Genomic DNA, 60,948 nt, shown 5'->3' with positions numbered 1-60,948 from the left:
TTGGGTATTTAAAAAAAAACCCTAAAAAATGATTATTTTTAATAAAATATTTTAGAAAATGAATAAAAATAAAAATGTCGGTTCTATCTCCTCTGCGTTGCTGCTCCTAGCAGGACTATTTGAACTTCTTCTGTGATGAAGTCATCTAACGTTATTTTCTCTCTCTCAATTGGATGGGATGGGACTCGAACAGAAAGTTTGTTTCTTTTTTGCAAAACTTTCAATTTAACCAATTTTTTTTCTTTCGATCCTGTTATTTCAATTGAGTACGCAAGTTAAAGGTACTAACGAAAATTTTGTAAATAAATTATTTTTTATTTTTTATTTTTCAATTGAGTACGCAAGTATGCAACTTTTTTTTTCTTTTTCTTTTACTGTTAACCTATTTAGTCAGTAAATAATTTAAAAATAACATTTTAAAATAAGCATTTCTTTTACAAATTAAAAGTGAAATTATTTTCCAATAATATTTGAACATTAGTTCAACAAAAACCATTATACATAATTTTATTTCATTTTGAGTAACCGCAATTGGTCTATACATAATTTTATTTTGTTCATTACAATCTAGAAAGTGAGATCCGCAATTGGTATTTTGTTGAGAAATAATACCTTGTGAACCTTTTTGTAAGGAGCAACCTACAAATAACAAGTATCTCATAATATGTTAATGAACATTATGCATATTATGGATCAATCTGTGTTATAATTTTATATTTTTATTTTCAAAATTCAAACAATACTCGATATGAACTGTTAAACATGATTTCCATATGACAATGTGTTTGAAAACCAAATTTTACATTTGTTTTTTTACTATTTTTTTATATTGATAGAAAATCATACTTGGATAGCTAGCATTTCTTTAGAACAAGTGATTTTCTACCTATCTAAATAAATAGTTAAACAATCTAAAAAAAATGTAAGATATGTTCTACAAGTATATTTTTTTTATACAATTCATGTTGAGTTGTTCAGATAAACTATTTAAACTTCAAAAACAAATATATGAGTTCAGATAAACTGTTTAAACTTCAAAAACTAACATATGAGTTCAGATAAACTGTTTAATTAAACTTTGAAAACTGATATACACTACAACAAAGTAGATACTTTTTGCGAGAAAAAAAGTGCATTTATGACGGTCGTCTGTCGCAAAAAGAAAAACGCTGAACAATTAGGGTAGTCTGTTGCAAAAAGTCATTTTTTTATTCTCGCGAAAAGTATTTCATTCTTGTTGTGATATGAGTTCACAGCAAAAGCTGCTGCAATTACCGTAGCCTCACTCTATGGTTGAAGTATATAAGATTTAAAACTATTAGCAATCATCAAAAGCAAAGTTTCCTAGAAAAATATCAAAAGCGAAGTATAAATAGCATTTCAAAAATCCTCTTAGAAACTTAGATTCTATATCTGTCCTTTAATTACCTTTTCTATCAATACCCTTTCAAGTTTCAAACCAACCCCTCCTCTCCAACCCACATTAATTTCAATAAGGACTTGCTAAGAGGTGAAAAATTCCATTTCATCATTTTGTTTCTCAAAAACGAATTGAAATGATCCTCATAAAGATCCTGATCAAAGTAAATTTCTTTATCATTTACCAAAGGAATTGATACAATATTTGTGAGCATATCCAATAGTAAAATACCTGTTTCGCAACGTACTCTATTACTTCGGTTTCACAGAGAGTGCTTCCGTCCTGTCTCACCACGAGCGCTGCGGGAATTTGGCCAACTTCATCATCAGAAATTCTGTAGAATTTACATTCACATTTGTCATTACTAAACAACAATATGGGGCAAAGATATTAATAATACAATTTTGACTTCATGTAGCGTATCAACAATATTAGAGCCAGGACAACACTGCATATGATAAATGAATAATATACAGATAATTAATTCACCAAGTTGCGATATAAATGAATTATGCATATCTCAAGATCATGCACTAACAAATAACATATACAGATAATTATTTGGAAGATCATTTTTGGTTATGTATCTTAGTTTAAAATATCAGTCATAAATTATTTTAATTAGAGAAACTATAGTTATTTATCATACACAACTTCTAATGAAGATCCTTTTTAACAAAACTAGCCATTATTCTAAGGGAAAAGAGTTATATTGTTGTCTTTTGGTCAGAAAAATACAGCTACAGATATAATACCAGACTTCTATTGGGAACATATATAATTCTGGTAACACAAGCAAGAGGTAAATAGGTAATAAAAATGAACAAGTAAATAAGGTATCTCATACATACGGCACCACAGCTGCATCCACAACTTCAGGATGAGAAAGAAGCACATGCTCCAGCTCAGCAGGTGAGACCTGTCAAATTGAATACAACAACAATTGTAATTTTGACAAATAAGATTTGGTATATATTCAGCCACTTAGACGTACTACATGTTCTTCTTCCCTTGGATTAATTACTTTTAATGCTTATGCTAGCTGCAAGTATATATATATATACCTGATATGCTTTGTACTTAATCAACTCCTTAAGCTAGCCGATCAACAACGTAAAGAAATCCATCCTGGTCGATGTAACAGAGGTCGCCTGTCTTCAACCAACCGTCAGAATCAAATGCAGTTGCATTTGCTTCGTCATCTCCAATGTAACCTAAAATATATGACAATTTGGTAAAAGTTTCAGAATGCTCGCAGCGGCACACATGCATGGATTGTTCAAACACATGAACAACTTGTAGGTCCTTAATAATTATAAAAGTCACCATAACAATAAATCCTTTCTGATTTGGTGGAAACTCTTCAGATAAACTGTTTACCATGAATACAATGTCTCTATAAAAAGTATGCCATATAAACACAAGCTACTCCATGTTAAAAATTTGAGTGAGGCAATGATACTATGCACAACATAGATTGGTTCATAATATGGATCAATATTTTGTTTATAATGTCCAAAAAGTTGATTTAAACTGTTCAAATATACTTGCTGACGAAATTTTACATTTTTTAGATTTTATTATTATTATTATGGTAGATAGGTAGAAAATCAGTACTTTTGAATGGTCTACAATTTTTAGATCAAGTGATTTTCTACCTATCTAAAAAAAGAGTTAAAAAATTATAAATAATGTGAAATTTGATCTACAAGTACATTCACATATGGAGATCATGTTAAACGGTTCTTATCAATTGCTTGAACTTTAAAAATGGAGATAATGATCCATAGTACGGACCAATATGCACTGTGCATAATACCGTAGCCTAATTCTAAAATAATTATATTTGAGGAGGGTTAAAATGCACCCTCCTTTTTGTGCGATCCTAACGCGCACCCTCCCCTCATATCTTCATTTTCAAAGTTCAAATAATCGATTCAAACATTCCAACGTGTTCTTCATATTAAAATGTGCTTGGGGACCAAATTTTATATTTTTTTGGAAATTTTTTTTCTATTTTTTCAGAATTTTTGAAAATCATCACTTTGCTGAATTTTTTATTATTGTTTAGTTTAATCAAAATTTTTGAAAAAATAGTAAAAAAATTCCAAAAAATGAAAAATTTGGTCTCCAAGCACATTTTAATATGAAGAACATGTTGGAAGGTTCGAATCGACTATTTAAACTTTGAAAATGAAGATATGAGAGGAGGATGCACGTTAGGAGCACAAAAAGAGGGTGCATTTTAACCCTCCTCCTTAAATATAATTATTTTAGAATTAGGCTACGGTATTATGCACAGTGCATATTAGTCCGTACTATGGATCATTATCTCTATTTTTAAAGTTCAAGCAATTGATAAGAACCGTTTAACATGATCTCTATATGTAAATGTACTTGTAGAAACATACGGCCCAGATTAATCTCAGCTGATTCAATTTAGATTCGGTGCCTATTAATATGCTTTGAGATTAGTGTCAGGTAAAAAGAACGGTTCAGATTTGACACTTGCGCCTCAAGTACCTGGGGGATATATTATTGTGAGTCCGAACTCCGAAACATCTGCGTTACCTCAACATTAGAGTTTAAATCCGGATTGTCTCATAAGAATTCATATCAGCTCTTTAAGATCTGTTCCAGTATAAAACAAACACATGGATTATTTCAAACTCAAAAAATGAGGTACTTAATTCTTTTTTGTTTTTGTTTTTAAAGAAATGAATTCGGTTTATTATTGCCTCACAATGTTCATCTTTCTATTAGAAAAGTCAACAATGTAGAAATCATAAAAAAAAAATGTAGTAATTAGAAAATAAATAATCAATTGGTGCCTGTAAAGCAGAAAATTTTGAAATAGTACAAATTTAACTTCTAAGATACTAAAAGTTGATAATAGCATGAATGGAGACTAATTAGCGAGATGAGGAGAATATATCAAAACGGAATCCTTGCAACTTTGCCTGAATTGAGAACAGTTTCAACCTATCGGAATTCTAAATAGCGCGATATAGAAATGCTATCAGCATTATAACGCACTACAGTTAGTGGTGCAATATGAACATAACACTGTTTTTTTAGCCATTCCGCTATGACACATTAGACGCTATTTAAACCTTTGAAAAAAATTTATAGAATTTGCACCGTCATAAGTTCATTTCACAATTTTTGAATAAGGAAATTGTAAATTAAGTTCTCTCTGCAGGGTCATGAAACTATATAAATTGAAAAAAAGAAAGTTATTAGATTAGCATATTTCATGAATTCCTCCTGCTCAAAGTATGTTTATTTAATTACATACTTGTATTTTCTATATTTTGTTAAATTTTTTATTGAAATTGTTTTAGTTAACTAAATCTGTTGATATTACGGAATCGTTTTAATTTTGTACTTCTATATTACTTATTTTCCTATATCAATAAAATATTTCTAAATGTGTAGCTTCTTTAATTTGAAACATTTTGCGTATCATGTTATTTGTTAAAGCATCAGAATTTATGCAATGTGTTACATTAATATATTTTATTATTCTCAATATTGGTGTCTTTTAATTTTAAGTATGACATAAAATTGCGGGAACAAATTTCTCCCTGAATTAAAAAAAATATATATTTCGGTCTATTTCTTAATCATATTTATTATTGAATTTTCTCATTGGTCTGCCTTCTTTTTTTTCTCATGGGAAATTTATGTCTTCTTCTTCTTTTTCTTCTTCAAAGCTTTTATTCTCAAGGGTAGAAATGAAATCCAACCGAAATCAGCAACACAGGAACTTCCCAGGTGACATCCTTGTACTACTCCTGTCCAATTCGTGAAGGTTTTATTTCCATAAAAAGACTGTTTTTTTACCGCTGACTCGCCAAGCTTATCACGAACCCTCCTCTTTTTTTCTGATTTGGAACAAGCTGCGTAGAAACTACAAAGGCGGAGTTTCATCCGAACTTTCTTTGATTTGCAGATAAGTGATAGCATTATCTTATGATATATGTTGTTGGCACAATTGCACAAATTAAAGCACTTGGTTTACTAATTGATATAGAAAACATTCATGCCTCAAATCTTAGCACACAAGTTGAACATTAGTTCAACAGAATTAAACCATTATACATAATTCTAAGCACGTCAAAGAACTAATAACAAAAAAAAAAAAAGTAATATGCAATCATGAATTCTTTTGTTCATTACAATCTAGAAGTTGAGGTCTGCAATATATGATTTGATAGTTCCCGTCTCAGGATCTTTCCAGCAGGTGAATTTGGTATTTTGTTCACAAATATTACCTTGCGAATCTTTTTATAAGGAGCAACCTATATATACAAATAACAAGCAATACATGTCATCATTAATTAAGCCAGATACTTTTATCACATACCTTGTTAATAACCATAATGTAAATACATACATATGGTGTACTAAATCTTTTCAATTTGGTTGGAAGTATAAAGATTTAAGAGTGAAGCTATAAAAATATATATGCACATTATGGATCGATCCGTACTATGAATCTATAACTTTTTTTAAAGTTCAAACAGTTGATCCGAATTCATTAAACATAATCTTCATATATAAATATACTAGAAAAAAAATACATTTTGTGGAATTTTTTTACAATTTTTTATGGATAAAATTCACTTGATCTAAAAATTCTAGTCAGTATGAAAGTAGTTTTTCTACCTAACTAAAATAATATTAAAAAATAAAAAAAAATATAAAGCTTGATCTCTAAGTACATTTTTATATGAAGATCATATTTAATGGTTCAGATCGACTAAGTAAGCTTTCTTTATCATTTACCAAAGGAATTGATATAGTTGTGAGCATATCCAATGGTCAAATATATACCTGCTTGGCAACGTAGTCTATTACTTCAGTTTCACAGAGAGTGCTTCCGTCCCGCCTCACCACAAGCGCTGCAGGAATTTGGCCGACTTCATCATGAGGAATTCTGCACAATTTAGTTCACATTTATCATTACTAAACCAAAATATGAAGTTTACAGCTGTCTATATTTTCAATTAGGAAAGAAGTTGATGTAAGAAACAATTATAAAACCATTTGTTCAAGGCTTCTATTGAGAGTTAATGTTGTCTTGACCAGAAAATAAATCTAACATAATACCAGCCTTCTACTGATAACATAATTCTGACAACACATGCATGCAAGAGCTAATAAAAAATAACAGTAAATAAGGTATCAAAGACATACGGCACGACAGCGGCATCTGCAATTTCAAGATGAGAAAGGAGCACATGCTCCAGCTCTGCAGGTGGGACCTGCCAAATTAAACAAAAAAATATATATATATTTTTACAAATAAGATTATGGTATTAAACCAAATAGTTCAGCATAAATAAGATTTGGTAATTTAATGCTTATGCTTATTATGTTGCAAGTATATACCTGATATGCTTTGTACTTAATCAACTCCTTAAGCCGATCAACGACATAAACAAAGCCATCCTGGTCGATGTAACAAAGGTCGCCTGTCTTCAACCAACCGTCAGAATCAAAAGCAGCTGCATTTGCTTCTTCATCTCCAATGTAACCTAAAATATGACAATTTGTTAAATGTCAGAATACTGGCAGAGGTATATCAGTATATGGATTTTCCCGACACATGAACAGCTTGTAGGTCCATAATAATAGAAGTCACCAAAACTGTAAATCTGGTCTGATTTGGTGGAAACTGTCATGGTAAACTGTTTACCAGTAAAACAATGTCTCTATAAAAGGTATGACAGATAAAAACATGGTACCCCATATTAAAAATATATGAGTGAGGCTATGTTACTAAACTTTACATTTTTTAGAATTATTTTACTATTTTTTTAGATAGGTAGAAATCACTACTTTTGGATGGTCTAGACTCTAGACTATTTAGATAAAAACAATTTTAGATATGGTACTATTTTTCTAAATATCTAAAAAAATAGTAAAAAAAATTCAAAAAAATGTAAAATTTGGTCTCCAAACACATATTAATATGGAGAACAAGATGAACTGTTCCGATCGACCGTTAGGATTTGAAAACTCGAATATAGAGCTGTAGCACGGTAACAACCCGTGATATGCATAGTACCATAGACTCACTCAAACAATTTTCAATCTATCTACAATGATATTTAAAAAATTCTAGAAAATGTAAGATTTTATCTACAAGTACAATTACATATGGAGATCAAGTTTATGATTCAGATCAATTGTTTGAAACTTGAAAGTTAATATATTAATCTATAGTATGGACCAATATGCAATATGCATAGCACCGTAGTCTCACTCTAGAAATATTATATTTGATCAAATTTATATCACAGAAATTCATATCTCATAGGGTCACATAGAAGAAGAAACTGAACCAATTGTATCAGTATTCACAATGCATTGGCATTGCTTATCAATCCAGTGATAAATCATTTCAGAAATTTTTCTGAAGGGTATGACAAGCAAAGAAAAACAAGAGTACTGTACCAGTCATGCAAGCAGGGCTCTTAATACAGAGTTCTCCAGCTTGGCCGACTGACAAGGCATTACCGGTGTTAGGATCAACGATTTTGACCTGAACATACTCAAGAAGGCGACCAGCTGATGTCAGACGGTTGCATTCTTCTCGGCCAATCATCCTCGATATCCCTCCTCCTTCGGTTGATCCATACCCCTAAAATAAGTTTGTATGGATGACTATGTTGATAGAGGCAGAACTAGAAAATTTTAATTAGGGAGCTGAAATGTAAAATGCACAATGTGTGGTAGGTCGGATTTGAATTTAAGTTTCTACAACTACAAAATGACATTCTAACCACTAAATTACAAGTACACATTTAGCATTTTATAAAGAGCATATAAAAACTTTTAGAAATATAAAATTCAATTAAATTTCAATATACATAAAATAAAATTTTACAATTATAGGGGTACTGGTACTAGGCCCGTGGTTGTGTTGATGCTACAAATATATATATATAATATGACTGTGTAACATGATTATTTTTTCTGCTCAGTTTTTCATCAATAGTAACTGAAGGACAATAAAGTAAATGTTATGCAAGAACACTAAACAAGCATTAATTAAGATGAGATTTGTATGTCTTCTTTAATTAATTAATTGATTATTATAACAAGTTCATTGTGCTCCACAATTACTTCATAACAAAATATTATTTTAAATGCACCAAAATGCTCCTAAGATTTACTTAACAGACATGAGCCAGCCTAATCAACTATTATGAAATGAATATAATTTAAAATTTCCAGTTTTTTGGAACCGTTTTCCGAATATGTCCCACTATTGTTGAAAAGGACATAGAAGGGAGAGGAACATGTTTCTTAAGTTTGATTGCTCTCATTCATTCATCAAATTAAATCTCTAGCCCAGCGTCTACTCTGAGGAACTTGCACACTGTGAGAGGACTCCAAATTAATTATTTATTTAATTAATTACCAATTTGCCATGCTTCACTGGAAGAGGACTCCAAATCGTGCAATACTTTCATGGGCTCAGGCCCAATTGATATGGAATATTTGGGCTGTGATGGCTCAATTCAAGAGGAGGAAGAGCATTGATCAAGTTACCACAGATTTCAGAAATTCGTATCACCTGAGGTACCTCACCATTTGAGTTGGAATTCGGCCTTATTAAAAACAAATTTCAAAGTTATGTGATCTAAAAATTCTATACCATCAAAAGTAGTAATTTTTTACTTATACAAAAATAGTAAACAAAATCTGAAAAATCTAGAAACTATTTGAAATTTTAAAATAAAAACATAAATTTATAGCAAGAATTAATCCATAATATGAATATTCTCACCATCAAACCAAAACAAGAAATGACCAATGATTACAAAATTTCTGACCATCTTCATGATTCTATATACTTCTATTTCATTTATATATTATACCCAGAAATGGTAGGGCCGCACCTTTAATTAATGCATTGTCACTCCTCACCTTCACCTACCATATCTTTAAAATTCAAAAGGCAATTAAAGAAAAAAAGAAGGAAAGGTAAAACTAGATCAAGATTCAATGGGAGCATATTAATGAATTAATGGTGATACAAAACTAACAAGGAATGTATATGCATAGCAAACTTCTGCGTACCTGTGTTATCAGCACATGAGGAAACCTCTCCTGGAACCGCCGTGCCGATTCGACATGTAGCGGTGCACCGCCACATATCACCTTCTTCAGTGCTTGAAGGTCCTGACATGTCAAATCACCTAACTTTGCCATTTCCACCACAATTGGTGGCGCCACCGTCATTTCCGTTACCTTGTACCTCTTCACCACCCGTATCATGTCGGCCAGCGTGGCCCGCTCCCTGGTCAATACTATAGTTGTGCCTCCTAGTACTAATCCTTTGAGAGAAAAGAAAAACCCCATGATATGAAATGTCGGTGCAGTTGTTAATGTCACCTGTCAATAGGGACTAGACAATTTAGATAGGAGGGGCTAAAATTTGAAAATGCATAATGCATGGTAGGAGCTTGATCTCAAGTCTCTACAATAACAAATTATAATTCTAACTACTAAATTCCAAGCACACATGTAATAATTTATGAGGAAACTGAACTATATAAAAACCTTAAGAAAAACTTAAATTAAATTTCAATATATATATACACTCAAAAAAATTTGAAGGGAGTGTTTAATTACATTTCATATATACCACTCAAAAATTATGAAGTTACGTATTTCCCCCTCTAAATTTTTTAATTACGTATTTACCATTCAAAATTTTTATAACTCACATATTTACTCAATTAACTAAAAACTAAAATTAATTAGATTTAATATTATATAAAATGTATTTAAGCACTCCCTTCACCTTCCTCCTTTCCTTTACCCCATGTTTGATTGTGGCCTAAAGCTAAGGAGGCCTAAATTGGTTATTCCAACTTAGGCTGGTCAAAATTATTCATGTTTGGTTGAGGCCTAAAGTTAAATCATAGCTTAAACTATTCCTTGTTTGGTTAGAGTTGATGGAGGACTAAAGTTTTAAAAGCCTAAATTGGTTAATTATTTATAATAAGATACTAATTATATAATATTAATATATTAATAATAATTATAATATATTATATATTATTATAAAATTTATTTAATATATTAACAATATAAATATTAATTATATATTAATAATAATTATTAATAATAAGATACTAATTATATAATATTAATATATCAATAACAACTAAAATATATTATAATATTATTATAATAATGATTTACTATATTAAGAATATTAATTATTAATTATTAATAATTATTAATAATAAGATACTAGTTATATGATATTAATATATTAATAAGAACTATAATATATTGTAATATTATTATAATAATTATTTAATATATTAACAGTATAACATATTAATTATATAATTACATATTAATAATAATTATGAATAAGAAAATATTAATTATATAATATTAATATATTATTATATTATTATAATAATTATTTAATATATTAACGATATAGGGTATTAATTATTTATTAATAATTATTATTAATAATAAGACACTAATTATATAATATTAAATAATTATATAATATTAAATAATTATATAATATTAAATAATTATATAATATATTAAATAATTATTATAATAATATTATAATATATTAATATTATATAATTAGTGTCTTATATTAACAATATAAGATATTAATTATATAATATTATTATAATAATAATTAATAAAATGATATTAATTATATAATATTATAATAATAATTATTTAATATATTAACAATATAAGATATTAATTATATAATTATATACTAATAATAATTATTAACAATAATATACTAATTATATACAAATAAAATATTATTATAATCATTCAAGTTAGACCACGAGATGGAATAAAAATTAAACCACCATGTGAGGTGGCTTAATTTAGGCCAACCTAAAAATCGGCTTATGTCATCTTAGACTGGCTCATTTAAGACACGTTTGATGGAATAACGAGACCTAAACTCCTTATTTCACCATTTAGGCCACAACTAAACATGGGCTTAAACTCTAAATTTTCCACGGCCATGGCTTTTTTTTCCACGACCATGACTTTTTTTGTAATTTTCTCACTCCCGCACGCAACTTCGCAGTTCTCCAAGTAACAACCCTTCGGCTGTTCGGCACCATCTTTGGCACCCACCAAGCGAAACCCATTACATGAACCAACATGTCATGATCTCAAATTGTGAAAGCAGAGCGAAAGGAGGAAGGAAATTGCGGTGGTGATCTGGGCTGCTAAGTTCAGAATTGGAGACAAGAACATAAGCATCTACTGGAGAGGAGCTACGAGTGATGTTAGGAAATTAGTTAAGCCGATCGCACCATTGTTGAATCTGCTGAAATAATTATATATTATTTCAGAAAATCTGTTGGATCAATTTCGATAATTCGACTTGTATTAGAATTGCATATAAATAGGTAATCATTTGAACCGAATGGGTCATGAAAAGAAATCATAATCTGTTGAAGTTTCAACTCTTGTTCTTTGGCTTTCGCCAAAACTGATACTTTTTTCAAATCTTTTGAATTTCTGGATCTAATCTTTTAATTGCAAGGTTATTCATCAAATTCAATCGCAGTTCATCACAACATCCCTAGAGGATCACACAACCTGATCGCGCCATTGTTGCTGGGAAGCTGTTCGATGAAATGCCTGAGAGAAAAGTAGCAATCAGAGGAGCTTCCATGATGAGTTGTAGTAACCAGTGGTAGTGCCCTTCATTTCCAATATGATCAACTAATTAGAAATCCATCAAGAACATCTCTTGTGCAAAAACTGAGGCAGCTAGTGTGTGGTTACCAATCCAGATCTAGAAGGGAGTTGTTTGAAGGAGAGAGGTCTATGAAATGGTTAGAAAATAGCAGAGGAAGGAGAAGAGAGTGTTTAATTATATTTTATATAAGATTAATCTAATTAATTTCGGTTTTCAATTAATTGGGTAAATTTGTGAGTTATAAGAATTTTGAATGGTAAATACGTAATTGTAGAATTTGGAGGGGGGTATACGTAATTTTATAGTTTTTTAGTGGTGTATATGAAATTCCCCCCAATATATATGATTAAAAAAAATTGAAATTATGAGAGTGGTTGAGCACTTCCTGACCCCTCCTGTCTGTGAATGAATCTAGGATTAAATCTTGATGTTACTCATATGCGATGCTGAAATTAATTTAATTTGAAACTTTAATTTATATAGAGAAGGTAAAATATTTTGATGTACATAAATTATTTAATTACCTCATGAACTGCTGGTTTTGATGGATCATGATAAACAGCAGCCATCATGGCAATGAAGTAGCGATGTGACAGTGCGGCTGCCTTGATCCGACCAGTGGTGCCCGACGAGTACTGGATCACTGCCAGATCTGACTGATATAGTACTTCAATTTGTTTCATGTTTTCAAAATTAGTTGGAGCAGTTGTTTCAAGAAGATTTTTGAAGCGTGGTGTGTCGAGGAGGATTGCATTGAGACCGGAAGGGAGCTTTTGCGACGTTGATGAAGTGGTGAATGCGAAGGTCGGTTTGGAGAGGTGAACGAGGTGTGAGATTTCCGAAGGTGTCAAGGCAGGATTAACGGGAGAAACAACGGCCCCGATGGAAAGAAGAGACATGTAAAGAACTAATAAATCCATCCGAGTCGGCGACAAAACAAGGACGACATCTCCTTTGGAGATGCTGAAATGCGTGAGAAGATTGGCTGTGAGCGAATTAACTTGCGAGAGGAATTGAGGATAGGAAGTGGTTTCGCCGGTGGAGGCGTTGATTAAAGCGGGGTGAGAGGGGAGAGGGGAGGGAAGGAGGGAGAAGACTAAGGAAGGGAAAGAGAGGGGGAGCGAAGGGGAAGGAAGGGGAACGGGTGAGCGAATGCTGTAGAAGGTTTTGGTCTCGGCGCAGAAGCCACTTCTCGGGTCGATGGAGGGAGAGAGGGAGTGAGAGCTCATTGTGCTTGCTGCCATTGGAGTTGGAAAAGATGAAGGAATGAATTAGCAGGGTAAATATGGAGATGCTTCAGACTGATTTGATTACAAATATATGTTTGTTGGGCTGCTGTTAGCAAGCAGGGCTCAAGTGTATCATGATATGGATGGCATTAAAGATTCAAATTAGATCTTCAATTTATTTTAAAGTTTTCACCTTGAATTTCCATTTTAAGAGCCTAAACCACTATGATAAAATCTAGGTAGGTGACAGAGTGAGGCTATGAATTTATACGCATGCATATTACATATTGGTTTGGTTTTGGTTTGTGCTATGAATTTATATTTTTATTATTTAAAACGTAATTTTTGCTGACAATGTACTTGAAGATTAAATGTTTATATATTTTTTAATATTTTTATCATTTTTTAGATGGGTAGAAAATCACTTATTTCGGATGGTTTAGAATTTTCAGATCCAGTGATTTTCGACATATCTTACAAGATAGTAAAATAAAATTCAGTATCCAAGTATATTTTCATATGAAAACTACACTTAAAAGTTTGAATTGATTGTTTGAACTTTAAAAATAAAAATAAAAATTCATATAGTAGTCAATCCATAATATACATATTTCCATGCATGAACTCACTCAGATGACAAATATATATTATCTTAGTAAAAACTAAGTAGTCAAGCAAATGTATCTTGCCGTCTTTTAATGTTCACAAGTTCATTAATTTCTTACCTTCCATGCCACAAATTTTATTGAGGAAAGACCCAAAAAAACTCAAGCTCAATATGTCAAATTGTAATCTTCCAAACTTTTTATTATATAGTCCTTAATTTACAATACCCAACTCAAGCTTTATATATATATTGCTTCTAAATAACAGGGACGAAACCCTGAATAAATAATTCTGTAATTTTATTTTATAATGAAGACAAATAATATATTTTTTTGTAAAAATAAAGGACAAAATTGATAATTGAAAATTCATAGTGAGTGCTTAGCACCACTTTTCCTGCTTCCGATATCTAAATATATACACACAGCAAATGTCAATTTATACTGCAATCTTTTTTCTCTTGATTCAAAAACAGAGTTAGACTTTCAAATTATAAGAGATTAAACGTATAATGGGATCGATGATATAAAATTTTCATACTAAAAATAGAGGTCAATTACAGTATTCATGATATTTTAGTCTAAATTATATAAAAATTATATATAAACACAAAAAAAAAAAATTAAAAAGTAGAAGTGCTGCCTTAATTGACCCCATTCAAATTCAATGTGTATATGTTTGCCTCTGCCTTGATTCCTAGAGTCTATATCCTTTGCATTAATATAGATCTTGGATTTAGAATCTCGACCATCAGCTGAAATCCGGGCCAAATTTGACCTATGCTCGTAATGCACATGTCTCTTTAATATTTGTGCCAATATGGATGGTCCGGATTCGTTGTGAAGTAACTCAAATTACAGACGATATAAATTATGATTCCTACCAATAGTTTACCTACACCTGGAGAGACACATTAATGTGCAAGGGGCCACTGATCAGGGAAGGATGGAAAATCCCAATCGTTTAAATACGCTCTGCACGAATCTCGAAGCACACATAATACTGACCCTACATCACTCCCGAATAGGCACTTCTCAGAGGATACGCACTCTGGAATCAGAACTGTTAAGATAAAGTGGAAATGATCAAGTAGTTGGCTCCAAGATCGGTAGCTGCTACTAAGCTTTCAAAAACAAAAAATGTAATTGGGTCGATCGTGATGGTACAGGAATTATTTATCAATTAATTTGTTTGGTTTATAAAGCAATGAACATATTAATTGTATTAGAAATTGGTAGGGTCAGAATATCTGATGAGTCCTAATCATATCTTATATTATAGGTACGTACGTTATGAGTGGAGATTGGAAGGAAAGTGACTATTTTACTTCACACTCATATTTTGCGATTTGAGAATTCAAATGACCGATCCGAACCGCTCAACATGATCTCCATATTGAAATGTGCTTGGAGACCAAATTTTACATTTTTTTTGGAATTTTTTTACTATTTATTAAGTAATTTTGAAAATCGCTGATCCGATGGTGCAGAAATTTTTACTGTTCACAGCAAAAACAACAGTTTTCAAAATTGCTTAATAAATAGTAAAAAAATTTCAAAAAATGTAAAATTTGGTCTCCAAGCACATTTCAATAAGGAGATTATATCTAACGGTTCGGATCAGTCGTTTGGGCTTTCAAAATAAAAATACGGCGTGAAGTAAAAACGCGTTTTACTTCGCAACTCACCGTAGCTCATCTCGTTATCAGTGATGCCTATCTGTACAGTTCCGAAATATATTGTGCTGTTCAATCACGTTTAATAGTGCATGGAGTTGTTGTTAGAGACCTCGAAATTTTTTTAAATACCATAATAAAAAATTAAAAAAACACCTCCGTTTTGGGGGATTCCACATTTATCCAGGCCGCAGATTGGCTCTACGGCTCCATTTTGAGAGGACCAGAGAGCTAATATGCGGCCCCACTTTGCATTAGATTGGCTCTACAGTCTCTCCACAATGGAGCTGCAAATTGACTCTGCAGCCTGAGTAAAGATGAAATTCCACCAAAATGAAGATTTTTTTTTTTGAGTAAAAAAACGGAGATGTTTTGATTTATTTTTATTTTCATTATGGTATATAAAAAAAATTCGGTTAGAGACCGAACAATATCGATCTGATGTCCAATCGGAGCCATCAACCTTACGTTAAGATTTCGTGATTAATTCGCACAAATTTTGAAGTGCTGCACACAATTCTTAATCGGATGGCTCCGAGCCTCCGACTGAATATCAGATCAATTTTAGTCGGATATCCATCAGACACCTCCTTCCCCTGCAATACCTGGCCATATACAATACTCATAACCGGATCGAAATCAAGTTGGCGCCTACGGATATGGATCTGATATCTTACTTACGAGTAGGGGTGTAAACGGATCAGATATTATCCGTCAAATCCGAAAATCAGATACGAATATTTGATATTTGAATATCTGTGCAAATACAGATATGGTTTAAAATTTTAATTTTTCATATTCAAATAGTAGACATATACCATAAAGTAATGAGTATTTTTGTAAAAATTAAATAAATTAAAACGGAAAATAGTGTAGATAATCCTAAAATAATATTTGTTACTGTTTTTCATTAATTAAAATTAATGCGTCTATTAAAAGATGGCAAAGTTCATAATTATAGATATTCGCATCAACATACAGGTATACGAGTCAAATATTGATGTATAAGAATTTTGATAATTTATTATATCACTCTAAAACAAATACGCATATATAATAAAATTAAGCATTTTAAGATCCAGTTTAAAAATAATCTCTGTACTAATTGCATATTAAATGGCATACTAAAACAGTGATTATTAAGCATTTTTTGATAATTTACCATCCAAAATTTGGTCTGATTAAAATTAGTGATTTACCATCCAAAAAATGTGATTTACCAATCCAAAATTTTGTATCTGGCTAGGCAGATTATTAAGGATTTTCTATAATTTACCATAAGTAAAAAAAAAAAGTAACTTTTTATATATCTAAAAAAAATATAGTAATATTTTTTAAAAATTATATAAAATTGGGTCTCTAAGTACATTTTAATATGGAAATCATGTATATTGATTGATTCGGATCGACTGCTTAGATTTGAAAATAAAAAATAAAAGTTATATAAGATACGATAATACATAAAAGATATGAGACATTTAAATCCTCCTCTTCTATCATAGCATATTAATTTCAGTTGGTATAAGGAGAGTGGTTGTATATAATTTCAAAATGCAAGAATTAGTTCGATGGTTTTGACCAAGAAAAAGTAGATATCATTTTGGCAAGATACATATCGTTGTAAATGGAGATAGAGATATTAATCCAATAATTTCTTTAAATTTTTATCTTGTTACGTTGTTCTGCTTTAATATCTATATTTTATATAAATTGAAGACATTTTTTTTTTCTTTTGGTGGAGGGCTGTGTTCATTATTCAGCAATTGTAATTTTTTTTTATGGCCTTAAGAGAGTGAAGAACGAGAATTAGTAATGAAGAAGGAGAATGAATTTCTTTATTTCATCTATCTCAAACTGTTACAGTACATGTCTTCATATATTTATAGACAATGTAATCAATACAATATAGTTAACTATGCTATATATAACAGTATCTAACTAATTCTTCAACTGAATTCGGTTATGCTTGATAGCTTCATCTACATGGTCTTGAGCTGCAACAGTGGTATTACTGGATGGGTCCAGTATACTTTTATTATGGCCCTTGAGAAAACAGTTCTTATTGGGATACATATTCTGTTATGCTTATAAAAGATGTATGCTATTGTAATACATTAATTACGAGGGAAAGGATAACATGTGCTTTGTGTAAAATATTACATATATCATACAGTAAATTTTTTATTGCCATTTCTTTTTTTCAACTTAATTTTCTGTATCTTTGTGAGATTGTTACTTTATATTCTCCATAAAAAAAAATCGATTGCATAACGTTGAGAAACCACGAAGGAAAAAATGAAGTTTGTGCTATATATATACAACAAGTAGAGGGGGAAAAAAATGAAATTTCACATTTCATCAACCCTCATTTTGATTCCTCTCATACAGGTTGTCCAGTTTGTACCAGTATTTTCTTCATCAATTCTGATATAAATTGGGTATCGGACAGTACATAATATACCTCTATTTACTGCAGTTCAATCTTTATGGTTGAAGAATTTACATTTTTAAGCTTTAATTCAGCAAAGATAGTTTATCTTGTGTACTTGATACAGATAATTTGCTAATTTAAACTAAAGTAAGAAGATTAATTTTCACAGATCAGGCAACGTAATATGTATTTTCATATTAATCACACAGATCAGTGGGTAAGAGATCATCTGTTTCGCAAATTAATCACACTGGAGAAGACATTCGCGGAGGAACTGGAGGCGTAAGAGATCATCTGTTTCGCAAATTAATCACACAGATCAGTGACCAGCGCTGATCGGTTACATGTGTAATACCAACTTCCATAACGGAGTGCATTAGAGAATCCATTTGTTTTTTTTTTATTGATTGATTATTTTATCGTTAGCCTTTCAGATTATCGAATTGAATAAAGATTTTGTGTTCTTTCTATTGTTTTTATGTTCACCATTAATTGTCCGTTTTGTATTTGACAGAAGAGTTGCAAAACAATGTTTAGGCAAGTGCATTTACAGGAGAACAGTTGTAAAACAATGTCTAGGCATTCTCACCAGAAGCAGCTGAGAATATATATGGGGGTTGAAAGCTCTTGGCCCAGACTTGAAGGTTGCTTTGTGAATAAAATTTTGCATACACTGAATATCCAACCTTCAGCAACCTTAACTGGGTTGTCATATTTTGGAAACACAAACAAGATTAATTGCACTGAAAAACTTAATATGACATTTGGATAGCTTACCATTTGATACATAACAACACCAAACATATCCAGTAGACCACTTTGAAGTTAACCAGTCTAAATCAAACATAAAAAAAAACAAAAGACTACAGAATCATCAAGTCTCTAAACAGTACGATGCATCAGGCCAAACCTGTCTAATTCTAAGAAAGATGTTCAACGGACTAATTTTGAACATAACTTACTTATGGATCATAAGTTATGATAATATTCCCTATTTTCTTAATATATTTATCCAAAGTCTTCATCAAATTCTCGACACAATCACTAGGCAATTCAGACACGCTCTTAATGCGGATGTTTACGGTCTCCAGATACTCATGTCGGAAAAAAGCATCTCCCAAAACCTCTTGTCTGAGCTCCTGAAGTTTATCTCGCCTCTGTTATGAAGGTAAAAAAAAAACAAAGAAAAATCACTAGTTACCTAAAAAATTTATCATCATGTTTAGGTAGCATCAATAACGAACTATCAATAGACTTGTCTAGGATGGTGCAGAGTATATTAGGCAGGCAATTAACCTGAGTGGTCAAATACCACAAGGAAATAAGCTTGTTTAGGCCTCAATTCATTCATAAGCCCCAAATAAGCACAAAATGATATATGTAGTTAAGAAAATCAGTTTAGATCCAGACTACCAATTATTCATTATATTAAATAAAATCAATTATTATATATATGTTTCTAAGACTATGTATACAGTACTATCGCTACATTAACTTTACAAATGGTAAACATAAGAGACTTAACAAGTAGAGATAGAGAGGGTACCACATTGAGAAACAAATTGAGCTCATTTAAATTAGGAGAACACTGGAGCAAACAAGCTATCAAGTAAAAGTCATAGCTCGTATCCCACATCCCAATATACAGTTTCTTCAAGTTCTTGAAATTTCTGCAGTTAGAAACATCCTCTTCCACTGGTTCCTTCATTTAAAAAAAAAATGAAATATAAACTCTAGAGGCAAATCCAACATTGTAATTCATAAACAAGCAGCATCGTAGAAAGGTAGATTAATCTGGCTAACAATTAAGAAAAGGAACCTTCACAAATACAAATCCACACAACTACATTGTGAAATTACTACCATTTCTAGGCTTATTTCGGTGTTGATAAACCATTAAAAATTCCAGATCTAGTACGAAAAAGACTTAGAAGGTTAGGTCTGTACGTAAAAAAAATTCACAAGCAACCGGAAACTTTTGATAGAAAACTTTGATAGAAGGTACTCCAAAAACCATATCATATGTACATGCTAACATCATACTTACAATTGATGGGTACAAATTTATTGATACCAAAAGGTCTACGGGCAACAAGGAATGTGCTTATTATGCAAAAAAAAAAAAAAATGATGACAAAGAACATTGAACATTTCAGTGAACCTTACAACTGCAAATAAAGAAAAAAAAATTGCAATTTTGATTTTAAAGAACTGAGTAAAAAGTATACCTTCAAATCACTGTCAAAATAAAGCGCTAATTCTGTAGCACTTGAGAGACCGCTGAGAAGGTCTAGAACTGGCACATAATCATTACCACCATGAAACCGATGCCAATAAAATAATCTGATTGATGCATTTACTAGATTTATCGCATTCTTCAATGAAATGCCAACACCTCCCCATTGAAAATGTGAACGAATGTTCAAAGAGACAAGCCCAGGGCACGAAATTTGCATATGCTCAAATAGACGACACTGAAGAATAGTCAGTTTCTTCAATGCATTTGAGGAAATGCTCCAGAAATATAACTCACAGCAAGACAAATCAAGCCTTTCAAGGGAGGGGCAACCTATGAAAAGTTTTTGTGTAAAGTCGTTGTGGAGCTCTACATGACTCAGCTCCAAAACTTTTAACAAAGGTAAATTTATTGATGCTGGTCTAATAATGGTACTCTTATTAGTGTAGAGAGCCATCTTAAGATGTTGCAATTTTGCACTAGAGAAAACTGAATCAGGCAAATCTATATAATTACCCCTCTTAAAGTCAGCTCTACTAATGTAGATACTGATCACCCGTGGCATTAGAAGCGCCACACGGTCAAGCCATTCCATGGGGATAAAAGTTTCACTCTTCTGCATTCGACGCATGTAATGAACTATATCCAAGTTCATTGATTCATGATTGTTCAAAACACTATGCACAAATTGCTCAAACCTAGCCACACATTTTCTCTTTTCTCTTTCTCCAACAGGGTGACCATCCAGATTATCACTTAAGAATTCATAGAGATTGAAGTCAAGAACTGGCACAGTGGCCCATGTATTTATCCATCTCTTTGATAAAACACATGTGCTTACGGCTTCTTTTGTGCTCAGGAAGGAGAGGATATGGGTCAAAACCTCATCAGGCATGCTACTGATCCGGTCATGTTCTACATTCCCTCCGCTATCAATATCACTTTTGGGCTTCTCCATATTTCAACTATTGATCTCCTCCTCAAAGACCTTGCGTTGATGACTCCTGCATAACAATACATATTGCACAAAGTCATGAATTAGAAATTTACTGGTAACAAAAAATTATAGGACAACCCCATCTCAAATAAGGATGACATATATTGAAATAATAGTCCATATTCGAGCAGAGATGATACATATTGAAACCTTCCACCAAGATCAACACAATTTGTAGCTTGGAAAAAGGAACGGACAACAACTAAAATGCGTAATAATTATGCTAAAAGATACATGATTAAGTAGATCAATTTACCTTGTTGAAGTAAAATCTGTATTATTCCTATTTACCTTGTTTAATATTCTTTCCAACAATGCTATATCTTTCCATAATAATCCATGGCCTTGAAACACTTTGAATGAATTTACAGAAGCAGAATCGGTGAAATTAAAGATGAATAAAGATGAAAGCTCTAAATGTAGTACAGCTAATCAATACTCGCCTCCTCGGTTCCAAGAATTCAATTAAAAACTCTCCCATCAAATCTGCATAGGGACTAGAGTGAAGAAAAATACTGGATGCTCCAAGAGTACAGCACATATGGCACCTACTCAATATGATGATTGATTAATTCATTCAAATTAAACCGGCGAGGCTGTGAACCAGGTGTTGATAAAAAAGCTAATCCACAGAAGCTACGCTGCAGATGCAAAGACTACGGATGTAGGCTCAGCTTTTGGTTGCCTTACTAGGCACAAGTTCAAATCCTCTTAGGTAACAGAATATTTCCTTTTATATATGGACCGTTCGATCAAAATCCTGGCCTCTCCTGTCAATACACGTGGCCATTAATATTCGGGTTTTCTGATCGAACAGTTAAATTCTAATAAGAAATAGTCTGTTACCTGCGACCTACAGGTGATATAAAATCGCTGGTCAGAGATTCAGCCTTTACTTTATTTTGATTTGAAAACAATAAATGATTGCCTACGGGTTCTTTGCCACAAACAATAAATGATCGGCCGAAGTTCACGGATCATGATTTTGTTTTTAATGTATCTGGGCCGTTGATCCATATCTGACGACTCAGATTAAAACAAATATTTCCAAAAGAACTGAAAACTCTTTAGTTACCACTTTAAAATTTAAATTCTGACATTATCACCGTTTTTTCAAATTTCAGTTCAGACTGCTCCCAAAATTTTATTTTTTTAATTCATTTAAATTTTTATTTTATTGTTATGAGTAGGGTTAAAATGCATCATTGGTTTTGTGCTCCAATGATACTTCACGTCTCTATCTCCGTTTATAAAGTTCAAACAGTCGATCTGAACCGTTCATCTTGTTCTACATATTAAAATGTGTTTTGAGACCAAATTTTATATTGTTTGAATTTTTTTACTATTTTTTTAGATAGGTACAAAATCACTGCATCTGGACTATCCAAAAACAGTGATTTTGTACCTATCTAAAAATATAGTAAAAAAAATAAAAAAAATAAAAAAATTGGTCTATAAGCATATTTTAATATGTAGAACAAGATGAACGGTTTGGATCGACTGTTTGAACTTTGTAAACGGAGATAGAGACACGAGATATGATTGGAGAACAAAACCAATGGTGCATTTTAACCCTACTCGTTGTGACCTTATAGTGTTCAGACTTGGTTTATGAAAATAAACTAAGATGGCGTGCAATCAGGATAATTTGTTACACAGTGGTAAAAATACTGAATTATGCTTCTGGTAAGTAACTTTAAAGGTTGATGTTTCATAAAATTATTTGGTGAATTCTTTATTTACAAACAGGTATCAATCTCAACGACTAGATTTCCAATTTCTTTTGTGAATTCTTAGGTCCAATACATTACACGAATGGTCCTTTAAATATCTTTATATAATATTTTTAAATTTACTATAACAATAAAATAAAAATAAATAAAAAATTGATGCGCTTACTCAATCTATGCACCAAATTAGTGGGTAGATTGAATTTGCACCCATGTAAATGCGATTGTGTCTAATTAGCTAAGGGATGATGTACCTACTGGTAATTTTAATGAATATCATCTGGCAGCCTCTGCCCGATTTAAAAAAAAAAGTAAATGCGATTGTGGCAACTTTTGAATTTTTTTTAAAACGGTGATAATATTAGAAATTTGAAATTTCAGAATGGTAACTAAAAGAATTTCGGCCAAAAGAATATAAGTCAATTTTTTTTTGTTATCATCTTACAAAAAATAATAATAAACAAATCTGAGAAGATTTTTGGAACAATTCAAATCTCATCAGACGGCGCTTCATAAGAAATTCACATCCTCTCTATTACCTGAAAAATGAATCTTTTACAATTAGTGGATCGGAACCGTTTATTTTAACTTGGCACAAATTTTAAAGCCTAGTAATACTGGCTACTACGCTAGCCTGAATTCCAAACCTGCTGAGATTTAATCTCAAATCGTAAAGTAAGCGAGATCCTCTATAGTTTATGGAGAAATATTAATAGAGAAAAGGTAATGTCCCCTGGACTACAGTCCTCTAAAAATCTCCGTGTATAAAAGTTTTTTCTTTTTAGCTTAGTTCTGACACGTTTTTAACTGTCACAACTGCCATAATTTCAACTGCTATAATTTAAAGTACAATATGTATGTTTACAGAATTATATGTGTATGTTTATATGATAATATGTGTATGTTTACAGGATAATATGTGTATGTTTACAGAATATTATGTGTATGTTCACAGAAGGTGGTCCCCAACAGCTGTCACGCATTTTCAACAACTGTCACGCGTTTTCAACAGTTTTCACGGGTTTTTATGTTTACAGGATTTGTTGAATTAGTTTACAGGATTTAGTATTGATGTTTACAGAATTAGTTGAAAATATTCGGGGATTTTTTGGAGACTGAAATTGGAGGACTGTTAGCTGCTTCCATATTAATATGTTTCATAAAGAGTGCCGATTAAATTTACGTCCCACCTTTTGAAGTAACAAAAATCTGTCAATAGTGTTATTTTTCTTTAGAAGATGGTAACAAAAAAAAAAATCGAGAATTAAAGCACAGTTTGCCTCTTATTTCGTTATCTAGTTTACAGTCAGAATGAATTCAAAAAATGTATACCTATATTTACTTTTGTATGCTGGAAAAAATCTCCATTTTTTGTTATAAATTTAACATTCCTAAATGAAAAAAAAATGAAAAAAAAATAACATTAGTTAGGTAATTTCCCCCATTTTTTTTTTTACCAAACTCCTTTTCTCGTTCAATAATATTTATTATACCCCAACTAGAAATTGTGTCCGAGGAGATCGAGCTTTAGAGCAACAATCTTGCTTCGAGCAAATAGTCACGGATCGTACCAACTTACAATCTGTCAGGAACAAGCTACACAATCAACTACAGAATTAACGAGTGAGAAGAAGGCAGATCGATTGGAGCACAGAATGGCAGATCGGTACATGAGATATGATCTCATATTGGTTTGATTCATGGTCAAATCCAATAATGGCAGCTATGGATAATCTGGTACCAGCAAACAGGAGGTTGTCATTGAGAATGGCTGTACAAAATGGATTACAAGATAACATTATTCTTGATAATGAGTCACATGATTTGCTGTTTTGGAAGTGGAATAGCAACCACGAATATTCAGCAAAATCCTTCTATGAAAATATGGTGTCTGGAGGGAAAACAAGGTGCAAGATTGATTTCACTTGGAAGCTAAAAATGCCGCCAAGGCGCCAACTGTGCGGATTTTCGCTTATTTATGTTCAAAGGATAAATTAATCACTTATGAGACAATGGCTAGAAGAGGTTTCAATTGTGAACTCAATTGTGCAGTATGTCATTCTTGTCTCCTAGAAACATCTTTACACCTTTCCTTCCATTGCCAGTTTGCAACAATTTTTTGGATGCATCTCTGTTGGTTGACAGGGTTCACAATTTATAATGGTGATTCGGTTGTAAATATGCTTATTAACTCCCAAAAATCATGCAGAGGTCGGAGATTGACAAGCAAATGGGTTGTTTTCTTCTTTGCAGGTTGCTGGTATATTTGGAAGAATAGAAACAGTGTAATTTTTGAAGGTAGAGGGACTGATTCGAAAATTGTAGCAAATCAGGCATGGCAGGATTTCAAGCTCTGGATCCAATACTGTTAAGGGACTTATAGGAGATTTGGATGATGCATAGGTTGCTTTGTTTAAGATTTGGCTCTTTTGTATAGTTCTGGTTACAACACACCAAATCAGCAATTATAAGTGGTGAACCTATGTTAGTTTTATGTAACTAACCGGTTCGTTTAGAAGAAGTATAGTAAATTCTTAATAAGATAAACCAAAAGTTTAGCTTCGGCAAGTGCATATACAGCAATGACATTGTCCGTTTTGTATTCATATCTTGTATTAGCCAGGATCGTCGTACTGTTTCAGTGTACAACAAAATCCAAAGAATTATTCTCTTAATCAAACTTGCAGGAGGATAGTCCAACGATAATTAATGAAAAAATGAAATGATAATGCCTTGACAAAGATGAGCATTTAAGCTTTTTTTTTTCTGTAAGTTTTAGAGCAATCTCAAAACAGATTCGATTATCACGGCATTTATCATAGCAATAGTGTGAAGGGCTTTATACACCAGTAATAACAATATTCTCACTAGCTCTGATGGTGTCCGTATGTGATTAAATCTACAACAAATTGACGAAATTTGGCAAAATATTTTAGTCGGGCAAAATCAACAAACTTAGGGAATAATAACAGAATAGATAGCGCGATACAAGTGTTTTGGCAACAGTTAAGTTAACCAGTCTAAACTCTAAACTAAGTTTCATCAACAGTTAAGCTTACCATTCGATACATTACCTCAAACAAATCCAAAAGAACTCAAAAGAAGTTAACCAGTCTAATATAAACATAAAAAAGGGAAAAACAGACAACTGAATCATAAGGCCAAACCTATCTAATTTTAAGAAAGATATTCAACAAACTAATTTTGAACATACTAGCTAACTTAAATCATAATAAGTTATGATTAAATTTCCTATTTTCTTCACATATTTATCCAACGTCTTGATCAAATTGTCGACGCATTCACTAGGCAACATGCCATTAATGCTGACCTCTACATTCTCTAGATACTCATACTGAAAAAAAGCATCTCCCAAAATCTCTCGTCTGGGCTCTTCTTGTATATAACCTCGGTGCTGTTATGGTAAAAATAAAAATCAGAAGTTGCCTAAAAAAAAATTATTACTGGAGTTGTCTAGTATGGTGCAGAGTCAACTTAGTAGGGGTGTCAATGATACCCATTTACCTGTTTACCCTATCCGTATCGCATTCAACAAGACGGGTATGGGTAAGATTTTTTTTTTTCTTTAGATAAACGGGTATGGGTAAATGTTATTTCTTACCCGTTGGATAACGGGTAATTATATAAAATAAATTACATCATGAGAAAATGTATGAATGTTATTGTAAAAATAATATTATGCTAAACATGTTATTCTATTATTTGAATGTTTTGTTATTTAGTTAACGAATTGAATTTGTTAGAAGAGTTATTTGTGATTTTGATTTGTTTTACTTCATAAAAAAGTATTAGTTAAAATTGATTGTATAATTGTATTTTAATTTTATATATTAGTAATTGTGGTTGCATATGTATGACATGATAAGTTTTGATACTTAATTTGTAAAAATAATAAAACTATTATATTTGTATTATTCGTTATTCGCTCACCACCATTTTATTACCCGCTAATCTTAACGGATATGGATAAAGTACGGTAAAGCAAATTCTTAACGGGTATGAATAGAGTATGGATAAGATCAATTCTTAGTGGGTATGGATATGAAAATGGTTCCACCCTACCCATATCGTACCCATTGACACCCTTACAACTTAGGCGCAATTAACCTCATAAAATTCTACAAATGGTAAACACAAAGAGACTTAACAAGTAGAGAGGGAGAGAGAGAGATTTTACCACATTGACTAACAAATTGAGCTCTTAAATTAGGAGAACACTTTAGCAAACAAGCTATCAAGTAAAAGTCACAGCTCGTACCCCACATTCCAATGTGAAGTTTCTTCAAGTTTTTGAAATTTTTGTAGGTAGAAACATCCTTATCCATTGCTTTCTTCATTTAAAAAAAATGAAATATCAACTTTAGATGCAAATACCAACATTGTAATTCAGAAACATGCAACATCACAAAAAGGTAGATTAATCTGGTTAATATCGATCAAACAAAAGGAACTTTCACATATACAAAGTGATAATTACTGCATTTCTGGGCTTATTTCAGTGTTAATAATTCATTCAAAAATAAAAAACCTTGATCTAGTACAAAACAAGAAAGAGAAGGTTATGCATGTATGTAAAAAAAATTACAAGAAATCAGAAACTTTTGTTGGCAAACTACGATAGAAGGCACCCCCCAGAAATCATATCATAGATACATGCCAACACCGTACTTACAATTCACGGGCACAAAGTATATCAAAACCAAGAAGTCAGGCAACAAGGAATGTGCTTATAATGGTGGGAAAAAAATTCATTATGACAAAGAACATTTCGGTGAACCTAACAACTGTAAATAAGGAAAACATTTTAAAGTTTTTGATTTTATAGAACTGAGAAAATAGTATACCTTCAAATCAATTTCAAAATAAAGCTCTAATTCAGTAGTACTAGAGAGACCGCTGAAAATGTCCACAACTGGCACATCTTCATGATCACCATTAGACCGATGCCACCAAACTAATCTGATGGTTGCATTTACTAGATTTATCGCCTTCTTCAATGAAATGCCAACGCCTCCCCTTTGAAAATGAGAACCGATATACAAAGAGACAAGCGCAGGGCACCAAATTTGCATATGCTCAAATTGACGACACTGAAGAATAGTCAGTTTCTTCAATGCATTAGAGGAAATGCTAGAGAAATATAACTCACAGCAACACAAATCAAGCCTTTGAAGGGAGGGGCAGCCTATGAAAAGTTTTTGTGTAAAGTCGTTGTGGATCTCTACGTGACTCAGCTCCAAAACTTTTAACAAAGGTAAATTTATTGATGCGGGTCTAACAATGGGCCTCTTAAAAATGTAGAGAGCCATCTTAAGATGTTGCAATTTTACACTAGAGAAAACTGAATCAGGCAAATCTATATAATTACTCCTCTTAAAGTCAGCTCTACTAATGTAGATACTGATCACCCGTGGCATTAGAAGCGCCACACGGTCAAGCCATTCCGTGGAGATAAAATATTCGCTCTTCTGCATTCGACGCATGTAACGAACTATATCCAAGTTTGTTGATTCATGATTGTTCAAAACACCATGCACAAACTGCTCAAACCTAGCCACAGATTTTCTCTTTTCTCATTCTCCACGAGGGTGACCATCCAGATTATCACTTAAGAATTCAAATAGATTGAAGTTGAGAACTGGCACGGTAGCCCATGTATGGCTCTTTTTGATAAAACACACGTGCTTACGGCTTCTTTTGTGCTCAGAAAGGAGAGGATATGGGTCAAAACCTCATCAGGCATGCTACTGATCCGGTCATGTTCTACATTCTCTGTGCCACCATCACTTTTGGGCATCTCCATATTTCAACTTTCAATGACTCCTGCATTACAATACATATTGCACAAATTCATGAATTAGAAATTTACTGGTAACAAGAAATTATAGGACAACCCCATCTCAAATAAGAATGACATATATTGAAATAATAGTCCACATTTGAGCAGAGATGATACATATTGAAACCTTCCACCGAGATCAACACAATTTGTAGCTTGGAAAAAGGAACAGACATCAACTAAAATGCGTAATAATGATGCTAAAAGATACATGATTGATTAAGTAGATCAATTTAGCTTGTTGAAATAAAACCTGTATTATTCCTCTTTACCTTGTTTGATATTCTTTCCAACAAAGTTGAATATTCCTTCCACAATAATCCATGGCCTTGAAACACTTTGAATGAATTTACAGAAGCAGAATCGGTGAAATTAAAGATGAATAAAGATGAAAGCTCTAAATGTAGTACAGCTAATCGATACTCGCCTCCTCGGTTCCAAGAATTGAAATAAAAAACTCTCCCAGTCAAATCTGCATAGGGACCGGAGTGAAGAAAAATACTGGATGCTCCAAGAGTACAGCACATATGGCACCTACTCAATATGATGAATTCATTCAAATTAAAACGAGACTGTGAACCAGGTGTTGACAAAAGCTAATCTACAGAAGCTACGCTGCAAATGCAAGGACTACTTCTGTAGGCTCAGCTTTTGGTTGCCTTACTAGGCACGAGTCCATATCTTCTTAGGTAACAGAATATTTCCTTTTATATGTGGACCGTTCGATCAAAATCTTGGCCTCTCCGGTCAATACACTTGGCCGTTAATATTAGCGTTTTCTGATCGAACGAATAAGATGAAATAAGAAATATTTTGTTACCTGCGACATCCAGTTGATATAAAATCTCTGGCCAGAGATTCAGCCTTTTCTTTATTTTGATTTGAAAACAGTAAATGATTGCCTACGGGCTACGGGCTTGTTTAACACAAAACAATAAATGTTGAGGGCCGTGTCGGTATATGATTGGCCCAGATCGAAGTCCACGGATCATGCTTTTGCTTTTAATGTCTCTGGGCCGTTGATCCATATCTGACGACTCAGATTAAAACAAATATTTCCAAAGGAACTGAAACTCTTTAGTTACCATTCTAAAATTCAAAATTCTGACATCATCACCATTTTCTCAAATTTCAGCAATAGTGCTCAGACAGTCAGACTGCGCACCAAATTTTTTTTTTAATTAATTTACATTTTTATTTTATTGTTATATTGCTCATACTGGGTTTATGAAAATAAATTAAATACCGTGCAATCAGGATAATTTGTTACACAGTGGTCAGAATAATAAATTCTGCTTCTAAGTACTTTAAAGGTTTATATTTCATAAATTGATTTGGTGAATTCTTTATTTACAAACAGGTATCAATCCCGGCGACTAGATTTCTAATTTCCTATTTGTGAATTCTTTGGTCCAGTACATTACAGGAATGGTCCTTGAAATATCTTTATTTAACATTTTTAAATTTACTATAACAATAAAAAAATAAAAATAAAAAAAGTTTGTTGGGTTTGCGATTGTGACAACTTTTTTTTTTTTTAAACAATAATAATATCATAATTTTGAAATTTCGGGGTGGTAACAAAAAAAAAATTCAGCTAAAGGAATTCAACTAGAAATTGTGGCGGAGGAGATCTGGCTTTTATCACTCGGTGAGCAGTTTGAATGAGACGCCAACTTTAAAAATTATCTTTTCTCATCAATTCCATCTCATATTAGCGTTTAATCAATGACTGGTTCAAGCTTCGGTTTGCGATTTTTTTATTTATATCCAATTTTTTTTTTAAATAACCAAACGTTGGTTGTATTTTCAAAACTACCAAACCCAAAAAAAAAATTTCCAGTTTTAGCACAAATTACCAGAAATTTTTTTCCCGAAAATTCATGTCTAAAACCGAAAAAAAAAATTCAGAATCCCAATTCCAGAAATTTTTTTTCTGGTTTTTAGTCCCAAAACTGGAAAAAAAAATTCCGAAAATGGGAGGCCTCCAATTTTTTTTTTTATAAACTCATTTAATATATACAAATATATACATGTATTATATTATATTATTATATATACATATACATATACATATACATATATTATATTATATATACATATACATATACATATACATATATTATATTATATATACATATATTACAAAAAATGACTTTATAAAAAAAAAACCCAAACGATGCTTATAAACAAAATACCGATCGTTGTATGTCTACCGTTGAACGAAAACTTAAACTGAATTTTTGAGACACTAAACGATAATTTGCGTCCCAGTCTGTCTGGAGTAAAAAAAAACTGTTAATTGTGTTTGTTTATTTTTAACAGATGGCAACAAACAAAGAGAAATTTATACATATGCTCATCATAACTTGTTCAATTATAATTTTTTCATTAAAATTTTAAAATTAATTATTTCTCTGTCTAAACTCACTTAAATTATTAATATTTTTATTTCTTAATTTAGTTACTTAAAATAAAAACTAATATTAATATATAATTAAAAAGACAAATTTGTCCAAACAATGTATTGTCGCTCCCTCACTCGTTTCTCTTTATGTGAAAAATGATTCTCTTCTACAAGGAATCATTCAGCCAATAGCAAGAAAAATATTCTTATTTGAGAAGTTTACTCACAATGTCTAAAAGAACCGTAAAACACCTATGATAGGGAGAGAAATAAAGAATTATCTGTTGACCCAAAACACACAACACACATGTAGGTAGAAAAATGAGATATTTGATAGAAGAGGAAGAATAAACTATTCTCATTTTTAGATAGACTAGTATAATAAAACTTTGCAATGTACTGTTTCTAACTGCTCAAAATTCACAAAGATCGCATTGCTATTATATTTCAGATTTTGCTTCTTTTTGTTTACTCCTCTTTTTAGATTATTGAAATTAAATAATAAGATAGATCCAAAGCCTTACAAATAATTTGCAATTAAAAAGATGCTCGAGTTCAAAATATTGTTCCTGTTACAACATCAGAACTCTATCAACTTGCATAATCTTCACAAATGCAAAGCACATGATTTTAGTAACATATATTTAGAATTATTTTCCGGACTTTATCTTCAAAAAAAAAATATATTTGATGAATTTTATTTCTGGAAGTATGACAACTTATATAAAAGAATTTTACATTCAACAAATTTGAAGGTAGTTAGGTTTTATTAAAACTGTTGGCCCTGTTTGGCAACTAATAAAGAATTAATTTTAATTCATACTGAAGGGAATGGAATAGAATAGAAAGGAAGAATAACATATTTAATTTCTTCGTGTTTGAATGATTAATGAGAGAAAATAAATTTAACTTTCTTTTCCGTCTTATTTCTTTTTTAATTGATTAAAATTTAGGAGGTTAATGAGAAATTCGGTGACTGTTGTAGGTTTGAGGAAAAAAATCTTGTTTGAGAATTACATGTGTAAGATATATAGTTGGGTATTTGTATTATTTTTTTTTTAAATATTTGTAACAAATTTTTTTTTTTCCATCCGTTACACTTCAATTTGGGAGGGAAACCGATTATATTAATTATAATGATAGAAGGTTAAACCTTTCACCTCATGTACCCTTCACCTCAAATATAATTTTATCAACCAAACACGATTCAACGGAAAGTTTTTGTTCCTTTCCATTCCCTCCCTTCATATACTCTCCATCCAAACAAGGTGTTAGGGTTTAAGGAGGTAAAAAGGTCTATCTTAAAAAAGTTTAATTCAAGATAAATAGGGACTTCAGGCCGAAGTTGTCCGAAACGTTCGCCTGCTTCAAAAGCGAGGAGATTGAAGAGGAAATGAAGGGAAATGGTATTGTGCTAAGGGGAACTCAATGTACGCTCTAAAATCCGTCCCCCCCGATTCGGGATGTAGAGAGAGTAACACGCGCTCATGTTCCTTCCTTCGCTTCTCGTTCCTTTTCTCTGCATGAGTGATTTCTGGAGCACAGTCTTAGAGTTTGAGTAAAGGAGACTTAAACTTCAGAATTTGAGAAAAATAATTAAAATCTAATTTTTACTAAAGCGGGATGTTTGGACGGATTAAGCTTTCGGGCAGATTGAGATTATGTATAATAGATCACATAATAAGCAGTGCAAAAGTTGCTCACACATTCTTTTTCTTTTCTTTTTTTAAATGAGGAAAGAAGAATATAAAAGCATGAGCCGTTGTATAAAAAAGCAAAATTTGATGGTTATGTAGAGTTAAGTTTGCATACTCAAGAAGTTCGAATAGTAAGATAACTAATTTTTAGGGCCACGTTGTATGAAATATGCTGCTCATGCTAATTAAAAGTGCTCATGCTAATTTGTATGAAGCATATACAAATCACACGGAAATAAAAGTGCTGATCGGACACCCAAACCGTACGTATTGTATCAAGATTTGCACAGACAATTTTTAAAATTCGTGCAGATCAAATGTGCACATATTTTGATGCGAAATGAAACAACTACACCGGACCAAATTTGGTCGGGTGGCCATCAAATGAGTGAGTATCCTCTGAGATATCTCATATTTTGCGTGACGGACGTGTCCGGTTCCTATTCGGGGTAGTGCAGGGGGCAGTACTATTTGAACTTTGTGATTCGTGCATAATGTACCTTAACTGTTGTGATTTCCCGAAAAGTTACGCAAAATATGAGATATCTTAGAGGATGCGAATTCCCATCAAATCACCTCCACTCCTGAATGTAAAATGTCACGCCATGACCCAACACGTGATGCTTTTGGCACGACACGCATGCTAGTCACGTGGTGTAACTCGCATGTTGCATAACATGATAAATAACACGGCATGACAAACGAAATAGTCAATCACAACGCAGATCATGACCAAACATAACTACACGCGACTAAAATAATATAAATTTATGTCATTTTTTATGAAAAGTAATAATTCAAAATTCGAACAATAGAATCTGAAATGTGATGCACACGATCAGCTACATAGAATACGTCGCAGAAACTTTGCAGAAAAGAGAAAAAATAAATAAAACGCTGATTATCAGACGGTTACAGTTTTGTCAGTACCGCCCTACGGATGAGTGCGTATCCTCTGAGATATCTCAACTTTTGCGTGACCAACGTGTCCGGTGCCTAATCGGGGGTGATGTAGGGGGTCAGTATTATGTGTGCTTTGAGATTTGTGTACACGTATTTAAACGGTTGGGATTTTCCATAAAGTCACGCAAAGTTTGAGATATCTCAGAGGATACGAATTCCCTACGGATAGCCCAGATCGCCTCTATTTCTCCGGAGTGTGTATTCTCCTATAGTCTCCTAGACGGACCAAATTATATACGGACCTGACTTGGATTCACGGAAATCCTTCAAGATTCGCGCTAGATTAAAACGGACGGTTTAGATCTCACTCATTGCGGTACCTCACTGGATCCGATTTAGTTTCACTGTACGTACGTATTGGAATTATATCACCTAAAGTAACTCAAATTTTGATTTTATATATGGATCGTCAGCTCTAAAGTCAAAATTTGATGAATTCATAAGTCGGCCAGGATTGGTCTGGATTTTGATCGGACAGTCAAATCTAAACTCAAATTTTGAGTTACTTCAGAGGATCGGAACTCACTATTCTACGCAAGTTCTCCCCATTTCCATTCCTCTCGGCACTCGTCAGCTCCGCCGCTTACCAAAAGAAGGCCCTCCTCTCTCTCTCTCTCTCTCTGCCATAGACCGGAGAAACCCTTGGAGAGTCGCCGCCGCGGTTCCGCTCTCATACTTTTTTTTATACTTTTCCTGAGCAGCCTATGACCATCGGATCCCACCTCGATAGACTCAAACCCATTTTCTCCTAACGAAACATACTTCACGGCGGACGCCCAGATCTCTGTTCCCGATTATCAATCAGATCCACCATTGAAGATTCGGTAGAGAAAAATCAAATCCGGATCACCAGTCAGTCACAAACAGTAGAAGGTGAGTCTCTTCTGATTCAAGTGTTATTTCGACCAAAAGCAAAACGCAGCTAGTCGGTTTGGAAGTTTGGGAAATTGCCCAACAATTGGATCGTGAGCTGCTGACAGGTAGATTTTCCAAACCAGGGTAGCAACGCAACAATGGAGTGATATTGCTTGCTAATGCTATAGCAGAAGGTCCTAATTTTTAGTACAATACAATTGCGTGTTGGTGGGAGGGGGCTCTCTGTGGGTCACCCCCTCTCTGTCTCTGGCTTTATACCAAAGAGTATAACACGTACTGGTACAATTTCACGTTTCGGCTGTTGTACAATTGTATCAGTGTTTAAACACTAATTGTTCATGCTAATAACCTACCAGTAAACCACACATGACCATAAACATTGTTACATTGTTTTGGTTAGCATTATAATAATTATAAGTTGATTTTTCTTAATTTTTTAGGTTTTCTTTGAAGAGTAATCATGGCCGATTCAGACGAGAATAGCTCCCTCTTCCTTATTTTCATTTTAACCATGCTTGCTCTTCCCTTGGTGCCATACACCATTCATCGGCTTTTCCAATCCCTGACTGAAAAGAAAAAGACAATTCATTGTAGATGTTCTGAATGTGCCCGTTCTGGGAAATACCGAAAATCAATTTATAAGAGGGTAACATTTTCTTGGTTTATTTTTTAAATTATTCAAATATTTTTTTGGATGTTTACGAAATTTTTTGGTTTTATTGTAGATATCAAACTTCTCAACTTGCACCAATCTGACAATTGTGCTACTGTGGGCTGTTATGATTGTTCTGATTTACTACATCAAGCTCTTAAGCAGTGAGGTATGTGTCTCAGGATCTGTAAATGAATTATACATATTGTTATATTTGCTGGTTTACATAGGTCACGTTTGTAATTATGAGTACTTCCATATTGCGAGAAATTTGTTATTTGTAAATATACAAAATAATTAGGATCCCTAACTTGACGATCCAGGCAGTTGTCCATTATAAAATTGAAATAAAAACCCAACATTGTATGCATGATCTGTAGGACACATTATAAGACTGAAATAAAGATCCAACAATGCACTGCACCCATAAACTTATTTTTTACTTTTTAAGCATTGTGCAATTGTTTTCTAAAGGTATTGTCAAGATTGTCAAATAATTTGATTGTTAGATGTCATCCTTCTAAGAAGCAAACAAAGTAAAATATTAGTTATCTGCATTGAACTGTAACTTTATATATCCATTTTATTTACCACTTTAAAATGGATATACTTGTTTAATTAAAATTAATCAGTCTATTCCATAAAACGGATAAGAAAGTTTGAGATTAATATATTTCTTCTAACTCCTTAAACTTTAAATTGTACACCAGTCACAACCATTTGAGCCTTTTAGCATTCTTGGACTCGAGCCGGGAGCGTCAGACTCGGAAATCAAGAAATCATACCGCAGGCTCTCTGTATTGTACCATCCTGATAAGAACCCAGATCCAGGTTTAAAAAAAAAAACTAAATTCTTTTCCTGTCCTCATCAGTATTTATTTTTACACATAATGCATTGAATTCTTATGGGGTTGTTGCAGAGGCACACACGTACTTTGTGGAGTTCATTGCCAAGGCTTATCAAGCTTTAACCGACCCCATTTCTCGTGAAAACTATGAGAAGTATGGTCATCCAGATGGCCGCCAGGTAATTATTTCATATTTTGTCATGATTTTACAAGTACTTTGTGGTGTTCACTGCTAAGCTTGTTCTGGTCAATTGACATACTGTGTTCACACTAGATAAACATCTCTAGCTTTAGTGTGATAATTGTTGTAGTTGGTACTATACAGTCAGACGCTCGATCGGTTGCATTATTACTTGATGCTTACCAGTTTGATCATACTTGGTTCTTGTTTTTGTTAATACTAGTTGTAACCATAGTGACAACTTAAATGACACGGAAAAGGTTCGGAGGGGTAAAAAATTTGTGATTCCGGAGTAATTCGGGATTATACATTGAGAGCAAAAAAAATTCACGAAAAATTCGTAAAAACTTCGCGAATAGTTCGTAAAGTTTGGGAAAAATCGTAAAATTCGCGAATAATTAGGGAAAAATTGGGAAACCGAATAATACGCGGATTGATTCGCCAACAGCTCAAATCCGAATTATTCGCGAATCTTGTTACTATGGTTGTAACCCTGCATTGTTGGAATATGGTGACATTTTGAGTTATTCGATATATGTTTGAGCAGGGATTTCAAATGGGTATTGCGCTACCGCAATTTTTGTTGAACATAGATGGTGCCTCTGGCGGTTTTCTACTCCTAGCAATTGTCGGTATATGCATTCTCCTGCCGCTCATGATAGCTGTTATATACCTCTCAAGGTCTTCAAAGTATACTGGGAACTATGTCATGCACCATACCTTATATACATATTTCAACTGCATCAAGCCTTCCTTGGCACCAAAGTAAGTACATTGATTACTAAACTTCTTTAACATTTGGTTGAAATCTCAAACATGATCCTTCAATCTTCAAGTGAATCTCATTTGGCCCCACATGGCAAAATGTCAGAATTTAGTTTTTACATTTTTGTTCTATTTGGTTCATTTGACAAAGTATGCATCTGTGATTTCTACTTCTTTTATTTTATTTTGTGGTGTCTTAATTGTTGAGCTTCCATGTAGCATTCTTTGATATGGTTTTAAACAAGATATAATTAATTAACCAAAGGAGCAAATAAATGACTTGAAACATGGAAGGACAATGTATGTAATTTGCTCAAAAAGGACGAAACAGTAATAAAATTTTAAATTCATTTTTGTAAGGAAGTTGGTAATACTTGAGCGCTTACCAATTATTATGAAAATTATCAAAAGTTGATATATCTTGACAATTAGTTCAAAATTTGAGCCCAGGATATTGGTGTAATAATTATAATCCATTCATGAATTAAGATTTATTTGAGGCTTTAAGATGGAGAAAAGAAAACATGAGGATTTGTAAGAGAGAAATAAATGGAATGGTAACTTATTTTCCTTTTGACCGTCTGTTAATGCTACAGCAAGGTGATGGAAGTGTTTATCAAGGCTCAGGAGTACATGGAAATGCCGGTACGACGAACTGATGAAGAACCCCTACAAAAGTTGTTTGTGGCTGTTAGAAGTGAGTTGAATCTTGACATGAAAAACATTCGCACAGAACAAGCCAAGTTTTGGAAACAACATCCTCCTCTAGTCAAGGTGAATATATTTCTTTTTCTTTTATTCTTCATATTTCATTTTTTTATTGTAGATTTATAAAAAAATTACTGGTGTTATGAGGTTAATATATTTTATTTTCTTTTGTTACGAGGAGGGTTCAAATGCCTCCACTTATTAATTTTCTATTAACAAAAATTCTAAAATTTATATGCCAAAATAAAGCTGTTAGATTTGATCTACATTATTTTCTCTACATTCACATAAAAAATTATCATCTCTCGGATTTCATATTATATGAATTAATAAGTTAAAAAATCAACATGTGGAAATTATCCATGTCAGTGTATTTTTGCAAGCTCTTGATACATATTATAACAAAGTTAAAATATTTTAATCCTATACACGTGCATAGAGAATATGATATAGATCATGTCAAACGGTTTTATTTTAACATTTAAGTTTTAAGTTTTAAGTTTTTCAAGTTTTATAAATGGAGGCTTTGGAATTTGGAACCCTCTTTTGTTATTTGCCACACGCATATGTGCATATTATGGAAATTGTACCTCTTAAAAAAGAGAGTTTAATCTTTTGATTGTTTAGTGGTATGATATTATTATCTGGACTTTAAGAGGAATTGGTTTATTTTAGATTTTAGATTATTTAATTGATTAATTCTAATCATCATAACTGTCTACACTTAAAGGCTTTAAATTAGAAATCTTTAGTCACAGCTTTGCTTATGAGTTTCTTTTTCCAAAGTCTGCTTTTTGTGTAAAAATGAAAACAATGGATAGTCAGTTTCATGATAGAGTGAAAAGAAAATTAAGGGCACATAATCATTGTTACCCATATATGATTTAAGAACCGTACTGATGAATTAAAAAATATCAATATTGTGCAGATGGAGTTGTTGATTCAAGCACATCTAACTCGTGAATCATTAGTCTTGCCCCCAGCTTTGCTAAAGGACTACAGACATATGCTTGAGCTTGCACCTCGTCTCCTTGAAGAACTCATGAAGGCGAGTAGTAAATAAATACCATGCAAGTCCATGTCTATGTTACTGATGTTACTAAACAACTCTGAACATTATTTTTGTTAAAATTTTTTGTTTACATTTGTTGGCTATTTATTGGATAAATTACCAAATATAGAATATAATCTAATTTTCCTTGTACTGTAATTTCAAATGGGTTGCATTTCTCATCCTAAAAAAAAATGATACCACATTACATTAAACACATGGAATGGCCGCCTCCATTTTCTGTTCCTTTTATAATAAATTTATATGAAATACTTTCATAAATTTGTAGATGGCAGTTTTACCTCGCAATGCTCATGGGCACGGGTGGCTGAGGCCAGCAATTGGGGTCATTGAACTCTCTCAGAACATCATTCAGGTTGTCTAAACATCTCATTTAAAATATAAGGAATCATCTATGACTGTCCTAATATCAGTTTAGTGACTTTCAGTCCCATATTTTGTCACTAAACCTGCTAACAGAGCACCAACCTAGTCATTAATACTGGGTATTTGTTAGTCCTGGTCACAATGTGTTAAACAAGACAATACTTTGGGCCCTAGAATGGTTAGTTCTAAGGTTTAATCCTATGAAGCAAAGTAGAAAAGAACCTGACTTTTCTTCAAAAGGAAACAAAAAAAAAACTGACTGATGAGCTCTCTATTCTCCTCCCTTTTATAAATGAGAACCAACCTTCACCCGAATGGCTATTAAGTTTGATCTATAGCCTGAATCAATCATGTACCAAACTTTACCTATACCTTTTTCTCAACACATCATGTTCTGTCATGTCTTTTAAGTAAAACATCCATTTTTTAGAGGCTATCACATAATTTTCGAATCCAAACATTGCGACAAATGAATCTTTTTTTCCCAAATGTAAAGTCTGGAATGGTAGGTTTTAGTGTGGTTAATGATGTTTTGAATTGCAGTATTGATTGAAAATTGTCTTTTATGTGTGATACAGGCAGTTCCATTGAGTGCAAGGAAAGCAGTTGGAGCAAACTCTGAAGGCAGTGCTGCGTTTTTGCAACTACCTCATTTCACTGAAACAACCATCAAGAAAATCTCCCGCAAGGTTCCTTCTATTCTCAAATTTCTCTTCATTATGTTGAGCGATTTCATTATGCAGTTTTATTCGTAATTAAATTCTAAAATACGAGTTTTTTTTGGTTGGCATTAATTGCAGAAAATTCGCACATTCCAAGAATTCTGTGAAATGAGTGCATCAGACCGCACCGAGCTACTTACCCAAGTAGCAGGCCTCTCCTCTGCCGAAGCGCAAGATGTTGAACTCGTCCTTGAAATGATCCCTACCGTCACAATTGAAGTCACTTGTGAGACCGAAGGCGAAGAAGGCATCCAAGAAGGTGATGTTGTGACTATGTACGCCTGGGTCTCTATTCGCCGGGCCAACGGTCTTACTGGGGCCCACCCCCATGCCCCTTACTTCCCCTTCCAAAAGGAGGAGAACTATTGGCTCCTATTGGCTGACTCAGCCTCAAATTCCGTGTGGCTCTCCCAGAAGGTGAGCTTTATGGATGAAGCAACTGCTATCACTGCTGCCTCGAAGGCAATCCAGGAGACCAAGGAGGCACTTGGAGCATCTGTTAAGGAGATAAATATCGCAGTTAGGGAAGCAATAGAAAAGGTAAAGGGCGGGTCCCGCTTGATCATGGGCAAGTTCCAAGCACCTGGGGAAGGAACTTACGCACTCACCTCGTACTGCTTATGTGATGCCTGGATTGGGTGTGACACCAAGAGTAATGTGAAGTTGAAGGTGATGAAGCGGAGCCGTGCCGGGACTCGGGTGGCATATGCATTGGAGGAGAGCGCAGCGGCTGCAACGGCAGAGGAAGGGATTGAGGAAGAGGAAGAGGAGGAAGAAGAGGATTTGGATGATTACGAGAGCGAGTATAGTGAGGATGAAGAGGAAGAGGATAAAAACATTAAGGGTAAAGGTAAGGCTGTCAATGGGTTGGTAAGTAAGAAGGGTGGGGCCCAATCCGAGAGCGAGGGTTCCGGTGCCGATGAGTAAGGGAGAGTCAGGAAACCCCATTTTTCCTTTTTGTTTTGATTTCAAATGCTTAATTGAATTAGTTTTAAGTGCTTTATAACACCTTTTGGTTTATCAAGTTTTGATATAGATACATATTTTTTATATAGATACCTTTAGTTTAATAACAACTTGAATTTTGCATTAAATTGCCCGTCTCATTTTGTACGATTGGCAGAATTACATCTAGCTCAATCGGTTAACTTAAGGCAATAATTTTCATACAGAAAATGCACGTACGAAATTAACAAATTAATTATTGTGCGCATAATTTACTTTGTGCGGTTTGCTAAAAGTTGGTTAGAAACCTAAATCATTTTGTTTGTTTTCTGGGAGAACTATTTGTTTGATTTGAGAAGCGTATATTTTCATTTTTTTTTTCCTTACAAATGCTTTTAGCCAGAAACCTACTTTCAATATGTATAATTGTGCTATTTATTTATTTTTCATTATGATAACAATTATTTGACCTCTGTTTTGTTACAATTTTTTAAGTTTATTTTTCCATAAACCTAAAGCCTGAGGAATTTATGTCCTTGTTAAAATGTGTGAACGTATAATTTTTTATTTACTACAATTTTTTTTCTCTATAAAATGTTCAGAAGAGCCAACTTGTACAAATGTACATGCATGGTTTGCACTTCCCAGGGGAAATTTACAAAAGATTTATATCTTGATAGCTCAAATTCACAGACTGTTCAAAGGAGTAAGATCCTTTTTACAGGGGTGCTTAGATACTTTATAATTTTAAATTTTTAATTGTGGATATTGAAATTGAATTTTTATTTTTTTACTTTTTATATAGTTCAACCTCCTTGTAAAAAAAACATTTTCTTATGGTTTAGTGATTAGTGCTCTATTTTGTTGGTGTGGAGACTTGAGTTCAATTCTCATCTGTTATATTTCAGCTTCCCATGAAACCAAGCTTCTAAATAGCGTTTATAGCGGTGTAGCGGGGAGACAAAAAAAAAAGCTTTAGCGAATAGCGGAGCTATAGCGAAAGCTATTATAAATAGCGTTTTTTTATTTCAAAAATTATATTTTATATTTCTACTAATAGTAAAAAGAGTGATGCTTCTATGGACATAAGGGCCTATTTGTAAAATGAATATATTTTTATTTTCAAAGTTCAAACAGCCAATCCGAACCGTTCATCTTGTTCTCCATATTAATATATCTTTGGAGACCAAATTTTACATTTTTCTGAATTTATTTACTATTTATTAAGATGGGTATAAAAAATATCAAATTCAGACCATTGAATTTTGTACCCATCTTAATAAATAGTAAAAAAAATCAGAAAAATGTAAAATTTGGTCTCCAAGCACATATTAATATGGAGAACAAGATGAACGGTTCGGATCGACTGTTTGAACTTTAAAAATAAAAATATGTTCATTTTACAAATAGGTCCTTATGTCCATAGAAGACTTTGCCTAGTAAAAATGTCTCATCAAGAAAACAAATATCAAATTAATTAAGAAGTTCTAATATTATTCATATTAAACCAATACAAAGTTCAAATTGTCATTCAAAATATCCCTAATTCAAAAACTATCGATATATTTTATATTCAAAATATACCACTACCGTATATTAATGCATGATACAAAATTTAATTGATATAGCGGTATAGCCCGCACATGTTCCATTGTATTGATATAGCTTAATAAAGTAAAAAAAAAAACCAATCTAGATATTAATGCCCATTAAAATTGCAAAATCATGTTTTCAGAAAAAAAAAATATTGCAAAATCATAACCCATGTAGCATAGCGGACCGCTATTGCCGCTATTACCGCTACGCGCTATAGCGGACCGCTATTACCGCTATAGCGGTCGTAGCTTGATTAGCGCAGTTTTAACCCGTAGCTTAGCTTTCTGGGTCCAAAACCGCTATAGCGGCGCTATAGCTTCGCTATAGCTAGCTATTTAGAAGCTTGCATGAAACCCATCAAAATTTCCTAGTTCTCACCCCTAAGTTCATTAGTATCATGTTGCACAAAGCTTAAATGTGACATTGTTGTAGAAACTTAAGTTTGTAAAGTATGCATGCACAATTTTGTTTATTTAAATTTGCTACGTGAAATTATTAGAAATGAGAATATGTACAAATTCAGATATAAATAAAATTGCGCAGTCAAAGGAACACATCACTTGCATTTTTTTTTGGATAAGGTATGTATAAATTTGAAATCGAAGAATGCTAATACTTGTTATAAGTTGTGTTGTAAATAATAGTATGCGATCGTCAGACGGACAAGATACCGCCAAGCGATTAATCGGTCATATTCAGAAATAATTGTCTAATTAGTCGAAAAAATCCATAACAGTTTGGTCACTATCAACGACTAATCGATCTATTAATCAGCCTAAACGGACGTTTTTTTACAACACTTATAACAAAATCAGCATAAATTAACATTTGAAAATATTTCTTTGGACATCAATTAAGCATCTATAATCCTGGTCAATTGTATGATCACAATATTGTCAAGGCATTAAGGTACAACGCATGCTTCATTCACACAACAAATACGGCTGGATAGCTTATTTGTAGTACGGGCACATGTTGGAGAGTGAGCAATCTGACTGTGTATAATAGGGATTCAATTTTCTTTTTTTTTTAGAAGAAGAGTATCCTCCTTTTAGAGAGAGAAAGAGAAATAGAGAGAAAAATGAAAAGCAGGATGTTGCGCTTCTTTAACTGTTAGTTTGGCAAATTATTGAAATAGATGAAAAGTAAGGAAAAATGAAATTTAGAATATGTTTCAATTCCTCATTATTATGGTCGTGTTTGGTTGATGGTGAAAGAATGAAATAATGAAAGATATAATAGTATTGGTAAACGAGGGGAATTTATTTCTTAAAAAAAAAATACTAATTCCTCTATTAGACTATTTCACCTTTTTCATAGAATAGAGAATTGATTTATAGAGAAATAGATGAAGGACTAAAATGTAAAAAAATAGGAGTTTGATTGTAAAAATTCAAATTCAATTCCACTATTTCTAATTCCCTAATTTCATTCACTTCTTATCTTATTCAGCGGAAATATAATATATTTTTTCTTCTATTCCTCTGTTCCATTTTTGCCAAAGAAAAACAACATATTTTATTATGTAAAATACTCATAATTGTGTCTTTTTGGAATATAGGAAGATCTGCTTAGAGATTCGTGCCAAATTAAAACAAATGACTTGGATCTCATTCTACACAGACCATTAATGATTCATGTGTACGACTTCATCAAATCCAATTGTTGGGCAATTTTCTAAGGTAGGTTTCTTGTTTGAACATAGTTTTCATCAAAATCAGTCGAAAATTATCCAATTTGTGTTAAAATTTGTACAAACAATCTTGATTTAAAAAGGGGGATTTTGATGTATACGGTACTAAATCAGTCTGTACGAATCTTTGATACAGATAGAACGGATATAGTTAGACTTTGGATAAAATTTGTCCAAAGATTTTTGAATAAAATCCAATTCTATTTTGGAAATAGAATGGCATCCGTAATAGCTTCACAATTGTACTAATTTTTTAGAACCTCGTTGCGATGGATCAAAATTCAAAAATCACTATATATTAATATATCATATCTAATGTAGGCGTAATAAATGAGGATAAAATGGACCACCGTTTTTTTTTTTTTCAAGAACAAGATCTTTTCATTTGAAATTTTCTCAATAAAATAATAGCACTTATCTCTTTGCATCTTCCATGTATATTTAAACATATTACAAAATAAAAATTAAATAATTAAATTATATAAACTACAAATGCCCCGGTGGAATATAATAAAATTATATATATATATATATGAGTGTGGCTAATTTGCTACCGGAAGCACTTCGACCGAGGTTCTTCCGGAGCTATATTAGCATATGTGATGTTCAAACAACAAATCCAAACTGTTAGATGTTTAATCTATATTAAAATCTATTTGGAGACCAAATTTTATATTTTTTGGAATTTTTTTACTATTTATTAAGATGATTTGAAAGTCGCTGTTTTTTACGGTGCAGAATTTTAATAAAAACAGCGATTTTCAAACCATCTTAATAAATAGTAAAAAAATTCCAAAAAATGTAAAATTTGGTCTCCAAGTAGATTTTAATATAGATTAAACATCTAACGATTTGGATTTGTTGTTTGAACATCACATATGCTAATATAGCCCCAGAAGCACCTCGGTCGAAGTGCTTCCGGTAGCAAATTAGCCACACTCTATATATATATATCACATTCTATGTCTTTTTTCTAAGGTTGTATGACAAGGATGACATAAAACTATAATATCATAATTTATGCCATCCTATCAACTTGCACGTATCCATTATCTTGTTTGCTTGACAAAGTTTCAAATGGGAAAATCTAGTTCTAGACAAACAATAATAAAATAAATAAAATAAAAATATATAATAAAACAGGTTCTGAGATGTCAAACTTTGTTTAAACAGCACAGTACAACTAGATAGCTATGAAGTAAACATTGGGTACAATTTAAAATGCATTCTTTTTTTTTATAAATCTTAGAAAAAAAAAATGAAAACAGAACTTCCACGTACAAGAGTTGTTTGGTTTGATAATTAAGACTTATTTAAATACCAAACCAAATAATTTGAATTTTTATTTAAATCTTCCTGATTGGTTCTTTATACACATTGTATGGAATTCTAACTAAAAATTGCAGAGAAATAGAATTAGGACAGCTGTACAACAGATGGGCTTCTAAAAGCTTGTCTTGTACAAAAACTACTCTTCCGCTGCTTGTGCTATCCAACAAGCAGCTGTTATAAGTGCCATATAGGGTTCATCTTTGATCATACCCGAAATCCGTTAACACAGAGCTAGACATAAATTCGAAAGCGTCTCCGCAATAGCGGATTGGAGAATTCTATTTAAGAACCATAATCCGACAAGATCAAACCCTTGTGCGGTCGGTCTGGGAATCGCTGCACCGAGGGGGAGAAAGAAGGAATTTTTGATATCGGAGCGCGATTTTCAATTTCATCTTGCGCTTTCAGAGCTACAATTTTCAAAACTGGTAATTTTTCTTCTTTTGTCAAATTTTGTTAGATCAAGAGTGTTCCTTTTAGTTTCTAATCAGGCGTTAAATTGGGTTAGAATTAGTTGTTAAAGAACTTGGATAGTGAGATTAATAGGGTTACAATTATATATATGTTGGATCTGAAAAACAAAACATCTTTCTTCCAATTAGATAATTGTGTGATTTTCGGACTTCTTTTATTCTTTTTTTTTTTCTTTGGATCGGCTAGAATTTTGTCACGGAGCAATGACACTTTGAATTTGGAATTCAACTACTATTGCTCATTTCTCTGAATAGAGGGTTTAAGAAGTGTACTTCGTACTAGGAGCAAAAAGTGGATTTGATTGGAAGAGAGAAAATAAAAAACCAGAATTATGTTTCCCTTCTGAATGTCAAGTAATAAAGGGCCCACATTATATAATTTTGGTCAACCAACCAATCAACACATTTTGAAAGTCACGCTAAAATTTGAATGATTCAAATCATGGGTATACTTTAATTTTTCAATTTAAAACATCTATTCAACATCCTGTGTGTTTTTCATTACACAAGTTTCTGAATATTTTCTAAATTTTCAGTCATGCAGCATAGTTCATGAATCTGAATATTGCTATTTAATAAGTTATTGGACACTATTGTAGGAGCAGTAATGTAACAATTTACCCCTTAACCTTTGTGTGAAAAGCATGCATTTTTGCAAAGCATGTGAAGATTCGATCAAATCTTAATTTACTTGAATTCTACTAATACTATTATCAAAGTAGCACAATAATGTAATTTCTTTCTAACTACACTTGATTCTCTGTTCAGAATTTCGTCTTCTGACTGGAACCAGAGATAAAAAATGTCAGAGTTTCTCGATCTCGAGGCGCAAGACGGGGTGCGTATGACATGGAATGTGTTCCCAGGCACGAAACCTGATGCTGCTGCCTGTGTGATACCGACAGCCGCAGTCTACACCCCTCTAAAACCCATCCCCGATATACCCCTACTCCCCTACGCGCCCTTGAGGTGCCGGATGTGCCGTGCAGTGCTCAGCCCGTTCTCTGTCGTTGACTACACAGCTAAGATCTGGGGATGTCCCTTCTGCTTCCAGCGAAACCACTTCCCGCAACACTACTTCAGTATTTCTGAAGAGAACCTCCCGGCTGAGCTCTTCCCACAATACAGCACCATTGAGTATGCAGCAACACCAGAGACGGGTCCCACCATGCCACCGGTTTTCTTGTTTGTGGTCGATACGTGCATGATTGAGGAGGAGATTGGGTATCTCAAGTCGGCACTAGCTCAGGCGGTTGAACTATTGCCTGAGAATGCGCTTGTTGGGTTGATTACATTTGGGACTTTTGTGCAGGTACTCTACAGATATATCCATTTAGTGTTACATTAGGTATTTGGCAAATAACAAAATAGTTTTTACTGTGTTTCTGATACTACTGGCATTTTATTTTCCCATGCAGTAGTGTATTGTTGTATTAGAATTAGATGGTTCCTTAGTTTTCATATTAATTATACCAAATTTCTTCAATCCAATTTTCAAACATACTGGGTTTGATTAAATGCTTAGTATATTTCATTCAATTTTCAACCTGGTTTGGTTGAGCATCTAATGGCTGGCGCTAATTGCAAATTTAATAATATATATGGTCCCTATTTTTATCCATAAAATGGTTGTTTGTTTATTTTAACTTTTTGTAGGTTCATGAGTTGGGTTTTGGGATCTTGCCAAAGTCATATGTTTTCAAGGGGACGAAGGAGGTGACCAAGGAACAAATCCTGGACCAGATGGGCTTCTTTTCTGGAAAGAAAAGGCCCACTGTTGGAGTTATCGCTGGCTCGAGAGATGGGCTTTCATCTGAGAGCATCTCCCGGTTTCTGTTGCCAGCTTCAGAGTGCGAATTTGTGCTCGATTCGGTAATCTCTTTATATCATATCTTGATGCTTACATCTTTAAGATATCATCAATCAATTCTGAAAATAGAGAAATTCAGGGTGGTACTGATCTGTACAGTCACTCTGCTACTCATTAAAATCTTGCAGTTATTCTCAGGGGCATATTGTTCACATTTCTTTAATTATCTGAAATTTGTATTTATCTCTAAGATTACTCGTGGTTTGGTCTAAATTTGCTATTGTTGGTGCTAACAAGGTTTTAGTTCAAATCAATTGCTAGGTTATAGAGGAGCTACAGAAGGATCCGTGGCCTGTTGCAGTGGATCAGCGCGCATCTCGATGCACTGGTGCAGCGTTAAGTGTTGCCGCTGGAATTTTGGGGGTTTGTGTACCTGGGTCAGGAGCTAGGATTATGGCCTTTGTAGGTGGGCCATCAACTGATGGGCCAGGAGCTGTAAGTTTTGATTCATCTTTGTATGGGTTTCATTATCAATTTTGTATCAATTAGAGCCCGAATTTTTTTATCGGTAGCATAAACAAATAACAAAATTTCACTAAAGCCATTGATTTCGGATGATTTCGATTTATACCACAAATGCTGAATTATTCAGTGGTCGAAACCATTTCGACCGCTGCATAAGTCAGCAGTTGAAATCTGCGTGTTGAAGCCGTCTCTCTCATAACACAGATTTCGACTGCTGAACTATTCATCGGTTGTGGTTTTAAAAAAAATGTTCGAATTGATGGTATATCTTTAATTTTTTTTTTGTACAGGTAAAAAACTCGGGATTAGAGCTGTATGTCATTGACATGATCAGCTTTGCTAAATATGCCAAATTGTTTCTTTGTACAACCGATGAATATGTCAAATTGCTAAATTGTTTTTTTGTTTGGTAGTCTATTTAATGGATAGGATCTTTCCAATTCAAAATCTTTATCCGAATTGTTAATGTTTTGGTGCAATACTTGCAGATTGTATCGAAAACCTTGACAGAACCGATCCGTTCACACAAGGACCTGGATAAAGGAGCTGTCCCCTTTTTTGATAAGGCTGTCAAATTCTACGAGGGTCTATCAAAGCAGCTCGTGCATCAAGGGCATGTGTTAGATTTGTTTGCATGTGCACTTGATCAGGTTTGTTCTTTGCCTCCGACTTTCTCTTTTTCTCATTTCTATTCATTTAATGTGCTCTTTTACAGATTGACACTGTCTATGCCATTTGCAAAAGGGACAGACTTTTCTTAAATTTTTTGATTAAAGGACATTTTAGGTCCATCCTGTGAAATATGAACAATTTTCCCGTCGGCTTAATAAACCCACTTTATTTCCTCTTGAAGTTAGTCAAGTTAGTCAAGATAGTCAATAGTGGATATAGCGTTAATAACAGATGTTTATAACCCAGCCATGAAGAAGTTGTTCTATAATTTTGGGTGTTTTGGTCATTTATTCTGTTTGATTCCTGTCTTAAAAAAGTTGATATTGGTTTCAAGTGTTACATATTGTTAGGAACGTTGTTGGTTAATAATTGCAAATGCTTTAAAATATATGCAACCTTTTAGGACTTAAACTGAACTTGTGTTATGAAACAGGTTGGGGTGGCCGAAATGAAAGTTGCAATTGAGAGAACCGGGGGAATTGTAGTTCTTGCAGAGAGCTTTGGCCATGCTGTTTTTAAAAATTCTCTCCTGAGAATTTTCCAATTGAGCGAACATGACCTTGGTTTGTGTTTCAAGTAAGAGTGTAAACTTGTTCGTACTTCTAAACTGAGGTTTTTTCTGGCCATGGAAAGCCTTAATTTATCACATATACACCTACAAAGATGAGATGCCTTTTCACTTATCCAAATTTTGTTGAAGGGCACCCAACCTACCCTCGGATTGTACTTATTTTGTAGAGAGCTGCTAATATGGAGGGGTAATTGGGCAGGTTTTAAGCCTTTTTAATTAATGTAATGCACATTTTTGTTCCTTTTTCCTTCCAATTTTAAAATTTTGAATGCACTTTGTCAAATAGAAATACCCAGTGCATATTCAGACCTTTATGCTTAGCAGAAAAGTTGTTCTCATAAAAAACATGCCAATTTTCATACCCCAAGAAAAACCTTTTGGATTAAAGTCTTCTTTTCTTATTTATGTTTTCCGTCACAGTGGTATATTTGAGGTTAACTGCTCAAAGGATTTGAAGATTCAAGGTATAATTGGACCTTGTGCATCTCTTGAAAAGGTAGAGTAACTTCATCATCTGATTCATCTATAATTATTTCAAAAAAAATTCATCTTTATACATGATCTGTTTACTTTTACAGAAAGGTCCTCTCTCCTCTGACACAGTTGTCGGCCAGGGAAGCACAACTGCATGGAAGATGTGTGGTCTGGATCGAAAAACCTCACTGTGCCTAATTTTTGATGTAGCAAGGCAAGGTGGACCTGAGGCGCTTGGCCCACCTGCCAGCAATCAGTTTTACTTTCAATTCTTGACCTAGTATGATCTCCCCCTCTTGTTTTATGTTAGTATTTTTTTTTTTATTTTGGGAAAAAATATGGACTTAGGATGGTATTGTGTTGCAGTTATCAGCATTATGATGGTAAAATGAGGTTAAGAGTTACAACACTTTCTAGAAGATGGGTAGTGGGCCCTGGAATTTCAGAGGTATGATGTCCTTCGATATAATTAAATTGGAGCTTTAGCTTTGTCTATTGAGTGAGGCTACGGTACTATGCATAGCTGCAAACTGGTTAGTACTATGGCTCCAATATCTTCGTTTCTAAAGTTCAAACTGTCGATCGGAACCGTTCAACATGATTTTAATATGAAAATGTACTTGGTGACTAAATTTTACATTTGATAGATTTTTTTTACTATTTTTTAGATAGGTAGAAAATCATTAATTTTAAATGGTCTAAAATCTTTAGATCAAGTGATTTTCTACCTATCTAAAAAAGTAGTAAAAGAAGTCTAAAAAATAAAAATTTGGTGTCCAAGTACATTTTCATATAGAGATCATGTTGAGCGGCTTAGATCGACTGTTTGAACTTTGAAAACAAAGATACGGAGCCATAGTACTAACCAGAGTGCAACTATGCATAGTATTGTAGCTTCACTCTTGTCTATTTGATGGAGTAATTTTATGGTTTCTAGCTTGCTATTAATGTTACTTTGGGTTATTCCAAGGATATATATACCGATCTGATTGGTATTAAATCTCATGTTGAAGAACAAATTGTGAAACTAAAAATCGAAAGATTATTCTTCAATGTTCCTTCTATCTTGTGTAGGAATTGACAGCTGGTTTTGACCAAGAAACAGCTGCAGCAGTGATGTCACGGCTTGTCTCCTTTAAAATGGAAAATGAGGTAGGGTCTATATTCTGCCTAAATATATATCCGAAGTTTTATTTTGGAGTTTTTGATGTGTACTAAAGTTGCACTGTACAATTGTGATCCAGCCAAATGGCAATTATTTTATTTGTAACTTCTATTATATATCTTAAAAAAAAGTTTTATCTTATTTTATGTTTTTTTTGCATGTAGGCTGATTTTGATCCAATTAGATGGATTGATCGTTCATTAATTCGATTGTGCTCCAAATTTGGCGATTATCAGAAGGAGAACCCTTCGTCTTTCACCTTATCTCCTAGATTATCGATATTTCCCCAGTTCGTATTCAATCTTAGACGGTCTCAATTTGTTCAGGTAATATATTTGTCTTTTCTTTCTAATTTTGGATATCTGAACCAAAAATCCAGAAATGCCTCGTGAACTTTTTATTCGTCAATGTTTCCCGGAATCTGTTTTCTATCCAGCTGAGTTTTTCTTGGTCCAGATTGCCCTTTTGGATAATCGGTGAATTTTTAGGAACTGTATTAGGAAAAATATGGCAAATCTGACCACTGCATATGTCAGCTTCTATCTATGCCACATTGTCTCCTTAAAATATTTGATTTTAAAGATATATTTTTACAAAAGCCAAATGTGTTGGGTGCAATGAAGTATTTCCATTGACCATTGTTTTTTATATCCCTCGAAGTAATAGTGCCTTTGTAGTTTATTTTCAATACTAATGCACTAACCCTAAAACTCAAATTTATCAGGTTTTCAATAATAGCCCCGATGAAACCGCTTATTTCAGAATGGTCCTTGACAGAGAGTGTGTGGCTAATGCAGTTGTGATGATACAACCTTCGCTTATATCTTACTCTTTCCAGTCTGCTGCCGAGCCGGTGCTTCTGGATGTAACTGCAATTGCAGCTGATAGAATTCTTCTCCTTGATTCTTACTTCACTGTTGTTGTTTTTCATGGCACCAGCATTGCTCAGTGGCGCAATGCTGGTTACCACAACCAACCAGAGCATGCGGTGCGTTTCTGAAATTAAATCTTCCAAATATTTATTTTTGTTAAGGTCTTCTTGAGAGTAACATGGCCATACTCGTATCTGTATGGGTATACTTGAATATTTGTAATTTAGCTTAATTTTACTGTGGCATAATGTGAAACATGCCAGTATATTTTGTTAAGGCTTTTGACCAGGTCAAATGCATTTTCTCAGGCTTTTGCGCAATTACTTAAAGCCCCACGTGATGATGCTGATGCAATATCCAAGGAGCGGTTCCCAGTGCCCCGTTTAGTTATCTGTGATCAATACGGCTCCCAGGTAATTATTTTTTTCTTTCATTTTTGCATATTTTGGTATTTGTTACTTTGCCTCATGCTTTGGAAAAAGAGAACGTCGTATATATTTCTGAGTGAGGCTATGGTACTATGCATATCGCAGATTGGTCTGTACTACAGATCAAATATTTTCTTTTTCAAAATCCAAATAGTTGATATGAACCATTCAACGTAATTTCCATATGCAAATGTACTTGCAGACTAAATTCATATTTTTTAGAATTTTTTTACTACTTTTTTAGATAGGTAAAAAATCACTACTCAATGGTCTGTAATATTTAGATCAAGTGATTTTCTACTCAATGGTCTATAATATTTAGATCAAGTGATTTTCTAAAATTTGTAAAATTTGATCTACATTTACATATTCATATGGAGATCATGTTGAACGGTTCAGATCTTTGGACTTTGAAAATGAATATATTGATCCATACTACGGACCAATATGTGCTATGCATAGTACCTTACCCTCACTCTATAATCTATATATCTAATTACTATTTGCCAGTCGTGTTATGTGATCATGTTCTCTTATTTTGATTATTGTATTAAATCATTGCAGGCTCGTTTTCTGTTGGCAAAGCTAAATCCATCAGTGACATACAATTCTAGCAATCAACCACCACCTGGTGGAGACCTCATTTTCACTGATGATGTCAGCTTCGAGGTCTTCATGGACCATCTGAGGCGCTTAGCGGTGCAGTAAATCTTATGTCAGCTCTAAAAATTACCAGTTAAGAAGCTTTGTTACTGTCATTGTTAGTATGTAGAGACTATGTATAGCGAGGCAGCTACACCCCCAATTCTCCTATTTAAACCAATTTTTTTTTGTTTGGTAGTGTGATTAGTTTTAGCATTATTTTCTTGTCATGTACATTTGAGTATCTTGATATCACCTGCTGTGCCGTCAAGGTTTAGGTGAAAAAAGAAGCTTCAAAATGCTTTAGCTCCTTTGTAAATTAGTATTAGGTCGTGGAATAGAACTTTGTAAAAGAACAAAATCGTCCTTTATTGATGCATATACCGAGTAATCGCTTGCATTCAAGTATTTCCAATACCTGTGTTTCCTTAGAACTCTTTTTGAGCAACCCTTTCTGAATTTGATACTTCCCAACCAATCCATTTTATTAGTGTTGCCTTACAACCTGTTGATGTTGTCTCTACAATATAGAAAATACAAAACGCTGGTGAATTGAACTGTTTTTTACCTTACAATTCCGAGTGATCCACTGTAAAAAACTTCAAATTCTCACAATAATCCATTATGTTTGCGTTGCTCAGTGGTTGATTCTTGCCACTATATGATGCTAATGCAACCGTCATTTGATAGGTTCATACCAGTTTTGCCCAAAAGTATATATCATATGAAAAGGATGCTTCCTCTATTTTTGGTAAGATGGATACGATATGAAGTTGGGAAATATCTCGTGAGTTGCAAACAGAGTTGGTTGAGTACAGTCAATGCCTGCCATGCTGGGTCGGTTCTCAGTAGCATTGTAGTCTGTCAAGCAATCTAACCTATTTCTAGTAGCTGAAATAAATGCACCAATTGGCTGATCTTAATTGATTATTATTACAAGCAATAAATGCACCAATTGGAGTTTAGAAATGCATTGAGCACTGCTTTATCAGCTGCTCATGCAAGTTTTAATGATCAAGTTTGGGAGTAATTCAGCCTAGTGTACTTTTCAGTTGGGAGTAATTTAGCCTAGTGTTTTAGTTTTATAAGTGGTCATTAGATTAGGTTACATTTATTTTTCAAATTTTAAAACATCCAAATTAACTCGAACACATTTCTAAACACAAAAGAGTAAACACAATTTATAAGTGTTATCATTATGAAAATCTTAATATGCTAACAGAAGCATACTAAGTTCATAGTTCATACTTCATATAATATGTAGTAAATTAACACTCTTATCATTAAAATACCACATCATTCTAATATCAAACAAGTATGAATTTTTATCCTACAATATATTAAAATTAGTATGGACAAGTATTAATTTTTGAGAACGGAGTAGGTCCGATGGGCATTGGATCTACTTTTGAGTCCAATGAGCTTCAACACTGTCCGATCTGCACTATGATCTATTTGCACGAAAATTGAAGCAGAGATTCAAATATTTGATCTCATTGTAAATTTAGTAGACAGTAAAATACGTTAAATTCAACTGCTATATTGGCCGATTTTTTATTAATCGAAAAAAAAAATAAAAAAATTCGGGAAAGGATATATTTTTCCTGGAAAATCAAAATTTAAGAAAAACATGATGGTTTATTCCATCCAGCTATAGTGTCTAGACGGGATAAACCATTCCGTCCAGATTAGTGCTCCGCTAATTCCGCTAAGCAGAAAAAATATATATATCTTCAACGTGATAGATTATCTCGTCCAGTACTGTAGTATTTTATTTTTATTTTTTTTCATTCTCTTAGATCGATGAAACCAAATCCACAAAAAAAATGCTACAGTGCTGGATGGGATAATCTATCCCGTCCGAGTTTTTTTTTTTTAAGTAATCACTAATTAGGGTCAATATTAACGAGACGGGATGGTTTATCCCGTCCATACACTGTAGCTGAATGGAATAAATCGGCTATACTAAAGTGTGTCAAATTGGCCAAAATACTAAAGTGTGTCAAATTATCCAGAAAACGGTCCAGAGAGTTTACTCCATTGCTGACCTGATTTAGGTTCATATTAACTTGGTTCATGTTAATATGGACTTGAAAAGGCTTAATTAACCATCATCCATAATTCCAGATGGGACATTTAATTTGATGACACGATACATGTTGCTGCTGATGTGGCTTGATAGGTGATCCGGACAGTGTCAGTTAAACGGATATTATCGTGGTCTGGTTCAAACTTGATTTTGTACAGGACTTGTACCATGGAAAAGTTCACACGAATAGTCTGTCATTATCGTGGATTTAATTAGTGCTCGACTTTTACCATGGAAAAGTTGTGGAAATGGACTTTTTACCATGGAAAAGTTGTGGAAATGGACTTCTACCATGGAAAAGTCAACAGCAATCGAGCAAACTCGCGATATTTTTTATTTTTATTTTCGATTAATATAAAACATTATTATATTGGTGCTAGACATCCAAAAAGGCATAAAACATTATATCATCGCTATTTAGAAGCTATAATTATTATGTTCTATAATTATTGACATGAACACTTTATTATACTAGAAAGGGCATTGAAATACTTAAATTGTAAATTTACAAATATTTAGTTTTTCTCAAATGTTATATTTGGACTCATGATCTAAATTAAATGTAGTCTATTCCTAAAAATACTCTTTGAAGCATGAAATGTGGACTAAAGCAATCCTGCTTTGCACCATATAAGGTTGGGTCATATGGATTTTATATTTATATATAAATGTGTTAAAAGATATGCATGTTTTATGTATATATATATTTTTAAATCTTCTCTTTTTAAATTACCTATTGTTAATATTACAGTTCTATCTATTATAAGATCTTGCACCATATATAAAAGCTAATTGTTCATAAACTCTAATCCCTGTGAGTGTACATCTTGTTTATTTAAACACCGTATTATAAATATTATAGAGCTAACTCTTTTTTTTTTTATGGGAGAATTTCATATATTCTACTCAAAAGCTGTGAAATTACGCATTTACAATTCAAATTTCTGTACTTACATATTTACCATCTAATATCTAATAACTCACATATTTATCATCTAAAAATCTAATAACTCATGTATTTATCCAATTAATAAAAAATGAGATTAATTAAGTTTAATGTTATATAAAAAAAGTTTATTGAGTCTCTTGTCCTTCTCTACCCCTTTCTCTTCTGTCCACATATTTTTCTTTTGCTTTTTTTGGCGTAACTTTTACCTTCCTGCTGAAACTCTCTCCTGATCTCATCTCTCCCACTAAAACTCGAATAGAAGGGAGCAATAGCCTTGAAGATTAGGATTTCAGTTCTAGCTTGATTGTCTAAAAACAACGTAACTACTCCACCTTTTTCAACATAACAACTCTAACTGAATTCGATAATAATATCGCAATCCGTTATCAAAGTAATATCTGAGTTTGAGAATCTGCATTTTGTTACTAACTTAGTTTGAAATATCTATTTTAATATCTTATATTGGGCATAAAGGAGAACATATCTAAGAAAAAAAAAAGAATGGGTGTCAAGTTAATCATTAATTAATTATAGTTTTAAGAATATTACACATAATTATTTTAAGTTTTGAGTATATTTGATATATACTAAAGTTATGTTGGATAGATATATGAGTTATTCGATTTTTAGATGGTAAATATGTAATTATAGAAATTTTTTAGTTTCTAAAGAAGGTTATAAATAGCTCGCCTATCCCTTTTCTCCCACACACACAATCTCTCTCTCTCACCACTTATTTTTTTATCATGGATTCTAATGGTGAAATCCTCCATGACTGCTCTCCTTACTTCAAGATCCTGAAAAATGGCAGCATACAGCGTCTTGTCGGCACTGATATTGTTCCAGCGGGTGACGATACCACCACTGGAGTCACATCCAAAGACATCACCATTGATCCAAATACCAACCTCTCTGTACGCCTTTTCCTCCCTCCAAACCCCGCAAAATCGAAAAAGCTTCCCATCCTCGTATACTTTCATGGAGGTGCTTTTGTTCTCGAATCAGCCTTCAGCCCAGCGTACCATGCCTACATCTCATCACTTGTCACTAACTGTAATGTTATCACTGTTTCGGTTAATTATCGTCTTGCACCAGAGCACCACCTTCCCGCTGCCTATGATGATGCTTTCGATGCATTAAAATGGGTTTTGTCATGCAAAGATGATTGGCTGACTGAATTTGGCGATTTTGATCGGGTTTTCATGGCAGGAGATAGTGCCGGTGGGAACATTACTCACAACATGGCATTGCGTGAAATTGGAACTGAGATTGAAGGAATAATACTCTTTCACCCTTGGTTTGGTGGGTCCGAACAACTAGCTACAGATGAGTCGCATATGAAGTCAAGGTTTCTTACCAATGTTCTATGGAAATATGCTTGTCCTACATCGGATGGGGTGGATGATCCCAGGATTAATCCGATGGCAAAGGATGCACCGAGTTTGACGGGTCTGAATTGTAAGAGGATGCTGGTTTGCTGGGCAGGGAACGACGGATTAAAGGAATGGCAGAAGGCGTATTACGAGGCGGTGAAGAAAAGCGGGGGGCAAGGAGAGGTTGAGACGTGTGAGACTGAAGGCGAGGACCATTGCTTTCATATATTGACACCAGAGAAGGAGAAGGCGAAGCAGCTCATGGATCTCGTCACTTCTTTTTTCGCAAAGAAGTAAAGATGAGTCATGAGTAGTTTACAATGAACTATTTTTGTATTTTGCTATTTTCAGTTGTTGGTGTGTATTCTTCTCAGTTACTGCTTGTATTTCTCTTATGGCCTGGTTTGAATTCTATGGGTAAGCAAATAAATGGCGGTACAGTGTGATGAAGTTAGTAGTTGGAGTCAGGAAATATACAATAAAATTTAATGTTATGCATTTATTATGATCATGTACTAGTCCTTTTCTGCATGTTTGATAATATTATCATTGGCCATTCATTCTTCAACCCCAAATTACTCTTCAAAATCCATTTGATCAGAAAATAAAATAAAATAAACGTTATGCATGTGAGACACAGTCAACTACTAAAGTGCAGTAAAGTTAATTGAAACAGCATGCTACATAAATGCTTGTACCTTGGTACCAGTCTGAACCAGTAGATTGCCCATTATGGTCTTTGCTGTCCTGACAGAGTAATTGCTTCTCCTCTCTTGAACATCTGATTGAGACTTTTTGGTGACATGCTGGATCTGTCCCTAGGAGTTCTGTACTCCAGCCACTGGTATGTCATACCTCTTGACCCGTACCAGTCACTCTTTGTATCTTCTTGTTCCCTTTCTTTTCTTCATTCTCACTTTTTTTAAATGATAAGGGCTACTTTGAAATACATGCGATTATTTTGCAATATAAACCCCAAATTACTCTTCTAAACCCATTTCAAAAAAAAATACTTTATGCATTTGAGACACAGTCAACTACCAAACACCAAAGTGCAGTAAAGTTAGTTGAAACTTAATACTTTTGATTCATTGGCCATGCCTTAAATTATTAATTAATCAAAATAGAAAAGCAGTGTTTTCACGGCAATGTAATACATACAAAATTACAAACAAACTGTTATCAATTGTCTTCTACAAATTTGGAATGTAATTGGTGAAGTATTTATCATTTTGACGAGAGACTTCAATTGCTGAATTTTCCATAGTGAAACCTCCTCTTGATGCATTTAAAAAAAAAGAAACCTCCTCTTGATTGTCGGACAACCGCATAAATTTTGTTCAAGTGATAAATTGAGTAATGAAAATTTCAGATGAAAGCTACACATTCTGGAAGCTTTGATTAGTAAAAGATCCTGTAGGAAAAAAGTGTTTAAATGTCAAAATTTACATATATAAATATAAAAAGCTTTTCTATTGTTAGCATAAAAATAAGTAACTATATCCTTCTAGATGAAATCTACAACAAGATCGGACGTTGTGATGCATAAGCAGCATTGGTGCGGGGTGCACAAACTCATGTAGCGGCCACACGCACTGTTGCACAATTATATGTCAGTACATATTCAGAGAACAAAAATGGGCAAAAATCAGAGAAATTTGATGCTAGGGATATGTTTTTTATTAATAGAAAATAAATAAATAAAAAATTAAAATAGGGGTACGATTTGGTGAAATTTTGAAATAATGGAAGAATTGGATGGTTTATCCCGTCCATCACGTCCAGCTAATTTTCATGTCTCTAACCACGCATACTCGCTAATTTAAAAAAATGTTTCTTGAACGGGATAATCCATCCTGTCTAGTACTGTTCATTGTTTTTTTAGGGGGTTAGAAGAACAACAAAGAAGAAAAAAAATTATGAATAGCACTTGACGGGTTGGACTATTCCGTCTAGGATTATGTTTTTTTAGTGGTTTTGCGTGATTAATGACGAAATTAGCTGGACAGAATGGTACCGTGCATATATTTAAAAAAATTATAGAAACCTACTCCTATATATTTCGAAATAATTTTATTTATTTTTCTATTAATAAAAAAATCGGTTTTGATGCTAAGGTTATCCAACAGATTGATCGAGATGATTTTATTAGTAATAAAATTATTAGACAATCACGTCAATCGTCAACAAAATAATTACTGAAATTGCGTTAAACAAAGAATAACATGTACAAGGCAAATTTGCCGGATGCATTGTTATATGATCATCTCTTTCTATAACATTTGATTATGATTTCATTAAAATTAAGCATTATATCTACTAACTATTACAAAAATTATGTGGTTGGGTTTTCTTGGAAAATTCTTTGGTTCTCTCCTTTCAAAACGACTTTACATCGTTGTGGAAGAGAATGGATATGGAATGAGCGCCATATACCATAGAATCAACCAAAGAGGTTGAGAATCAACCAAAGAGGTTGAGAATCAACCAAAGAGGTTGATTAATGTGTGGTCTGTCCGAGCTGAGTTAGCTTGAGTCAAGGTAACTCGAATTCAATTGAGGAAAATAACGAGCTATGGAGTTTACTTGAATTGAAAAGTCTAGCACTTTAAATTTTAAAGTGTTGAACTGCTGAATTTTAAAGTCTATTTTGCTATTTTCAGTTGTTGGTGTGTATTCTTCTCAGTTACTGCTTGTATTTCTCTTATGGCCTGGTTGGCATTCTATGGGTAAGCAAATAAATGGCGGTACAGTGAGATGAAGTTAGTAGTTGTAGTCAGGATACATACAATAAAATTTAATGCTATGCATTTATTATGATCATGTACCAGTCCTTTTCTGCATGTTTGATAATATTATCATTGGCTGTTCATTCTTTAAGTTTACTAAACTTCTAGAAGAATGAACATATCTTATTGGAATTTATTAATATGATAAGGGCTATTTTGAAATAATGGGGTTATTTTTGCAATATAAACCCCCAATTACTCTTCAAAGTCCATTTCAGAAAAAAATAAATAAACGTTATGCATGTGAGACACAGTCAACTACTAAAGTGCAGTAAAGTTAATTGAAACAGCATGCTACATAAATGCTGGTACCTTGGTACCAGTCTGAACCAGCTGATTGTCCATTATGGTCTTTGCTGTCCTGACAGAGTAAT

The 60,948-nt window shown here is 33.1% G+C and overlaps 4 protein-coding genes, 1 long non-coding RNA gene and 1 pseudogene across 9 annotated transcripts; 3 read left to right on the top strand and 3 right to left on the bottom strand.

Moving 5' to 3' along the window:
* Nucleotides 1-1,683: 1,683 nt before the first annotated feature.
* On the bottom strand, nucleotides 1,684-13,667 carry LOC144552395 (4-coumarate--CoA ligase-like 7). 2 transcript variants are annotated; one of them, XM_078300401.1, is made up of 7 exons: nucleotides 12,680-13,666; nucleotides 9,518-9,832; nucleotides 7,886-8,072; nucleotides 6,818-6,963; nucleotides 6,623-6,690; nucleotides 6,260-6,362; nucleotides 5,561-5,724 (listed from the first exon to the last, which is right to left on the bottom strand). In XM_078300401.1, the coding sequence occupies exons 1-7, from the start codon at nucleotides 13,397-13,399 to the stop codon at nucleotides 5,599-5,601; spliced, it is 1,665 nt and encodes a 554-aa protein (XP_078156527.1). In that variant the 5' UTR covers nucleotides 13,400-13,666; the 3' UTR covers nucleotides 5,561-5,598. The 2 variants fall into 2 exon arrangements, 1 of the variants encoding a protein (XP_078156527.1); XR_013511117.1 differs by lacking the exons at nucleotides 5,561-5,724; nucleotides 6,260-6,362; nucleotides 6,623-6,690; nucleotides 6,818-6,963 and adding exons at nucleotides 1,684-1,754; nucleotides 2,272-2,339; nucleotides 2,485-2,634 and having other exon boundaries at nucleotides 12,680-13,667.
* Nucleotides 13,668-18,907: 5,240 nt separating this feature from the next.
* On the bottom strand, nucleotides 18,908-21,333 carry LOC144553631 (F-box/FBD/LRR-repeat protein At1g16930-like). Its single transcript, XM_078301878.1, has 3 exons — nucleotides 20,325-21,333; nucleotides 19,643-19,798; nucleotides 18,908-19,253 (listed from the first exon to the last, which is right to left on the bottom strand). The coding sequence occupies exons 1-3, from the start codon at nucleotides 21,288-21,290 to the stop codon at nucleotides 19,059-19,061; spliced, it is 1,317 nt and encodes a 438-aa protein (XP_078158004.1). The 5' UTR covers nucleotides 21,291-21,333; the 3' UTR covers nucleotides 18,908-19,058.
* Nucleotides 21,334-26,207: 4,874 nt separating this feature from the next.
* LOC144553632 (uncharacterized) lies at nucleotides 26,208-28,926 on the bottom strand. Its single transcript, XR_013511402.1, has 3 exons — nucleotides 27,925-28,926; nucleotides 27,258-27,411; nucleotides 26,208-26,474 (listed from the first exon to the last, which is right to left on the bottom strand). It is a non-coding gene; the product is annotated as an uncharacterized LOC144553632 (long non-coding RNA).
* A 5,790-nt stretch (nucleotides 28,927-34,716) lies between these two features.
* Nucleotides 34,717-41,270, top strand: LOC144552740 (dnaJ protein ERDJ2-like). Of its 3 annotated transcripts, none has more exons than XM_078300732.1 (11): nucleotides 34,717-34,859; nucleotides 35,303-35,508; nucleotides 35,588-35,683; nucleotides 36,225-36,345; nucleotides 36,435-36,541; nucleotides 37,091-37,308; nucleotides 37,905-38,082; nucleotides 38,945-39,064; nucleotides 39,357-39,443; nucleotides 40,033-40,143; nucleotides 40,255-41,270. In XM_078300732.1, the coding sequence occupies exons 2-11, from the start codon at nucleotides 35,323-35,325 to the stop codon at nucleotides 41,101-41,103; spliced, it is 2,073 nt and encodes a 690-aa protein (XP_078156858.1). In that variant the 5' UTR covers nucleotides 34,717-34,859; nucleotides 35,303-35,322; the 3' UTR covers nucleotides 41,104-41,270. The 3 variants fall into 3 exon arrangements, with proteins under 3 accessions (XP_078156858.1, XP_078156860.1, XP_078156859.1); XM_078300734.1 differs by having other exon boundaries at nucleotides 38,945-39,071; nucleotides 39,364-39,443; XM_078300733.1 differs by having other exon boundaries at nucleotides 34,828-34,966.
* A 4,607-nt stretch (nucleotides 41,271-45,877) lies between these two features.
* LOC144552739 (protein transport protein SEC23 C-like) lies at nucleotides 45,878-53,779 on the top strand. The gene is made up of 14 exons (XM_078300730.1): nucleotides 45,878-46,170; nucleotides 46,984-47,527; nucleotides 47,872-48,087; nucleotides 48,347-48,520; nucleotides 49,039-49,200; nucleotides 49,656-49,798; nucleotides 50,214-50,289; nucleotides 50,372-50,547; nucleotides 50,634-50,715; nucleotides 51,342-51,419; nucleotides 51,597-51,758; nucleotides 52,157-52,420; nucleotides 52,613-52,717; nucleotides 53,297-53,779. Exons 2-14 carry the CDS (start codon nucleotides 47,018-47,020, stop codon nucleotides 53,438-53,440), a joined length of 2,292 nt encoding a protein of 763 aa, XP_078156856.1. The 5' UTR covers nucleotides 45,878-46,170; nucleotides 46,984-47,017; the 3' UTR covers nucleotides 53,441-53,779.
* A 3,318-nt stretch (nucleotides 53,780-57,097) lies between these two features.
* Nucleotides 57,098-58,296, top strand: LOC144553138 (tuliposide A-converting enzyme 1, chloroplastic pseudogene; annotated as a pseudogene). Its single transcript, XR_013511326.1, has one exon. The product of XR_013511326.1 is annotated as a tuliposide A-converting enzyme 1, chloroplastic pseudogene (transcript).
* Nucleotides 58,297-60,948: the final 2,652 nt, after the last annotated feature.

Source organism: Carex rostrata, chromosome 4 (assembly GCF_964058835.1).
Source record: "Carex rostrata chromosome 4, lpCarRost1.2, whole genome shotgun sequence".
Taxonomy (NCBI): Eukaryota; Viridiplantae; Streptophyta; class Magnoliopsida; order Poales; family Cyperaceae; genus Carex; species Carex rostrata.
This window is presented reverse-complemented; position numbering and strand designations above follow the sequence as displayed.

Bases quoted from the DNA above. Each gene is read 5' to 3' on its own strand.
- LOC144552395 (XM_078300401.1), bottom strand. From the start codon at position 13,399: ATGGCAGCAAGCACAATGAGCTCTCACTCCCTCTCTCCCTCCATCGAC. The intron at 8,073-9,517 runs GTACGCAGAAGT...AACTTATTTTAG, and splicing joins CTCATGTGCTGATAACACAG to GGGTATGGATCAACCGAAGG. The intron at 5,725-6,259 runs GTATATATTTGA...TTGTATATATAG, and splicing joins TAGACTACGTTGCCAAGCAG to GTTGCTCCTTATAAAAAGAT.
- LOC144553631 (XM_078301878.1), bottom strand. From the start codon at position 21,290: ATGGAGAAGCCCAAAAGTGATATTGATAGCGGAGGGAATGTAGAACAT. The intron at 19,799-20,324 runs GTATACTTTTTA...TTTTAAATGAAG, and splicing joins ATTTTGACAGTGATTTGAAG to GAACCAGTGGAAGAGGATGT. The intron at 19,254-19,642 runs GTACCCTCTCTA...CCTTCATAACAG, and splicing joins TCAATTTGTTTCTCAATGTG to AGGCGAGATAAACTTCAGGA.
- LOC144552740 (XM_078300732.1), top strand. From the start codon at position 35,323: ATGGCCGATTCAGACGAGAATAGCTCCCTCTTCCTTATTTTCATTTTA. The intron at 36,346-36,434 runs GTTTAAAAAAAA...GGGTTGTTGCAG, and splicing joins TGATAAGAACCCAGATCCAG to AGGCACACACGTACTTTGTG. The intron at 36,542-37,090 runs GTAATTATTTCA...ATGTTTGAGCAG, and splicing joins GTCATCCAGATGGCCGCCAG to GGATTTCAAATGGGTATTGC.
- LOC144552739 (XM_078300730.1), top strand. From the start codon at position 47,018: ATGTCAGAGTTTCTCGATCTCGAGGCGCAAGACGGGGTGCGTATGACA. The intron at 47,528-47,871 runs GTACTCTACAGA...AACTTTTTGTAG, and splicing joins CATTTGGGACTTTTGTGCAG to GTTCATGAGTTGGGTTTTGG. The intron at 51,759-52,156 runs GTAATATATTTG...CAAATTTATCAG, and splicing joins GACGGTCTCAATTTGTTCAG to GTTTTCAATAATAGCCCCGA.